Raw genomic sequence first — 71900 nt, 5'->3', positions numbered from 1 at the left:
ATTCAATGGTTTTTAGTAGAGCTTGGTTTTCATTTTTCCATTGGATTAGCATAGTGCAGCTTCCCCCTAAGATTTCTTTGGACACCAGGTCGTGGAGGAAGGAGCAATTTGAAAGAATACATTTCCTGTATAGCATCAGAGTGTTGCAATCTACAGTGCCTTGAAGGGAAAGCAGACTGAGTTCTCGACTAATCAGTGTAATTGGAGTTGAATCCGGTAGAGCAAGGGTCGTCCTCCAGATGTAGGCTTCGAGTTTAGGCCAGAGAGTCTTTGGTAAGCACGGCATAGCTTCTGATCCATATGTTACAGTGGGAACCACCTTTTGTTTGTAAAAGTTCAGTAGTGGAATGGTGGAGAATTTACCAAATTTTCTGTCTATTGCTTTGCCTTTTGTTGCCAGGCTTCGAATTTTGTCGAGCAGGGATTCTTGCATAGAGGTTTCTTTTGCTGAATTGTCCAGAATTACGCCAAGGTATTTGAAGCTCTTTACTCTTTCAATTTTCGTTTTTTCTAGGAACCAGTTAGATTTGTCCCGTGTTCTGGTTTTGCGCTCCATCACCATGATTTTGGTTTTATCGATGTTGATTTCCAGATTGCTCTCGTTACAGAATAACTGTAGATTGGTGAATTGTCGTTGGAGGCCTATGGGCGTTAAATCCAGCAAGATGAGGTCGTCCACGTATAGCAGTCTACTGATGCACGTTTGTGCTATTTTTAGTGGGAAGGATCTGATTAAAGTTTCGGAGTGTTGCTAATCTCCCATGTAAACGATAAAGAGGGACGGGGCCAAAGGGCAGCCCTGTTTGACTCCCCTTTGTGTGTTGATTCGGATGGATAAGTTGCCTTGCTGGTTTAATCTCACTTTAATGTTGGTATCCGTGTGAAGTGCCTTAATCGGATTTAGGATGTCGTTTGGGCAGTCCCAGAAAGATAGTTTCTGCCAGAGTCTGGTGCGATCGACTTTATCAAAGGCTTTGGAGAAGTCTATGAAGGCTGTGTACACTTTTGGATGGCCGTCTTTTATTTTGCTTTTCAAGATGGTTAGGAGAAAGATGTTGATCGTGGTTCCCAGTGTTTTTTTGAAACCGGCTTTGAAGTTGTCATTGCACGGGGCACATGAAGCCCAAGATTGGAATTTTTTTAGAAGAGACCCGAAAACTTTCCCTATAGGATCCAGTAGTGCGATAGGACGGTAGTTTGTGGGGTCTTGCTTGTCACCTTTCTTATAAATCGGGACCACTATTGCGGACAGCCATGTTGGAGGTATCGATTGAGTAGCCACGCATCGTGTGTACACAGTTCTTATAAATTTAGCCCATTCGATAGGATGTGATTTTAGATCGAAATTTGTGATTCCGTCAGGTCCAGGGGCTCGAGATTTATTCAATTTTTTGATGATATCACAGATGTCGTCTAAGTCATCCAACTTTGTCCAGGTGTTAGTTTGGCTCAGGGGATTCCTTTCAGTCAACAATGGTTTTGGAGGCTCATATTTAGATAGGGTGTTTGGCAGCTCGAAGAGTGATCTAAAATGGGCGGCCCAAGTAGCTTCGTCAATTGAGTTCGTAATTTCTGGGCCGGTAAGTGAAGATGTTTTGTTAAGTAGTGACCAGAATTCTTCCGAGTTGTTGGTGCAGATGGCTTTTAGCATGGTTTCGGCATCTTGTTGGTGTAATGTCCATCTGTATCTTCTCACCCAGGATTTGTATTCTCTGGTTAGTTCTTTAATTGTTGTTTCTCTTTTGTTCAAGGGGAATGCTGCTGCAGATCTTTTTGCTTTCCTGAAGGCACAGCGTCTAAGAACCAGGAGTTTGTCGTACGTATGGATAGGTATTTGAGAGATTTTGTTTGGATTGGCTCGCTGTGTCTTGTATGAAATAAGCAGAGGGGCGTAGTCGGTAGTTTCATGTTCTGGTGTATCGCTGGATTTTGAGTATCAGTTTGTGTGATCTCTTATGCTTTGGGCTGAGAGGCGCAGTCTATTTCTTTGGTTATTTTGCTCAAGTCCACTCTCCATTTTATCCCGGCTGATGTGTGGTGATTTCCATGTAGTTACCAGGATGTTGTGATCGCTAGATGTAGTTAGCTGGACATCAAAGGAGGTTGCTAAAGGTAGCATGGGTTCGGATACAAAAGTGTAGTCAATAGTTGATGCCGAATTGTTGTTTGCCCATGTTGGAGGACGGGTGTTGCTTTTGTATACTGTGTCCAAGTTGTGAAGGTGTCTCGAGTTCATCAATTTGGTCCATGCTTCGCCTCGTCGTTCACTCTGCGTATTGGCTTTAGTAGGGTTTTGTTTGCAATGGGCGTTTAGGTCGCCACATATTATAATGTGGTAGGTGTTGTAGGTGGTACGTACTTTGTCCACAGTGGATTCGATTAAGGCCAAAAAGTGTTTTTCATCAGTTGCAGCGGGCTTCCAATAGACGTTTAGTATTGCCACCGGAATCGTCTGATCGAGTGCCTCATTGTTAGAAGGGAGTTCCCATGTTAGCAGTAGTGCCTGTAGTGAGTAGTTTGAGACAATAATGTCTGTTATTGCCAAGCCACTGTTGATACGGCATGCGATTAGGAGGCCTGAGGATGGTCGACCAACTGATCGTTTTGACGCTGGTGCTAAACGGAGGTCAAAGCCGTTGAGTGATGGAATTTTGGTCAGCCAGGTTTCCTGGACGCACGATAGATCGGCTGATCCTAAATTGACATCGCTGGGTGAGGTGAGGTGCTTGAATCCTCTGGTGTTCCATGATTGTAGTTTCAGATCACGAGGTGGTCTCTTTTGGGTGTTTGTCGAATCTTGTAGGTTGGTCCTGTCCATGAGTTGCTATTTCGATTGATGTGTTGCCCGTGCCTTCGGGAGCCAAGCCCAGAAACTAGATGAGGTCGGATTTATGTTTTTGGGCTATATAAATATCTGGGTATTTCAATTGCCCATTCACTCAAGATAAATTCTCAAAATCTGCAATTAAAATCAAATAATTCATTAACCACATGGTCACCCTTATATGTAACATGGTGGGGAAGAATGGAAACCATTAAGATGATGCTCTCGCCAGTAATTCTTTGTTATTTGCAAATGATCAATATCCCTCTACCAGCCTCTTTTTTTCAATCTATGAGCAGGATACTCATTATCTTCCTTTGCGGTCCTAAGAAAAAGAAAAGGATTGCCTGTAATAAGCTTAAATGCTCATTTGACTGCAGTGGTGTTGGGTTTCCGAACTTTAAGAATGATCATAAAGCCTTTGTTTTAAAGCTAGCTAAAGACTGGTTTTCCCTGGATGAAACTCTAAATCCTCCTGCTTCGTTGGTTGTTGAAAAATCTCTAGTGTTGCCATTTGACATCAACGATGAGACATATCTTTTTAATGGTTCCAAAATGGGTTTTTCTAAAACAATATGTCCCACTAACTCATATTTAAAAGATTTATTGTTTCATCAAATTGATAAACCTCCAAAGGCCTTTTCTCCTTTTATTTGGTGTAATAAAAATATAATTATAAATAACAGACCTATTTTTTGAAAAACCTGGATTGAGAAAGGTGTTAAATGTATTGATCAAATAATCATAGGAGGAGCAATATCCTTACAATAGAAGAATTTAAAGTCAAATGTTCACTTCCAAGACTCCTTCTCAATCAATTTCCCAATTTAATTAATGCTTGTCTTGATGCTAAAAGTAGAAATGAATCGAATGAATTGATGGCTGATCCTACTAGACTGCGTTTCATGGAATCTCTTGATACTTTCAAGCTTCCTGCTTCTACAAAATATTAAGAGGAAAAAGATCCCCTAATACGAAGTGGAAATCTGAGCTGCAATGGGAAGAAGACTGTGGTATGCATTTTGATGATGAACTGCGGTCTAAAATTTGGACTGAAATTAAGTGTATTTCTGCTTCTTCAAATATAACCCAAACATTGGGCCTCATTACGAGTTTGGAGGCAGCCATGCCCTTAAGAAGGGCATGGCTGCCTCCAAACTCGGGTCTGGGTCAGTGGTCCCTGAATGGGCAAATACCAGGCCATTCCAACTTTGGAGGGCCCGGTATTTCCCCATTCAGGGAACCCGGACCATCCCCATTCCCATTTGAGCCCCATAGGGCTCAATGGGAATGGGGAGCATGCTAACAACGGGCCCGTTAATGTCGTGTCATTGTTAGCATGCTTGTCCCCTCGCGGGACCCGCAAAGGACGTCTGGTCTGACCAGACGTCCAGAGCGGGTCCCGCGAGGGAACCTCATAATGAGGCGGTACGGGGTTAGCAGCGCCGACACCTTTACCGGTGCCGATAACTCCTTACCACCTCACTTGTAATGAGGTCCATTGTATTTCTTCACTCATAGAGCCTTCATTACACCAAAAAAACTATTTTTCTCCAGGATACCTAATGATGATTTATGTTTGTTTTTTTGGTCAGCCTCTGGATGCTTTAGTCATTTGTTTTTCAATGGTTTCTTGTAAACTTCTTCTGGAACCAAGTTTGGAGCTTTCTGCAATGCATCTTTTTAATTTCTATCCCTCTAAGTTTAACTAATATTCTATTGGGAAGTTTAGCAGTCAATGCTCGGAAAATTAAAATGTCTTTTTTATTATTTTTTGACCTATTCATACTCTTTACTATCCACTTAATTACATCCAATTGGAAAGATTTTACAAAGATCACTAGCAAAGGGTGGTGGAATAATATATGTGATGTCCATAGAATTGAGAAATGTAGTGCCAACTCACCCTCGCTCTCTTTTAAACATGATAAGAAATGGCAATTCTTAGTTAGCTTTTTAAGTGATATAAATGTTTAACCCAGTTATATATTTCATCAACAATTTTGTCTATGCTAATTGATGTGAATTTGTTTTCCCTATTGCTTCACGTCAAGATTTCTTTTTTTCCTTTCTCCTTTTTCTTTCAATAGCCATCTCTATTCACTGATTATTTTATCATTTCATTCTTCTTGATTATGACACTCTCGTTTATGCTTTCTAGCCACAATATTTATTTGCTTGTTATTGTCATTGAGATTGTTGATCTGTAATTTGTGCTTTCAATATAATACAATCTTATAAACTAAAAAAAGAAAAGGCCTAAGGATACTCTAATGTAAACCACAAAGAAAATACAACTATTACAAACACTGTAATGCTTCGCTGGCATGCAAATCCCTAATAGTAATTTCTTACAGATCCCTGGTTCTACCTTTTATACTACACACATAGACCCTCACACACACTTCACCACCCCCACTCCATTAACCTCGGCAGAGCTGCTCAAACCTCATTACATAGCCAGCTACATCTGCAGCCCTATCACACAGCCTCTCATACTCTACTCCAGTACCTCTCCCTGTGCTCTAGATCAGTCAGACAATAGATTATGTTTATTTTCCCTTCAGATGAAATATATACCCAAGTGTCACTGCCACAAACCGCATAAAACCACAGCGGTCCTTAGGACTCTGGTACTTCTGCCCTGCACTCATCAACAGCACAGGGTCTGCACCAGCCTCTCCCTCTAGCCCACTAACCCCTTCCTCAGTCCTGTCTTGTAGACACATGTGCCACAAGAGGGGCCCCGGGGGGAACGCAAAGCGTTCCCCCCGGGGAGTTTTTGGGGCTGCACATGGCCAGCGAGTGGCCGTGGGGGGCAGAGCGCCTCCCCGGGGGTATTTAAGGGCTCAGGGAAGGTTCGGGAGGCAGGCGACGGTTAGGACTTGATGATTGTATCAGTCCTGTTGCCTCCTCCCGAGCCTTCCCTGAGGAGCTGGGCCTTCGGTGCGGCAGGTTAGCGTATGTGAGAGGGACAGGGTTTTAGAAGTTGGGGGCGGTTAGTCATAGTTAGTTAAAAAAAAAAAAAAAACAATAATAAATTTCAATTGTGTTATAGCTGGGGGTACCGTAGATAAGGTACCCCCTCTTACTTGTCAGGCTCTGGTTCCCGTGGTCTGTGTGTGGGCGTAGGGGTTTTGTTCTTCCAGGCACGGCATCGTGACACAGCATTTTCGGCCGGTGCTGCAGGGAGTAGGGGGGGGGTTTCGGCACGGTGCAGGGGAACGCGGGCCGTTGGGAGTGGGGGTGGGTTCAGCGGGCATTTGTTTCTGTGCCTTCCCGCGCACGGGTCGTTTGATGGGGGGAGCTCCCGGTCCCGTGTGGTTCGGCTGTGAGGGAGGAAGGCTGCGCGCGGTGGCCGTCGCGTGCCGGAGGGGGCAGTGTGCTCCCTTTAAAGGGGCTGCGTCCATTTGTTGTTTGTAGGCGGTTGGGCTTACACGCCGCCAGGGAGCAGTGTGACACGGGCGCATATCGGCCCCTGTAAGTTGGGCCTCTGGTTTTTGGGGGGGTTTTCTTTGGCTGGTGGCACCTTATTCCCAGGTCTGGGGTTAGGGGGTTGGCCTGTAATTTTAGGGGGTAAGTATAGGGAAATATAAAAAAAAAAAAGAGAAATTGTTTATTAATTAATAATAATTTGGAGCATTCTATTGGGGAATTCATATTAACGTTGGGTGTGGCGAAGTGCTGATTTACTAGGTTCAAGGCTAGCTGTTCAATTGGGTATAGGTCCACGGGTAATTTTGGCTCGGGGGCTTAGGTTAGCTAGGAAAAAATGTTCAAGTGGCTACATATATTGTAGTGCACAACCAGATTAGTAGTGCAGTATGGTGGGCCAGGGAGCCAGCAAGAAGGGTCTGGTGGATGCTAAGGCTCTGAGGGAGGCCTTGGAAATAATTAGTAGGGCATCTAGGACCCAGTTGGAGGGGGCAGTGGGGGAGGTCACTGGTGGAGAGGTCACGGGGGAGGAGGAGACAAGTGGTGGTAGGCCGCAGCGTAGAGCAGCGGCAGATGGGGCTCTCGCGGCAGTGGTGGCTTGCACCCCATCGGCGGGGAGAGGGGAGGTGTGGGAAACCAGGGGCAGGAAGTTGAGGAAGGAGTTAGATAGGAGGGTGTCTGAGGGAGAAATGATTTCGGGTGGGCAGCCAGGGAGGGAGGGAGCGAGTATTAGTTTCTAGGGTAGATAGGAACTCTCAGATGGAGGTGGCTCAAAGGAATCAGAGTGGAGCCAGTGAAGGGGTGCAGAGGGGGGTGACAGGGCAAAGGGGAAAAGGGGGTAAATACCTGCAGAAGAGTGCAGGGGGGAGAAGGAGGGAGAGGTCACCGTCCTTTGAGGAGGTTAAAATGGGGCGCGGAACGGCCCCCCCCCGGGTAGGAGGAAGGAGGGCGGAGGGCGCTGCGCAGCCCCCGCTAGTCAGGTGGAGGTAGAGGGTTTCAGTACGGCCCATCCTCGGTCAGCGCAAGGAGAGCCTAGAGGGCGCAGCACAGCCCCTAGCAATGAGGATTCCAGGGTGGAGGACGGAACGCCTCGTCTGAGAGAAGAGGACCAGGCAGGGGTTTCCACAACCCCGCCGAGAAGACGTCAAAGGAGTGGCGGGGCGGACACCCCGGGCTCGGAAGTAGATCATCAACTCAACTCGGGCATGAGCTCGCATCCGCAATGGTATTTAAGGGGTGATGAAGTGGGATGGGAGGAATATGTGGGGCAATGGGAAGTGGAAGATTATGGGGCGGAAAGGGAAAGGGGGGAGGAGAGAAGAAAGTTGAGGTGGGATATGGAAGGGGAAGTGCAGGGTGGACGGGGAGGAAGGGGTCAGGGAAACGATTGGCTGGGTGAGTGTGCTTGTCCCCGCAGTAGGAGCCCTCTAAGAAAGGAGAGGAGGAGCATCGGCGTGGACGCCAGACCACAGGCGGCAGGTGTGGAAAGAGGTGAGCGGGAAAGGGAAGGGTCATCTGCATGGCAGAGAGGGGTCGCAAGAGGGGGGACAGGGGATGAAGGGTCTGGACTGCAAAGTGTAAGGAAGGAAATTGGGGTGCAGGCCATTGGAGCCGCGGGGGTTGAGAAGAGCATTTGCTCAGTGGAGGTCCAAACGGACAAGGTGGTGGAGCCATTGGTGCTCGAAGTGCAAGCCGGAAAAGATAAGGAGTGTGAAGTGAAAAGAAAGGAGAAAAAATTGCCATACATGGGGATAACAAAACCATTGGGGGCGCACTTGATGGCAGCGCCCAGGGAGAAGATTCAGGCGGGGGAATTTGTGGATGTCTTTAAATTGCTCCATAGGGAAGTGAGAGCAAAGGAGGGGTCTAAGGAGGAAGAGAGGGAACTGGCCTCACGCCCAAGGGTCCCGGTGACTATTGAGAATTGGACGTCGGCGTTTATCATTTATGCCAGTGTGTACTGTGAAAAATTCCCGGAGCGTTGCATGGCCCTGCTTAAATATATGGACGTAATTAGGAAGGCTTTCACGAGTTTTGGGGGTTTTGCCTGGGTAAGCTATGATGAGGAATTCAGAGCGAGAATGGCGGAGGACAGTCAGGCGGTCTGGGGGGAGATAGACATGGATCTTTGGCTGCAATGGATGGCTCCAACGAGGCCTGCCCCGACATTGCACACACCAAGTGGGCTGCCTGTGCCTTACCGGCCCTTTCTTGGTCGCCCCGCCCATGAGGGGGCGGGGGGAGGAGGCGGAGGACAGCCCTCGACAGCATGTTGGGCGTTCAATAAAGAAGGCTGCACGAGGTGGATGTGCAAATTTAAACACGAGTGCAGAAAGTGTGCGGGTCGGCATCCGGTTACAGATTGTTTTCAGGCAGGGGACAGTGGGGTAGGGCGAGGAGCGGGGCAAGGAGGTGGGGGGGAAGGACCGCATGCCAGGTAAATTGGGGCATGCTGGTAGTTCGGGCTCAGTTTAACGTAAAAGGAGGGGTTTGATGAAAGGTTTTTGGGGGCGACTTAAAGGGGGTAGGAGAAGGGTGAGGAGGAAGAAGCGTAGGTAGGGGAGGGCCGCAGGGGGGATGTAACTGTGGAAATTGTTAAGGGGTGGTGGCCGTCGTTTAGAGGGCATGGACGACGGTGGCAAAGCCCTCACGCTTGCCGCACGACAAGGTGAGTAAGCTTCAGACTGCATGGACGGAGGTGCGGGAGCACCTCTGGTGCAGCAAGGGGAAGTGATGAGCTGGGTCTGCATGGACGGGGGTGCACTAGGGCCCCTGGTGCAGCTGGGGGAAAGAAGTGGAGCAACAAAGCAAGGTGCTGAAAGAGGAATTTATGTGGAATGGACTGCATGGACGGGGGCACAGGTTTGGCCCCTGGTGCAGCGGTGGAGAGGAGTAAGGCAGAAAAGGGGCCTGCGTGGACGGGGGTGCACTAGAGCCCCTGGTGCAGGTGGGAAACAGGTGGTAATGGACGCGAGGATCTTGAAAATTAGTGATAAGGAAGGGACTGCATGGACGGGGGTGCAGGTTTGGCCCCTGGTGCAGTGGCGGGAGGAGCAATAAAGCAAAGGGCCTGCATGGACGGGGGTGCACGTGGGCCCCCGGTGCAGGGGGGGGCAACGCAGGGCCAATATTAATAAGGTGATGGAAGGTGGGGGGGCAAGGGGGAGCAGGGGGGTAATAGTTTTGAGGAAAGAGGGGGTCTAAGTGGGTTTAGGTGTATTGTATAAAGGTTAGGGAAAGGGGCGGAATATAAGGGGACGGTAGGAGAAGACCTGAGGTGTTTCGGAGAAGGTTAAGGAGATCGCCAGAGAGGATAGGGTACTGAGGAGGTGTTACTAGTGGTGTGGGAAAGGTTAGGAGGTTGGAACTCATTCATTCAGGAGGGGTGCAGCATCTGAAAGTAGCAGGCTGGGCTATTAAGAGGAGTAGGTGAAAAGGTTGGGACGCTGGGAGTAAGGGAGATACAAAGGGTATGTCAGGGACCGGGGCAAACGGAATGTCTTTATAGAATTTTTTCAGTTGGTAGCAAGAGTGTTGCATTTATTAGGATGTTGTTGATTTGTAAGTGATTTTGTAATTTCTTTTTCAGATGCTGCTAGGAGGTCCGGTCAGATGTCAAAAATCTGGTTTTTGGGTCATGCTAGGGTTAAGGGGGTGGGGAAAGAAGCTGAGAAAAGGGTTGTTGGCAGGCAAATGGGGTGCAACTATAAAGATGTTGTGGTAAGATGTCCGGGTTTGGGGGGCTGAGCTGGGATTAGTTGCTTCCTATGTTGGCTGGGGTGAGGGAAAGCTATGGGCCTACAGATGGGGGGGATTAGTTTTGCTGGGGAAAATGATCTGGTGAGGGATACGGGTGTGGCTCTTCTTAGGTTCGGGGCTGGGAGACTGGGTAAAAAGTTTGAGGTAGAAAAGTTTGGGGGGGGTGGGGCAGAAAGAACTCCTCGGGGGAGGGTTTTTCTGGTGCCGGGGGCATGGCCCCTTTTGATGTGGGGGAGGGAAGCACAATGGGGGAATGACACGGGAAAGGATGGGGTGGCGCTGTTTGCACAAGCAGGTCACCCCGGGGGAACAGGTATTGAGCCTGGAGGGGCATGGCCCCTGGGAGAAAGCGGGACGCCTGGAAAAGGGGCAAGGAGACGGTAGGATCCAAGGGATCATTAGGGAGGAATTGGGTTATTTAATTATTTAATTGTTGGGGGAAAATGAAAATGTTTAATTTATTTAATTGGTTGTTAAAATATTTCTTTAGTTTGTTAGGCCATGGAGCCAGTTAAGCGTTTGATTGTAAGCTTTGGCCTGTCACATTAAAGCGACCTTTTCCACTTTTAAATGAGTCTGGGTTTTTGTGCAGTAAGCCAAAAGGGGGGCCCCGAGGGGAACGCAAAGCGTTTCCCCCGGGGAGTTTTTGGCGCTGCACATGGCCAGCGAGTGGCCGTGGGGGGCAGAGCGCCTCCCAGGGGGTATTTAAGGGCTCAGGGAAGGTTCGGGAGGCAGGCGACGGTTAGGACTTGATGATTGTCCCGCCCCCCCACCCCTTTCATTTTCATTTTAGGGCAGTGTCTGGTTATGTAATATGGGGGGGTCCATTGTTCATGGGATTATGCGGGGGGTTTTTAGATGACATGGCGAGTTTATGAGTTTTGGGGTCTGTTAGGAGGGTAGGGGTTGGTAGTTTTGTATGACAGGTCAGGGCATTGTGAAAGTGTGTGTAATATATGTTGCTGATGTGGCAGGTCAGGCTGGCTGCAGGTCATAGGAAGGGGGAGTTTGGTGTAGAGGGGAGTTTGAAGGGTGTTGAAGTGGGTCGGGGCGCCGGGGGCATGGCCCCTTTTGATGTGGGGGGAGGGAAGCACAATGGGGGAATGACACGGGAAAGGATGGGGTGGCGCTGTTTGCACAAGCAGGTCACCCCGGGGGAACAGGTATTGAGCCTGGAGGGGCAAGGTCCCTGGGAGAAAGCGGGACGCCTGGAAAAGGGGCAAGGAGACGGTAGGATCCAAGGGATCATTAGGGAGGAATTGGGTTATTTCATTATTTAATTGTTGGGGGAAAATGAAAATGAAAATGTTTAATTTATTTAATTGGTGGTTAAAATATTTCTTTAGTTTGTTAGGCCATGGAGCCAGTTAAGCGTTTGATTGTAAGCTTTGGCCTGTCACATTAAAGTGACCTTTTCCACTTTTAAATGAGTCTGGGTTTTTGTGCAGTAAGCCAAAAGGCTGCCTGCCAAAGCATGCCAGAGGCGGACTAAACAAGACCTCTTTACATTACAATGTTCTGCTGTGCGCTTGGGAACCCCACAGCCCATGCCATTCGTTTGCCCTTTCTTCCTTCATTATACCATTCCTCCGCCGGATTCTCAGGGCGTTTGGCATTCAGAACTCGCAACAAGGTGTGGGTATAGTTTGATTGGGAAAATGCGCGACGTAACTTGGCTTTAGTGGGTTTTACTTGAGCTGCTGATAAAGTAATGACATTGACCCAATCTGGCGGAATCCCGCCCGCACACCTGGACTGACACTAGATTAGGTAGGAGGTGCCAGCGGGAATAAGACGGATAGCAAGACGCCTATTTTACAGGCCCAGCACCCACCGTCAGTATCACCATGCCAACATGACCATCTTGATTAGGTGGCTTGGCATGATAAGTGACACATGGGTCAATCTCGCAGGACCTGTGGTCCCTCGACAATATTTTGAGGTAATTTCTGTAGTAGTTGACCTGGTGCTTCCATAACTCCAACACCCCTGAGTTTTTATGCAAATGTCTCGAAATTCCCAGTTTACCAATCAATGTAACATTATTTGTAACAATAGAATGTATGTGATTCCAGCAGCTGCTTCTACATTAGGGTAGAGGCATTTTTAACCTTTAATAAATGTGTACATCTTGATGGCCTCCGTTTCCTGACTAACCTACTAGCTTGTACTTGACTGCTCTAAGTTGGGACCAGACTGAGCCGCAAATGCCTAGGTTTTTATTAGCCTTTGTTTCCTGACTAACCTACTAGCCTGTACTCGACTGCTCTAAGTTGGGACCAGACTGAGCGGCAAATGCCTAGGTTTTTATTAGCCTTTGTTTCCTGACTGACCTACTAGCCTGTACTCGACTGCTCTAAGTTGGGACCAGACTGAGCGGCAAATGCCTAGGTTTTTATTAGCCTTTGTTTCCTGACTGACCTACTAGCCTGTACTCGACTGCTCTAAGTTGTAACCAGACTGAGAGGCAAATGCATATCCTTTTCTGGTTTGGCATAGAGAGGTCAAATGCAACCCACTTCAGAGTGGGTTACAGGCATGAGAACAAGCCATATTAACGTTTGTCTGTTTTTAGTAAAGGGGTGATTAGCGATACCAAGCGTGGCCTTCTTGCTCTCTGTGCCTTGAGACCCCAGCAGCACTTCACTGGAGATGCCCGTGGAGGCAGAAACCCATGTCTGTGGTTGATGTTGCTACTGTGAGTCAGAGGCGATTTTCCTGGTGTTTTAAGGCAGGAAGGTCCTTATGGGAGGGATTGAGCTGACATATAAGTCAATCATCTGAGTTAAAATGTGACTGCGGTCCTGCCATAGACTAAGCCATTCAGCTTTTTTGGGTCTCCCTGGATATTTTCTCATATTGATGACCAGCACTTATCCTTGTTTGTCCTGTGTAAGCTGGTTTGCTTCTCATTAATTCTACAAGTATCTTTTGCCTCAATTTCCCATTAAAATGTAGCTTTATTGATCCAACAGCCGGCCTCTGCTTGTGCACCTTTGAGCGTGGTTCCACTCCAGTGAGCCCTGAGTTTGGACCACTGTCTCACTGTGGCTGCATAAAGAAAGCACTGTTTCCTCCCCTAGTTGCTTGTAGATCCATTGTTGCCAACTGCCCGCCCTCCCCTGTTACCCCCCCCCCCCTCCTTTTTCTCTGCTTCCCTCACTGTGTTCCGGACTCCACTGCTTCCCGAAAAGAATATTGCAATAATAATAATGATATGAAGGCCGCGCATGCTTGCTGGTATTCACTCTGCCAGGATCCTCGTGGCTTTCTGGTCTGTGAAAACGCAACACAGAAACCCCAAACATTCATTTACCAAGACACCCTAAGCCTTATTTCCTACAAGAGCCCCAAGCGTCATTGAACCTAAGAGACCCCAAGGTTCATATACCCCCAAGAGGCGACAAGGTTCATTGCCACAATAGGCCCCAATCCTAGTTTACCCACTAGAATCTAGGCCTCATTTACCACAAGAGACCGTAAGCCTTATTTACTGAAAGAACCCTCCAATTTCCACACCTCCTCTGTCACGAGACTCTAAGCCTCGTTTACAACAAGAAACGCAGCCGCAAACCTCATTTACCACAAGGAACCCCAAACCTCTTTTATTACTAGAGCTCAAGCAACATTTATCACAAGTGACCGCACGCCTCCGTCGGGAGCCGCATTTACCACAAGAGACCCCACGCCTCTTGGGTATGGAACGGGGTCCCAGGCCACGTGTGCCCCCAACAAGACCTTGTTAAAGGCACATTGTGTAGGGGGAGGAGGTGAGGGTCCATTCTGGTGAAGGGGCGGGCTTCCGTCATTGGGGCTCGGGGGTGCGTTGGCGATTCGAGGCCATTCACACTAGGTCGCAGTAGTTCACAGAATCCCACCTATTGATCAGTGCGCTGCACCCTCCCGGGCGGTGGGGAATGTTTCACACATCAATGAATATTAATTAGTGAGAATAATGACACATGTTTAGGGCTCAGACCTGTGCCGGGAACCTCCGCCCAATCCCCATGCCCCCACCCCTCAATCCCCTGCAGCAGGGACAGAGGATGCTTTATAAGGCAGTCCCTCTCGGACGCCAGCATCATCAGGGAGCGTCCCTCTGGACCCCCGCGAGGATGGAGCCAGGAGGTAAGGCCAGAGAGATGCCCCTTCCCTCCAGAACTTCAGGTTCACTCTACTCTTGCCTGCAACCGGCATTCCGGCTCCTATGTCAGCACTCCTGCTCTCCATGGCCTTATCTGTCCCTGCAGCACTCCCGCTCTCCATGCTTAACTTATCTGTTCCTGCAGCACTCCTGCTTTCTGTGCTTAACTTATCTGTCCCTGCAGCACTCCTGCTCTCCATGCTTACCTCATCTGTCCCTTCACCACTCCTGCTCTCCATGCTTACCTCATCTGTCCCTGCAGCACTCCTGCTCTCCAGGCTTACCTCATCTCTCCCTGCAGCACTCCTGCTCTCCATGCTTACCTTACCTGTCCCTGCAGCAACCCCACACTCCATGTTTTCCTTATCTGTCCCTGCAGCACTCCTGCTCTCCGTGCTTACCTCATCTGTCCCTGCAGCACTCCCGCTCTCCATGCTTACCTATCTGTCCCTGCAGCACTCCTGCTCTCCGTGCTTACCTCATCTGCCCCTGCAGCACTCCCGCTCTCCATGCTTACCTATCTGTCCCTGCAGCACTCCTGCTCTCTGTGCTTACCTCATCTGTCCCTGCAGCACTCCTGCTCTCCATGCTTACCTATCTGTCCCTGCAGCACTTCTGCTCTCTGTGCTTACCTCATCTGTCCCTGCAGCACCCCTGCTCGCCATGCTTACCTTATCTGTCCCTGCAGCACTCCCGCTGTCCATGCTTACCTCATTTGTCCCTGCAGCATTGCTGCTCTCCATGCTTTCCTTATCTGTCCTTGCAGCACTCCCGCTCTCCATGCTTAACTTATCTGTTCCTGCAGCACTCCTGCTTTCTGTGCTTAACTTATCTGTCCCTGCAGCACTCCTGCTCTCCATGCTTACCTCATCTGTCCCTTCACCACTCCTGCTCTCCATGCTTACCTCATCTATCCCTGCAGCACTGCCGCTCTCCATGTTTACCTCATCTCTCCCTGCAGCACTCCTGCTCTCCATGCTTACCTTACCTGTCCCTGCAGCACCCCCACTCTCCATGCTTTCCTTATCTGTCCCTGCAGCACTCCTGCTCTCTGTGCTTACCTCATCTGTCCCTGCAGCACTCCCGCTCTCCATGCTTACCTATCTGTCCCTGCAGCACGCCTGCTCTCTGTGCTTACCTCATCTGCCCCTGCAGCACTCCCGCTCTCCATGCTTACCTATCTGTCCCTGCAGCACTCCTGCTCTCTCTGCTTACCTCATCTGTCCCTGCAGCACTCCTGCTCTCCATGCTTACCTATCTGTCCCTGCAGCACTTCTGCTCTCCGTGCTTACCTCATCTGTCCCTGCAATACCCCTGCTCGCCATGCTTACCTTATCTGTCCCTGCAGCACTCCCGCTCTCCATGCTTACCTCATCTGTCCCTGCAGCACTCCTGCTCTCCGGGCTTAATTTATCTGTTCCTGCAGCACTCCTGCTTTCTGTGCTTAACTTATCCGTCCCTACAGATAAGTTAACGTGCAAGCGTTTCCTCCAGGAGTGTTTTTGGGCGCTGCACAGGCCAGCTGGCCTGCACATAGAGCGCCGTCCATGGTATTTAAGCGGGCAGGGAAGGTTCGGGAGCAAGCAAAGGTTAGGACGTAGGTGAGGGAAGAAGGAAGAGCAGAAAATAGAGTGGGGAGAAATGAGGGAAGAAGGAAGAGCGGGAACTAGAGAGGTGGGACATGAGGGGCAGGAAGAGAAGGAAGCAAAGAGACTGGGACATAAGGAAAGCAGGAGGAGGTTATAGAGAGGGGGGGTGATGGTAGCAGGGAAAGCAGGCATTGGAGGTTGGAACAAGTGGAGAAGTATGTAGAAAGTAAATGGAGATTGGGGAGGGGGAAGTATGCGAGAAGCAGGGAGAGCATGAATTAGAGAAAGAGAGAGGGCTTGCGAGAGGGAAATATGGAGGTGACGAGCTGGAGAAGGGGGAAAGAGGCGCAGGAAGACAGCAAAGGAGGATGGAAAGAGGGCAGCAGGCAGAGCAATAACCATGCTCTCCATGCTTACCTTACCTTTTCCTGCAGCACTCCCACTCTCCATGCTTTCCTTATCTGTCCCTGCAGCACTCCTGCTCTACATGCTTACCTCATCTGTCCCTGCAGCACTCCAGCTGTCCATGCTTACCTCATCTATCCCTGCAGCACTCCTGCTCTCCATGCTTACCTCATTTGTCCCTGCAGCACTCCTGCTCTACGGGCTTACTTTATCTGTCCCTGCAGCACTCCTGCTCTCCATGCTTACCTCATCTGTCCCTCCAGCACTCCTGCATCCCATGCTTACCTCATCTGTCCCTGCAGCACTCCTGCTCTCCGGGTTTACCTAATCTGTCCCTGCATCACTCCTGCTCTCTGTGCTTACCTTATCTGTCCCTGCAGCACCCCTGCTCTCTGTGCTTACCTCATCTGTCCCTGCAGCACTCCTGCTCTCCATGCTTACCTATCTGTCCCTGCAGCACTTCTGCTCTCCGTGCTTACCTCATCTGTCCCTGCAATACCCCTGCTCGCCATGCTTACCTTATCTGTCCCTGCAGCACTCCCGCTCTCCATGCTTACCTCATCTGTCCCTGCAGCACTCCTGCTCTCCGGGCTTAATTTATCTGTTCCTGCAGCACTCCTGCTTTCTGTGCTTAACTTATCCGTCCCTACAGATAAGTTAACGTGCAAGCGTTTCCTCCAGGAGTGTTTTTGGGCGCTGCACAGGCCAGCTGGCCTGCACATAGAGCGCCGTCCATGGTATTTAAGCGGGCAGGGAAGGTTCGGGAGCAAGCAAAGGTTAGGACGTAGGTGAGGGAAGAAGGAAGAGCAGAAAATAGAGTGGGGAGAAATGAGGGAAGAAGGAAGAGCGGGAACTAGAGAGGTGGGACATGACGGGCAGGAAGAGAAGGAAGCAAAGAGACTGGGACATAAGGAAAGCAGGAGGAGGTTATAGAGAGGGGGGGTGATGGTAGCAGGGAAAGCAGGCATTGGAGGTTGGAACAAGTGGAGAAGTATGTAGAAAGTAAATGGAGATTGGGGAGGGGGAAGTATGCGAGAAGCAGGGAGAGCATGAATTAGAGAAAGAGAGAGGGCTTGCGAGAGGGAAATATGGAGGTGACGAGCTGGAGAAGGGGGAAAGAGGCGCAGGAAGACAGCAAAGGAGGATGGAAAGAGGGCAGCAGGCAGAGCAATAACCATGCTCTCCATGCTTACCTTACCTTTTCCTGCAGCACTCCCACTCTCCATGCTTTCCTTATCTGTCCCTGCAGCACTCCTGCTCTACATGCTTACCTCATCTGTCCCTGCAGCACTCCAGCTGTCCATGCTTACCTCATCTATCCCTGCAGCACTCCTGCTCTCCATGCTTACCTCATTTGTCCCTGCAGCACTCCTGCTCTACGGGCTTACTTTATCTGTCCCTGCAGCACTCCTGCTCTCCATGCTTACCTCATCTGTCCCTCCAGCACTCCTGCATCCCATGCTTACCTCATCTGTCCCTGCAGCACTCCTGCTCTCCGGGTTTACCTAATCTGTCCCTGCATCACTCCTGCTCTCTGTGCTTACCTTATCTGTCCCTGCAGCACCCCTGCTCTCTGTGCTTACCTTATCTGTCCCTGCAGCACTCCTGCTCCCCGTGCTTTCCTTATCTGTCCCTGCAGCACTCCCACTCTCCATGCTTACCTTACCTGTCCCTGCAGCACTCCTGCTCTCTGTGCTTACCTTATCTGTCCCTGCAGCACTCCTCCTCTCCATGCATCCCTTATCTGTCCCTGCAGCACTCCTGCTCTCCGTGCTTATCTTATCTGTCCCTGCAGCACTACTTCTCTCCATGCTTACCTTATCTGTCCCTGCAGCACTCCTGCTCTCTGTGCTTACCTCATCTGTCCCTGCAGCACTCCTGCTTTCCATGCTTACCTTACCTGTCCCTGCAGTACTCCTGCTCTCCATGCTTACCTTACCTGTCCCTGCAGCACTCCTGCTCTCCATGCTTACCTTACCTGTCCCTGCAGCACTTCTGCTCTCCGTGCTTACCTTACCTGTCCCTGCAGCACTCCTGCTCTCCATGCTTACCTTATCTGTCTCTGCAGCACTCCTGCTCTCTGTGCTTACCTTACCTGTCCCTGCAGCACTCCTGCTCTCCATGCTTACCTTACCTGTCCCTGCAGCACTCCTGCTCTCCATGCTTACCTTATCTGTCCCTGCAGCACTCCTGCTCTCTGTGCTTACCTTATCTGTCCCTGCAGCACTCCTTCTCTCCATGCTTACCTCATCTGTCCCTCCAGCACTCCTGCATCTCATGCTTACCTCATCTGTCCCTGCAGCACTCCTGCTCTCCGGGTTTACCTCAACTGTCCCTGCAGCGCTCCTGCTCTCTGTGCTTACCTTATCTGTCCCTGCAGCACTCCTGCTCTCTGTGCTTACCTTATCTGTCCCTGCAGCACTCCTGCTCCCCGTGCTTTCCTTATCTGTCCCTGCAGCACTCCCGCTCTCCATGCTTACCTTACCTGTCCCTGCAGCACTCCTGCTCTCTGTGCTTACCTTATCTGTCCCTGCAGCACTCCTCCTCTCCATGCATCCCTTATCTGTCCCTGCAGCACTCCTGCTCTCCATGCTTACCTATCTGTCCCTGCAGCACTCCTGCTCTCTGTGCTTACCTTACCTGTCCCTGCAGTACTCCTGCTCTCCATGCTTACCTTATCTGTCCCTGCAGCACTCCTGCTCTCTGTGCTTACCTTACCTGTCCCTGCAGCACTCCTGCTTTCCATGCTTACCTTACCTGTCCCTGCAGCACTCCTGCTCTCCATGCATCCCTTATCTGTCCCTGCAGCACTCCTGCTCTCCATGCTTACCTTATCTGTCCCTGCAGCACTCCTGCTCTCTGTGCTTTCCTTACCTGTCCCTGCAGTACTCCTGCTCTCCATGCTTACCTTATCTGTCCCTGCAGCACTCCTGCTCTCTGTGCTTACCTTACCTGTCCCTGCAGCACTCCTGCTTTCCATGCTTACCTTACTTGTCCCTGCAGCACTCCTGCTCTCCATGCATTCCTTACCTGTCCCTGCAGCACGCCTGCTCTCTGTGCTTAGCTTATCTGTCCCTGCAGCACTCCTCCTCTCCATGCATCCCTTATCTGTCCCTGCAGCACTCCTGCTCTCCATGCTTACCTTATCTGTCCCTGCAGCACTCCTGCTCTCTGTGCTTACCTTACCTGTCCCTGCAGTACTCCTGCTCTCCATGCTTACCTTATCTGTCCCTGCAGCAGTCCTGCTCTCTGTGCTTACCTTACCTGTCCCTGCAGCACTCCTGCTTTCCATGCTTACCTTACCTGTCCCTGCAGCACTCCTGCTCTCCATGTATTCTTTATCTGTCCCTGCAGCACTCCTGCTCTCTGTGCTTACCTTACCTGTCTAGGCAGCGCTCCTGCTTCTCTCCTGCCCCTCGTTTCCTAACACACCGTTCTCCACATGCACCCCCAATCACTACCAGCTCTCCTTTTTCTCTCATCTGCCCCTCCTTTTCAGTGGTGGCTTAGGATGTTCCCCTCTCCCTTCACTGTTCACCGCTCTCCTTTCTCATACCCATCCCTTTGTCTGCTTTCTCTTTTTATTTGTCCCCGTCTCCCTTTAATGGTTATTGCTCTGCCTGCCGCCCTCTTTCCATCCTCCTTTGCTGGTCTTCCTGCGCCTCTTTCCCCCTTCTCTAGCTGGTCACCTCCATATTTCCCTCTCGCAAGCCCTCTCTCTTTCTTTAATTCATGCTCTCCCTGCTTCTCGCATACTTCCCCCCTCCCCAATCTCCATTTACTTTCTACAAACTTCTCCACTTGTTCCAACCTCCAATGCCTGCTTTCCCTGCTACCATCACCCCCCCCCCGCGCTCTCTATAACCTCCTCCTCCTGCTTTCCTTGTGTCCTAGTCTCTTTGCTTCCTTCTCTTCCTGCCCGTCATGTCCCACCTCTCTAGTTCCCACTCTTCCTTCTCCCCTCATTTCTCCCTCTCTAGTTCCCGCTCTTCCTTCTCCCCTCATTTCTCCCTTCTAGTTCCTGCTCTTCCTTCTCCCCTCATTTCTCCCTCTCTAGCTCCTGCTCTTCCTTCTCCCCTCATTTCTTCCCTCTCTAGTTCCTGCTCTTCCTTCTCCGCTCATTTCTCCCCTCTCTAGTTCCTGCTCTTCCTTCTCCCCTCTCTAGTTCCTGCTCTTTCTTCTCCCCTCATTTCTTCCCTCTTTAGTTCCTGCTTTTCCTTCTCCCCTCATTTCTCCCCTCTCTAGTTCCTGCTCTTCCTTCTTCCCTCATTCTCCCCTCTCTAGTTCCTTCTCCTCCTTCTCCCCTCTCTAGCTCCTGCTCTTCCTTCTCCCTTCATTTCTCCCCTCTCTGGTTCCTGCTCTTCCTTCTCCCCTCATTTCTCCCCTCTCTAGTGTCCGCTCTTCCTTCTTCCCTCATGTCTCCCCTCTCTATTTCCTGCTCTTCCTTCTTCCCTCATGTCTCCCCCTCTCTATTTCCTGCTCTTCCTTCTTCCCTCATGCTCCCCTCTCTAGTTCCAGCTCTTCCTTCTTCCCTCATTCTCCCCTCTCTTGTTCCTGCTCTTCCTTCTTCCCTCATGCAGCCCTCTCTAATTCCTGCTCTTCCTTCTCCCCTCATTTCTCCCCGCTCAAGTTTCTGCTCTTTCTTCTTCTCCCCTATCTAGTTCCTGCTCTTCCTTCTCCCCTTATTTCTCTAGTTTCCGCTTTTCCTTCTTCCCTCATTTCTCCGCCTCTCTAGTTCCTGCTCTTCCTGCTTCTTTCATTTCTCAATCTCTCCCCTCCTTAGTTACACTTCTGTCATTTCTCCCTCTCACCCTTCTCTCATTTCTCCATATATCCCTCTCTAATTCATACATCTCTCCTTTCTCCATCCCGCCTCGTCTCCAGTTCCTGCTGCTCCTGTTTCTCTCATACGTCTCTCCTTCTATTACTGCTCTTCACGCTTCTCTCATTTCTTTCTCCATCTCCCTCCTCTAGTTCCTGCTCTTCCTACTCCTCTCACCCCCCTCTCTCCTCTCTAGTTCCTACTCGTCCCCATTCTCTCGTTTCTCCCCCTTCCTCTCATTTCTGCTCTTCCCCTTCTCTCATTTCTCCATCCCTCTCCACTCTAATTCCTGTTCGTCCTCATTCTCTCATTTCTCCCTCCTCCTCTCTAGTTCCCGGTCTCCCCGATTCTCTCATTTCTCCATCCCTCCCCATTCTAGTGCCCCCTCTCCCTGATTATCTCATTTCTCCATCTCTCCCCACTCTAGTTCCTGCTCGTCCTCATTCTCTCATTTCTCCCTCCCCCTCTCTAGTTCCTGCTCTCCCTGATTCTCTTATTTCTCCCTCTTCCTCTCTAGTTCCTGCTCTTCCTCATTCTCACATTTCTCCCTCCTCCTCTCTAGTTCCTGCTCTTCCTCATTCTTTCATTTCTCCCTCCTCCTCTCTAGTTCCCGCTCTCCTTGATTCTCTCATTTCTCCATCTCTCCCCACTCTAGTTACTGCTCTTCCTCATTCTCTTATTTCTCCCTCCTCCTCTCTAGTTCCCGCTCTCCCTGATTCTCTCATTTCTCCATCTTTCCCCACTCTAGATACTGCTCTTCCTCATTCTCTTATTTCTCCCTCTTCCTCTCTAGTTCCCGCTCTCCCTGATTCTTTCATTTTTCCATCTCTCCCCACTCTAGTTCCTGCTCTTCCTCATTCTCTCACTTCTCCCCTCTAGTTCCTGCTCTCCCTGATTCTCTCATTTTCCACCCTGTTTCCACTCTATTTCTTGTTCTTCCTGCTTCTATGATTCCACACTCTCTAGTGCCTACTCTTCCCCTTTCTCTCATTTCTCCCTACTCCTCTCTAGTGACTGCTCTTCCCGCTTCTCTCATTTCTCCTTCCTCCTCTCTAGTGACTGCTCTTCCCGCTTCTCTCATTTCTCCCCCTTCCTCTCTAGTTCCTGCTCTTCCTCATTCTCTAATTTCTCCCTACTCCTCTCTAGTTACTGCTCTTCACGCTTCTCTCATTTCTCCCTCCTCCTCTCTAGTTACTGGTCTTCCCGCTTCTCTCATTTCTCCATCTCCCCTCACTCTAGTTCCTGCTCGTCCTCATGCTCTCATTTCTCCCCCTCAATAGTTCCTGCTCTCCCTGATTCTCTCATTCCCCCCCCTCCTCTCTAGTTGCTGTGCTTCCCACTTCTCTCATTTCTCCAACTCTCCCCACTCTACTTCCTGCTCGTCCTCAATCTCTGATTTCTCCCTCCTCCTCTCTAGTGCCTGCTCTTCCTCATTCTCTAATTTCTCCCTCCTCCTCTCTAGTTGCTTCGCTTCCCACTTCTCTCATTTCTCCATCTCTCCCCACTCTACTTCCTGCTCGTCCTCAATCTCTGATTTCTCCCTCCTCCTCTCTAGTTCCTGCTCTTCCTCATTCTCTAATTTCTCCCTACGCCTCTCTAGTTATTGCTCTTCCCGCTTCTATCATTTCTCCATCTCCCCCACTCTAGTTCCTGCTCGTCCTCATGCTCTCATTTCTCCCCCTCTATAGTTCCCGCTCTCCCTGATTCTCTCATTTCTCCATCTCCCTACACTCTAGTTACTGCTCTTCCTGCTTCTCTAGTTTCTCCATCTCGCCCCACTCTAGTTCTCGCTCTTCCCCTTTGTCTCACGTCTCCCCTCTAGTTCCTGCTTTCCCTGATTCTCTCATTTCTCCCTCCTCCTCTCTAGTTGCTGTGCTTCCTCTTTCTCCCATTTCTCCCTCTCGCACCTCCCCAGTTCCTTCACTTTCTGCTTTTCACACCTGTTCCTCTGGCTCCTAATGGTTAGGGTTGTTGGAGTGTGTGAGGACTAGGACTGCTAATGTTAAATGCCAGTGTGTGTGCGATTGTGACAGGCGCAGGGCTGGCCGTGTCACACTGCCTGGGTGTTAGTATCACGGTTGGAGAGACTGTGAGGGGTTCAAGGCTGGGTGTCTTAGTCTGTGCGCGAGTGTGAGGGTGCCTGAGTGTCGGTGTTGCTTTGTGTGTGAGTGTGAGGTGCAGCATTGTAAGTGGTGCACTTTGGACCTCAGTATGAAGGTGAGGAAAAAGTGTTGGGTAATGGAATGGCTGCCACTTTTACCACACCACCATATTCCAGGTGTTTAGGGAAAGTGGAGTAAAAGCTGCAGCACTTGGCCGGAGGTTGTCCCTCCACTCTACCACAGAGAAATGGAAGAATTACCACCAACCGTAATTCCTCCAAACCCTGACTCTATACTAGGGACTAACGCCACCTCGAGCTCTGGAGGATGTACCCCCACTTCCGAGGCGGGATTGTGGCATCAACAATATGCACATTTAGCAGAGTCATCTGTGTTACAGCCGCCACACTTGCAATGAGTCCCTTGGTGTGTGATTATGAAACATGCCGCATTGTCCGTGCTAGGAGCGGTGCAGGGCTGGGAAGGGTTCACTGTGTGTGACTGGAAAAGATGCACAGGCAGGCTCAGACTAGCCTGTCTGACAATAGGCCAATGAAGTGCCAAGCCCAGCGCACCAGCATAATAGTGTGAGCCAGTTTACGGGGCCAAAGTGGGCCGGTTTGATGAGTTACTGATATGCAGCACCGGCCTTAGCGGCGGTAGAGCCCCGCGGGCCTCATTACGGGTTTGGAGGTAGCCTTGCCGGTAAAACCAGTAATTGCCCTTTCGTGGGTGCCAGGCCTGGTACATCCCCATTCCTATTGAGCCCGAAAGGGCTCAATAGGAATGGGGAAGTCGGATGCACCGGCACCGTTTCCAACAGCCCGCCAGGCCTGACCTCATATGTATATATGTCCCTCCTCACTCCTTGTATATTCCTCATTGTATATTAAGCCCTCTTTACCTTTATGTATATTCCTCATTGTATATTAAGCCCTCTTTACCTTTATGTATATTCCTCATTGTATATTAAGCCCTCTTTACCTTTATGTATATTCCTCATTGTATATTAAGCCCTCTTTACCTTTATGTATATTCCTCATTGTATATTAAGCCCTCTTTACCTTTATGTATATTCCTCATTGTATATTAAGCCCTCTTTACCTTTATGTATATTCCTCATTGTATATTAAGCCCTCTTTACCTTTATGTATATTCCTTATTGTATATTAAGCCCTCTTTACCTTTATGTATATTCCTCATTGTATATTAAGCCCTCTTTACCTTTATGTATATTCCTCATTGTATATTAAGCCCTCTTTACCTTTATGTATATTCCTTATTGTATATTAAGCCCTCTTTACCTTTATGTATATTCCTTATTGTATATTACTGTACAGCAATGTAACCAAGCTGAGAATATCCTTGCTGCCTTTTTGCGCCCTGATACCCTCAGGTCTGGCGCGCACTACACATATTAAAACAAACAAACAAACAAACTTCTTGTGATGGCCCTTCCTGTGATGTTATCAGATGCAAATTAAGAGGCCCCATGCTTAATATGCCGTACTTGGCCCCACAAATCCTAGAGCCTTCCCTGCGTGGGACGCTTTTATATTTGCTGAACCCAAGTGTGCGAGGCCTCGTGCTTCTAAATCTCACTATACACTTCCCGTCCAGGGGGGTAGATAGTTGGACGTTTTCATCAAAGGATGGATAATTGCGTTATTGGTGTGGTGATTACACAGTGTGTAGCTGTGAGAGGGGGCACATATGTCAGTGTACATGTGAGAGGTGTAGGGCTGTCAGTGTTACAACATGTGTGACTGACTGGGTGGTGCAGAGATGTCCGTGATACGCCGTGCAGAGATGTCCGTAGTACATCGTGTGTTAATGTTAGGGGTGCAGGGCTGTCATGCTACGTGTAACTGTGAGAGGTGACCACCTACCTGTGCAGGACGATGTATTTTTGCGAGACGCAGAGGACTGGAACTGCCACCCTGTGGGTGACCGCGAGAGAAGCAGAGCTAGTGGTGCTTACAGTTAAATGCGCGGCGTCACGTCACGCCCTGTGTGAAAGCGTAGTGCCTTCAGTGTTACTTTATCTGTCTGACTGTGGGAGTTGCATGCATGTCTCTGTTACAGTGCATGTGGTTCCTGAGGGGCCCTGGGCGGTACACGGTGTGTGAGAGAGAGCGAGAGAGGGGGGGGGGGGGGTGCAGTGTTGGAATGTTTATCTGGGGGGGGGAGGTCAGAGGGGAAGGTGAGGGCCCGTGCGCTTTGCTCTGCGCGTGACACTGAAAGTTGCAGCGCTGGGAGTTGTGTACACCGAGTACAACTGTGAGAGGTACGCATAACTGATGTTACCCACGCAGTGGCGTTTCCTCCTCGTCCTGAGGCCATACAAGCGCTCATTAACAGTTCGGCTTCTCCTGTCGAGGACGTCACTCCAGTCCAATCCCAGCAGCAGCTCGAGCTATGCCTGCCCCGGTTTGATATGTTTGATATTAGGTTGTTTTATTAAAATCCAACTAAATATCAGACATATTCATACAGTGGCAGGTCTGTTCTACAGCCGGGGAGGCCAGGGGAAGCGGAGCGTGCCTGGCGAGGTCAGAGGCCACCCCGGCTACCGAAGCTGCGGCCACGTGATCTCCAGCACGTGATACTGTCAGACATACAAAGAAAGCACCGCGCCTACCCCGGGAAGATAGCGCGGTGGGTCATGTACCGGCAGCATCGATCTGTGCACAATCTCGGTGAGTCGATTCAGTGTGTCATGCTTTTGAGGTGGAAACAAACAGGTGGATAACAGTGACACCCTCTGGTTATGATATGCGAATAAGCAAGTCATTAACCGTTTCATCTTTTTATTATGCTATTATGTTGTATGCTGTTATAGTATGCTCTTTGGTGCTATGTTGTGCTATTTTATGTTATGTTACTATTTGTCACACTCTACTGGCAGGAGACCGCCTCTAGGCGCAGATGGCGTACTACTGCTGATGTGGCAGAGATTCGTGAAAGCATACAACTAGCAGAAAAGGTATGGTATGGTATGGTTTATTTATATAGCGCTCATACACAGGCAAGTGTTTCAAAGCGCTCAAAAGTTGAGTTTTTAAGTCTTTACGAAAAGCCGAGAGGACAGGGCGTTCCAAAGGGTTGGGCCCGCAACTGGAAATCTCCTGTCTTGTCTCCTCTGGAGCAGAATCTTGTAGAAGGGACAAACAAGAGGTTCTGCCAGAGAGATGACAAGGACAGAAAGAGCTCGGGAGTATGGAGGGAGGTGGATGGGGGCTAACCGGATTATACCAGTGACCCGCGAGGGAGGAGTGCCAGCATGCTGACAAGCAATAAAGGCTGGCAGAGCGCACTCCCTCTTACAAGTGGCCTTTAGGGCTTGGAGGAGGGAGGGGGTTAAATCCTCTGACATAGGGCCCAACTACAACACAAAAGATGGGGCTATACGTGACAGTTCCTATGGGGACAAAAGACTTCCCTTACTAGGAATAATATTCATTCATATTTCTGCAATTTGTTCCACAAATATGTTGTTGAAGTAATTAGTAGCCTGAATGGAAGCGTCGGGGTGTTTATAATACATGTATTCCAAGGCAAGGAGGTAGTCACCTTGTATAATTCATTTGGTTTATTCTGGGCAGAGTCAATTTTACTAGACAAAATGGCAAATGTTGCACCTAGGACAGCCAGCTTGTATCCACGAAGAGCTGATTTGGCTGAGGGCAGCGTATTGTTAGTCCTCCGTTTTCTCCAGGGGCGGCTCCTCTATGATGGGGGACGGGGCGCCGACCTGCCCGTCGTCCATTATGGACGAGTCAAAGCGCCAGCCAAGGGAAAGTATAAACTGTATCCAGACCTACAGCAGCTGAGGCTTTATTCTGGCCTCACAAACACGAGGGTCAGGGCTGTAAATGTTGCTCTGGGGCCAGCAATGTTTGAAAATCTGGCCTTCTGTTGCATCACCCAGTATCTCAACTGCCATCACCTGTACATTCCCCTATAACCAGGCTTACCCTAAACGCCCACCACCCAGGTGCCTTTCGGTTTTCATTACTATGCGCGGGCGAAAAGCACGTTTTTAACACTCCAGATCAAAATGGTGTATTTGGCACAACATAGCTTCTCTGCCATTTTACAGAATACTGATTTCCCTCCATTTCCTGCTCGTGTTGGTTGGAACGCCCGCCAATCCAAGAGGCTGATAAGGGCAACATACATTAAAATGAAAATATCTTTCAGCCAATGAGGGCAGCCATGATAATTAAGTACACCCGGTTGCCGGAACATTCCACGACATAACTGGTCAGAATGTTCTGCATTCCAAGCGGTTAGAGTCCAGTCCCCCCCCCCCCCCCGCAGGATCACATTGGATACAAAAGGAGAGGAATTGTTGCTAATTTGCCCCCCCTAACATAAAAACCATTTCTGCAGCACAGCCCCATCTCATCCACTCCACCTTCACCCAATGACCTTGACACCTTTGATTGACCCATGGCCTTCTGCTTCTGCCTGACCTCTGAATCAGGTTCACAGATCTAGCCTGTTCTCCTGCTGATCTACACATGCCATGTAATCTACATGCATAGCGCTTATACCACCATTATGCGGCTTCAAAGTGCTGAGGAAGAACAGGGGGACCATTAAGCAGTCCATTAGGAACGAGAGAAGCGCGACATGATTGAGAGTCCCGAAGGTTGCTCGTATAGGGTGTTCTAGCGGCGGCATTGAAGTGCTGCGTGCATCAGAAGTGGGTCCCCGGCGGGAACGTGCAAGCGTTTCCCCCAGGAGTGTTTTTGGGCGCTGCACAGGCCAGCTGGCCTGCACATAGAGCGCCGTCCATGGTATTTATGCGGGCTGGGAAGGTTCGGGAGCAAGCAAAGGTTAGGACGTAGCGTTTGTCCTGGTCGCTGCTCCTGAGCCTTCCCTGAGTTCGACCGTGTAGGTGGCGTTGGTTAGAGGTAGGGCAGAGGGTATAGCAGAGTAGAGGGATTGTAGACCGGGGAGGGATATATATATATATATATATATATATTTTTTTTTTTAAAAAGAAAGGGAAAAAGTATTACCGATACTTTATATTTACAGGGGTGTGGTGTCCCACAGGTGGACCTCCTTACGCTGCCAGCCAGCACTCACACTCACTCAATGATGGGGCCGACTCGGGAGCTGGGGTGCAACACCTCTTGTCTTTATTTGGCCCAAACCCGAACTGCCGCTTGCGCGGTAACCCCGCCCCTTCCTGCCACGTGGGGCGCAGCCCACTAAACAGTGACAATAGAAAGAGGACTGTCCCTGTATCAACTATGAGGTAACGACATCACACCGTCCCGTCACTAAACAATTAGTTACACCCTCAATCTATTTCTTCGATGAGGCGATGAGGTTTCCTCCTTATTCTCTGCGGTCGAAAGTCCACTCTTGCAGAGGGCCCTGCCCATGGCTCAGGGCCCAGGTCGTTTTCAGAGTCCTCCCTGTCTCCCTCATAGGGAGCGTCTCGCTGGGAGAGAGTGTCATTCATGCTTGTGTTATTTGCGTGCTGGATGCCAGGCATCCTCCTGAAGTGAGAGGAGTTTCTCGTTATGGACCGACGGTCCCCCTCCGCGGTGATGAGTGATCCCTTTTTCTTGACAATGAGGGGTTCTTCACTGAAAGGAGCTATGTTTTTGCGCTGTTGAGGTTGTCGGACCACTACCAGGTCCCCGGGTACCAGGTCGCTTCCCATGGCCCTGCGAGTGGTGTCAGCAGCCTGTTTCATGTTTTCTTTCATGAGGGTGTCTCTCATCCTCATCTCAGCGTCGTCCTCGTATTGGTCTTCATCGGCAGCTGCATGAGGTAGCCGCGTTCTGATCATTCGTCCGAACATCACTTCTGATGGTGACTTCCCAGTGGTGTTATGTGGGGTGTTCCTGTAATCTCGCATGAGTTGGTACAGCAATTTCTCGATGGGTTCTCCAGTGAGGCCCGCAATTTGTGTCGTGCGCTTGATGTTGCTCATGAACCTTTCCACTGTACCGTTTGCCTGAGGCCACAAGGGTGTTGCCTTCCGGTGACGAAAACCCATGTATTCTGCGAATCTCTGGAAGTCTTGTCCCGTGAAGGGCGGTCCGTTGTCAGACTTAACTACTTTGGGTATACCGTAGATTGCGAACATCCGATCCAGTGCTGGGATGGTGTGATGTGCGGAAGTGGATGGAACTATCTGCAGGTCAGGATACCTTGAGTATTCGTCCACAGCTACCAAGATGTATTCACCCCCTTCCATGGGCCCAAAATGGTCGATTGCTATTTCTTCCCATGCTCCTTCAGGTAGCGCAGTCATGTTTAACGGTTCAGGTGTCGTGTGTGGTTTCATGATGGCACAGGTGGGGCAGTTCTGAAGTAGTTCTTCCACGGCTGCGTCTAGTTGGGGAAACCAAAGTCTTTGGGCCTCATTACACGGAAGGCGGTGAGCCATGGCGCTATTAGCGCCATGGCTCATGCCGGTAAAATACCGGCACCGCCTTGGCGGAAAGGGGATTTACCGCCCCATTCCAAGGTTGGAGGGGCGGTAAATCCCCCTTCCGCCATTGCCCTTCCCCATTCCCATTTCTGCCCCATAGGGCTCTATGGGAATGGGGAAGGCGCTAATTACGGCACCGCAATTTTGCGGTGCCGTAATTAGCTCCGAGGTCCCTTAGCGGGTTGGTTTTTAACGCCTGCAAAAAGCAGGCGTTAAAGCACCAACCCGCTAAGGGACCTCGTAGTAAGGCGGTAATGGTTAACGGTCACCGTTACCAGTAACGGTGGCCGTTAACCATTACCGCCTTCCGTTTAATGAGGCCCTTTGTCTTAGCATCTGCTTTGTGGATACAATTCCCCTGTGTCCTTCGTGTGCTAGTTCTAGCACCTTCTGTTGCAAGTTTCTCGGGATCACTATTTTTGTTCCCTTTAGAAGTAGTCCTTCCTCTGTCTTTGCGAGTTCTTCCTTTACAGCTAATAGGCATGTGATGTCTTGTTTGGTGTCATCATTCATTGCTTCGCGGATTTGTTTTGCTTGCTTCCATCGTCCTGTTTCTAGGCATCTTAGGATGGTCTGTATTCCTTGGTTTGTGTTAAACTCCCTTGTTATTTGATCCATGTCCAGTCCTTGTGGTGTGCTGCCATGGATGACGTATCTTATGTACTGGTCGGCAATAGATTGTTCCGGTCCGCTCTTCTCTCTTGGGTGGCGGGAAAGGAAGTCCGCTGGGTTTTGTTCCTTCCCTGGCCGGTGTATAATCGTGAATTGATAGTCTTGCAGTCTAAGTGCCCACCTGGCTATTCTTGGTGGCATTTTTGCTTGTGGGTTTCCATAGATGAAGGTGAGTGCCTGGTGATCTGTCACAACTATGAAAGGTTTTCCGTATAGGAAGAGATGGAAATGTTCGCAGGCCCAGACGACCGCCAGTCCTTCCTTCTCTGCCTGAGAGTAGGCTTGTTCAGTTTTGGAGAGGCTTCGACTGGCGTAGGATACTATGTGCTTCTCCCCTCCCTCTTTGTCGTCCAATTGCGTAAGAATGGCACCTAATCCCACTGGACTGGCATCAACGATGCGTTCTGTGGTCTTCTTGGGATCAAAATATGCCATGTTTCGGGCGTCGGAGATGCAGTCTTTAATGATTTGGAATGCTTCCTGGCACTTGGGCGACCAGGCAAACTCAGTGTTAAGTTTGGTGAGGGCTCTAAGAGGTTCGCTGATGGACGCAAAGTCTCGTATGTATTTGGTGCAATAGCTGGCAAGTCCTAAGAATGATCTGAGGTCTGAGGTCGTTGTGGGCGGTTCAGCTTCACGGAGTGCGCTAACCTTTTCGGGGTCAGGCGTCATGCCTTTCTCCGAAAATATGTGCCCAAAGAATCTGAGTGTCTTCTTGCGGAATTCACACTTCTCTTTGTTGAGTGTTAGCTGGGCTTCTTCTAGCGCCATGCAGACTCTCATTAGCGTGTCGTCATGCTGTTCCTGCGTCTGACCGAAGATAGGATGTCATCGCTGTAGTTCAAGCAGTTGGGCACGTGTTTGATGACATTGTGAATTTCTGCTTGAAAGATTTCTGCCGCTGAAGATACTCCAAAACTAAGTTGCTTGTAGCGGAATAAACCTAGATGAGTGACAAAAGTTGTTATGTATCTAGAGTTCTTGCTGAGCTCCAGCTGATGGTAGCCTTTGTTTAGGTCCAATTTGGAAAATATGGTCGCTCCATTTAAAAGGTGCACCATGTCCGTTATTCGAGGAGCTTGATGTCGTTCTCTTAAGATAGCTTGATTGGGTCTCCTCATATCTACACATATCCGGATGTTGGGGGAGTCCCTCTTAGGCACTGGCACTATGGGGGAGACCTATGGTGTGGGGCCTTCCGCTGGCTCAATGATGTCGGCTTCGAGTAGTTTGGTCAGTTCATTTTCAACTTGCTGTTGAATGTTAATGGGGATGCCCCTGTAATGTTGTGCCACTGGTGTGACACGGTCGTCAATGTGAAGTTCAATTTGTTTGCCCTTTAGTTTCCAGAGGCCTTTGAACAGTGTTGGGAAGACTTGTTCGATGCTTGCCGTTGGATCTACGTATTTGTGCACCATGAGGCGGTATAATATGTGAATGAGTCCCATCTCTATGGCTGACCGATAGCTTAGGATGACCCGCTCTCGGTAGCGGCCTGTAGCACGTGCATGGGGATGTTTTTCTCATGTTCTTTGTATCGGCAGGATGCCATGAAAAACCCTTTGCATGCTAGTGGTGTTTTTGAGCCGTATGGGTAGACGAGGGCTCGGGCTGGCTGTAGGTGAGGAGCGTTTGGTATGCTTTCATATACTTCCTCACTGATCACGTTCACGGTTGCCCCTGTATCTTTTAGGAATTCGGCAGCTGTTTGATTGACTTGCATTCTTAGTATTGGGCTGTGTTCTTTTGCTGTGTTGTTTCCGAGGGCGTATAGATATCCCTTTTTCCGTGGTGTTTCTTGTTATTTCTCCGGTCAGCGGGATCTCTCTTCCGATGATGCGCTTGACACGCTGTCTGACGGTGACTGTTCTATGAGGCACCTTACATATCTCCTGGGTCTTCTTCTTGTTTTTGATAGGGTGGTTTTGTTCTCCCTCCAGTCTCTCCTTTCTGACCTTCTTTCCGATTGTTCATCGTGGTGTCAGTGTCGCCTTTGTTCGTGGAGTTGGTGTGCTGTCCTGTAGTGATGGGTGGGCTGGTTCTGCTCCAGCTCCATTGTGGGTTTTCCACTTCTTCTGGCTCCTCTCGTTTTGCTGCGAAATATCAGGCACACCGACTTGTAGTGGTTGTCGCCGCCACATGCGGAGCAAGTCTGGCCCATGGCAGTATTCATGTCCACATCTGTAGCAGAAAGGGTCAGTGGTGACTCTCGCTGTCCCCTCCAACTTGTTGATGCTTTCTTGCTTGCCGTGCGTGATCTTTATGTCCTCCAGACCTTCCACTTGCGCTGCGAGGGCAGCGTCTGATCTTGCTAGGGGCAGGATTTCTTCTAGACTCCTCGGCTGTTGTAGTAGTCGTTTTCGGAAGTCCGTGCTTTCGCACCCCACTATGATTTGCGACCGGAGGGCCTCCTCATTTGAGTAGTTGTTGAAATCACAGTGTTTCATTTTTGACCTTAGCCTCATGACAAAAGCGTCTATGGTTTCTCCCCTGTTCTGCTTGGTAGTGTGGAATACGTGTCGTTCATAGCCACGTTTGTGTGGGGTGTGAAGTATTCCGTGAGCGTTGTCTTCAACTTGGTGTAAGTGTCTATGGTGCCCTCCGGTATTTCGTCGAGGATGTCTCGCACGTTGGGACCTACAGCATGGTTTAACAGGTTTAGCTTTTGTTCATCTTCTAGTGGTCCGGCCGCTTTTAGACATACTTCAAAATCCCTCAGCCATCTTTTCCACCTTGTCCCCAGGGTGCCTGTCTCTGTGAGGTCAATATTTGCTGGTAACTGGGCTAGAAGGCTGTCCGTCATCTTTTTGTGCTCTTGTCTGGCAGGTGTGATTGGGACTGCAAGTGACTCCCTTCGAGCTGGGCTCACTGAGACTGCAGATGACTTCCCTTCCGAGCCACTCATGGGTTAAACCCTACTCGCTTTTCTGACTTCTTTCGTGCCGAAATATCTTAGGTGTGCGGTGGTATATGTACACCGCAAGGGGGCGCTGCGTTGCGAGTTCACGCTCCACTTGTTGCTGCAGGGTAGTCGCTGCGCTGTGATTTTGAGATTTCTGCGCTAAGTCAATGGCCTTATTTTTGCTCGTGTTGGGGCGCTTGAGCTTATCCTTATTGGTGTGTGGGCGAGGGGTGGGAGGACCGTGCCTCAGTGGTTCCTCCGGTCATCCTTTGCTAGCCGTTGCCGTCGACGGGAGGCCAGTGCTCCTCAACCGCCCGGAGAAGTGTATGCAGGGAGCCGACTGCTCCACCTGCGGATGTTTCAGGAGGATTACGCCGGTCGGCGTTGTTGCCGTTGGCGGGAAAGGTTTTTTTTTTTCCTTCCTCTCTGCCCGGAGTACTGTCACGCGGGAGGCCGCTTCAACTGCTCCACCCGCGGAATGCGCGCTTCGTCGCCTCGCCGACACTCGCGTGGAGCCTTTTTTCCTTTTGACAGCGGGGAGCCTTCTCGCTCCGACACGCCGTCCTCAGGGTTTTTCTCAACCCGCGGCTTCGGTGGCGCTCGTCCGCACGCCACGAACGCTTGGGATCTGAGGTGGCGGGCACGGCGGGGCACGTGTCCGCCTCGTCGCCAATGTGGTGTCCCACAGGTGGACCTCCTTACGCTGCCAGCCAGCACTCACACTCACTCAATGATAGGGCCGACTCGGGAGCTGGGGTGCAACACCTCTTGTCTTTATTTGTCCCAAACCCGAACTGCCGCTTGCGCGGTAACCCCGCCCCTTCCCGCCACGTGGGGCGCAGCCCACTAAACAGTGACAATAGAAAGAGGACTGTCCCTCTTATCAACTATGAGGTAACAACACCACAAGGGGGTGCTGTAAATAAAGCACCGCCACTTCTACCTGCGCTTTTTCTGCATTCAGACACTGCAGGCCCGTTCTTCCACGATGTCCAGATTGGTGGTGTTTTTTATTTTTTGTGGAGTGGCTCCTGCCGATACAGTGTTCCTACGCGTTGTGTTGGTGTTGCTGCAGGTTGGGGTCACGGCACACACAGCCCCAGTTGGCAGGGTGAAAGAAAGTCCATTTAGGGCTGCGAGCTCCGTGCCTGCTCGCAAGTTAGCACAGTGCCAGTGCTGTGCCACTAGGGGGCAGTGCTGGGTTCTTAAAGGGCCAGCATTATTTAGGCTTTAGAAGTGTGGAAGCCCCCTGTTTCTGTCAGCCTACGGCCATTGCGGTGCGGGTTGTAGCCACGTGGGGCAGTGTGGTGCACAGCCTTATGTAGGTCCCGCACAGTTAACAGTTTTTTCCTTTTTGCCTCAGACAAAGGCAATTAGTGCTGCTTGCAGCACTTTATGGGGGGGAGTGGGGGTTTAAATTTATGAGGCCTATTAGTATAGCTTGCTGGAAATACATTTTCCCCATCAGGAGGCTGCTTGCCAGTAGCCTTTTCTGCCTCAAGTGGAGTCAGTTCCTGCCGGCTACTAGGAGAGATAACAGAAAAAGGGGATTTAGATAGGTTATATTTAAGAGTTAGGCATTCTTACAAAAAATATAATACAGGTCGAAGGCCACACAGGGAGATATATATACCAGGCTCAGGTGTCAGCTGTTTTGGGTGCATCGGTGGCCGGTGATATTAACTTGAACTAATTGCATTACTGGTGTAGGATGGCAGGTCAGGGTTCCGGATCTAGGGGTTTGGTGGACGCCCAGGCGTTGAGAGAGGCTCTGAGCATTATTAGCAGAGCATCAAAAGCCCAGCTGGAGGGGGCAGTAATGGAAGTTACTTGGGAGGGGAGGCCACAGCGGAGAGCGGCTTCGGACAGGGCCCTCGCAGCAGTGGTGGCTTGCAGCCTGTCAGCAGGAAGGGGGGAGGTATGGGACAGAAGGGCCAGGAAAAGTAGGAGGGATGTACCTAGGCGGCCAACAAGGAGTGGGGGAGCAGGTGGCGGGGGGGACAGATAGTGGGTCGGGGAGAAGGGGCCGGTGTAGGCTACTAGCAGAGGAGGATCAGGGGTAGAGAGGGCCAAGGTCAAGGGAGCATTTGGTTAGGGTCGGTTTGGATTCATGGGATGCAGCAGTGCAGAGGGGCAGAGGAGGGAAATGCCTGCAGAAGAGTGCAGGTCGGAGGAGGAGGACTCCATCTTCGTTGGTTAGTGAAGAAAGGGGAAGGTGCGGAACAACCTTCCCGCAAAATAGTTTGGTATGCGGAGGGATTGGTATGGCCCCCATGGTTGCAGAGGAGGTGGAAGGAGATGGCTTGAGGACGGCCCTTCCGACAGGCGGTAAAGAACAGATTAGAGGGCACATTACGGCCCTAGTATGGCAGAGCACAGGGAGGAGGAGAGAACCCCTCGCCCGAGAAGAAAAGAGCAGGATGGGGTTGGTGCGACCCCGCAGAGAAGACGTCAAAGGAGCTGCGGGACAGACACCCCAGGCTCATCCCGAAGAAGAGCTGCCCGGCCCGAGCGTGCACTCACAACAACAATGGTATTTCACTGGGGAGGATGAGGTGGAGAAGGAAAATTGTGTGCGTTGGGGGATGAGGAGCAAGGTGGGTTTCGGGGGAGGCAAAGGGTGCAGAGGGGCCTAAGGTTTGAAGGGGAGGATGGGGCTGAGAGGCACAGGAGCACAAGAGAACAGGGGGAAATTGGCTGGGGGATCTCTACTGATGTTTTTTGTCCCCTGCAACAGGAGCCCAGTAAGGAAAGAGAGGAGGAGTGTCGGAGTGGAGGCCAGGATGACACGGCTAGGTGACGGCAGGGAAGAAAGAGGTAAGCAGGAACGGGAATAGTCAGCGGCATGGGTCAGGTGGGATACACAAAAGGCTGGGGGGCTGGGGCACAAGGGACAGATGGGGAGATGGAGAGGTTGTCCGCAAAAAAGGCCTTGGTAAGGGCGAGCGTAATGAGTGTCTCCTCTGTGGAAGTACAAACAGACAAGGGGACAGAGCTGGTGGCCCAAGGGGTGATGGAGGTTCCTAAGGAGAGGACTGCAGAGGGTGCAGTGAAAGACAAGAAGATGCCCTATATGGGCATTACATAGCCGCTGGGTGCACATTTGATGGGGCAACAAAGAAACAAATATGGGCAGGTGAGTTTGTGGATGTTTTTAAACTCCTGCACAGGGAGGTGCCAGCGAAAGAAGTGTGCAAGGAGGAAGAGTGGGAGTTGGCCGCAAGACCAAGGTTGCTGGTGACAATTGAACATCAGCATTTATTATAAATGAAAATGTTTATAGTGAGAAGTTTCCCGAGAGGTGTGTAGCGTTACTGAAATACATGGACATAATAAGGTAAGCGTTTACGAGTTTTGGGGGATTTGCATGGGTGAGGTGCGATGAAGAATTTAGGGCAAGGATGGGTGGGTACAGCCAAGCGGTATGGGGAGAGATTCACATGGACCTATGGCTACAATGGATTGCACCTATGCGTCCGGCACCAACACAGCATACAGCAAGTGGTTTACCTGTGCCTTACCTGCCCTTTCATGGTAGCCCTGCCTCAGAGGGGGCAGGGGGAGGAGGCAGGGGTCAGCTATCAGCAGCATGTTGGGCATTCAATAAAGAAAGCTGCAAGAGAACGGTGAGCAAATTTAGATATGAGTGTAGCTGATGCGTGGGATGGCATCCGGTTACACAATGTTTTCAAACAGGTGACAGAGGGAGGGGGCAGGGTAGGGAGTTGTGGGGAAAGGCCTATACTCCAGTTAAAGTAGCGGTTTTGGAAGAGTGGCTCAGATTTTACCTGGACAGGGAAGGGGACAAGATTTTGGAGGAAGGTTTATGCGAGGGTTATAGGTTGGGTTATCAGGGTCTAAGGATTCAGCGGTGGGCGGAAAATTTGAAGTCTGCGTGGGAGAATGTGGAAGTGGTGAGAGTGAATCTGCACAAGGAGGTGGCAGCAGGGAGAGTGGTAGGGCCGTTTAAGGATCTGTCAGGAGATTTGGTGGTGTCCCAGTTGGGAGTCGTGCCTAAGAAGGTTGCAGGAGAATTCAGACTAATTCACCATTTGTCATGGCCGGAGGGCATGTCAGTGAATGATTTTATTTTGCCGGAAGACTGCGGGGTGTCCTATGCCAGTGTAGATCAGGCAGTGGGTTTGGTGAGGAAGGAAGGTTGTGGGGCGTTCATGGCCAAGTGCGACATCAAAGCACCATTTCGGTTGTTACCAGTGCATTCGATAGATTTTTGGCTACTAGGGATGCAGTTCGAAGGCCAAATTTATCTTGACAAAGCGTTGCCTATGGGCTGTGCAATTTCATGTGCATTGTTTGAGCGTTGTAGCTCTTTTTTTGCAGTGGGTTTTTACTTACAGTTCTGGTTGTGAAGGAGCGTTGCATTATTTGGACGATTTCCTTTTCAACAGTGGGGCGGGCAAAGAACAGGAATGTCAGAGAATGATGCTGGAGGCTTTTCAGACATTGATGCAGGAATTAAGAGTGCCATTGGCAGAGGATAAAACTGGGCCGGTGGTGGTGTTGACCTTTCTAGGGATAGAGTTGGATTCGGTGGCCATGACCTCACGCTTGCCGCATGACAAGGTGAGCAGGCTGGTAGGTTTGCTTGAGAAGGCGTTGGATTGAAAAATTACACTGGTGGACATGCAGAGGTTAATGGGGCATCTAAATTTTGCATGTTGGGTAGTGGCCCTGGGTCGCATTTTTTGTTGAAACATGGCGCGGTCTATGGCGGTGGCTAAGTACCCACATCACAGGGTCTGGTTGTCAGGAGTGGTCAGGGAGGATTGCAAGATTTGGCTAAGGTTTCTGGAAGAATTTAATAGGGTGTCCATGTGGCTGCATGGGGACCCAGTTAATGAGAATTTCAAGTTTTTTTCAGGCGTGGCAGGTTTAGGAGTTTTAGGAGGTTTTGAAGTGTTCTGGGGGGTAAGTGGTGTGCCAAAAAGTGGCCTGAACATTGGCAGAAGGGAGGAAGGAGCATAGCCTTTTTGGAATTGTAGGAGTAGGATGGGGCTATCTGAGGAGAAGGGGCGATGGAAATCGGGAAAATACAAGGGGTACATCAGAGAGCTGGGGAATGGGGCCAGTTAGGAGAGGATAGAATTTTGGTGGAGTGGGTAAGGCAGTTGGTGGAGAGAAAACGTATAACATTTTTCTTTTGCAGATGTGGCATGGAGGAGTGGTGAGTTGCCGCAACTCTGGATATGTGGACACTCCATGGTGAAATGGGCAGGGAAAGATGCAGCAAAAAGAATTTTCGGGACCCAATTGGGTTGTAGTTCTAACACTGCTTTAGTGAGATGGTCGGGGTTATGGGGGATTAGGTGAAACCAACTGCTGCCTATGATAGCGGGTTTGAGGGAGCACCGGGGGTGCCGGCGGCAATAATCTTTCATGCAGGGGACAACGATCTAATGAAGGACACAGGGATGTCTCTGATAAGAAAGTTGCTATTGCCAAGAAGGGTATGGAGGGGGGCAGTGAACAAAGCGGCACTATAAAGGACAAAGATTAACAGGGAGATGGTGAAGTTTTGCGGCTCTTGGGGGGTGCAAATGCTGGCGCACCAGGAAATAATTTACGAGGATTTTTCATTGTTTCGAGAGGATGGGGTGCATTTGTCATTAATGGGGAACATGTATTACCTGGGGGATGTGAGATTGGCAGTGGATGATATCGTGAAGAGTTGGAGAAGTTGGGTAAGGAGGGGGTGGGCAGAAATAACACATCAGGGGAGGGTTTTTCTGGTGCCTGGGACCTGACCCTTTGGAGGAGGGGTGGGGGAAGCACAATGGGGTACTAGCGCGGTAAAGGAGGGCGGTGCTCCTGTTTGCACCAATGGGCTACCATGGGGGTAAAAAGAGGGGGAAGAAGTATTGAAGAAGGAGGGGCATGGCTTCAGGGAGAAGATGGGAGAAAGCGGGATGAAATTTGAGATGAATTTAAGGCGAGGGGAGGGAGCAAGGGGCAGAAAGTGAGAAATTTACATTGTTTAATTATTTAATTGTCAGGGAATTGAAAATGATTATTTATTTATTTGTTTGGCAATTGTTAAAATGGATAAGTTAGTCTGTAAGGCCAGGGAGCCAGGTTAGTGTTTTGTTGTGAGATGTGGCCTGTCACATTAAAGCAACCTTTTCCCCTTAAAAGCGAGTTGGGGTAATATTGTGCAGTAAGCCCAAAGATAGGCGGGGAGGCATGGGAGAGATTGTGTGGACGGTAGAGAGGTAAGCGTGAGTATGACGTTATGTCACTTTTAGACCACAAGTTGATGAGTGTGACCAGATGATGGGCGGGGGAAAACGAAAATAGGAGGGGAAAAGAATAGGGAGCTTACGAGAGTGCTTGGTGTCCTGGTGCTCTGCTGCTTCATCATCATCACCCCCCCCCCATAACCCCCACCCTCCGGCCTGGAGTTGTCCCATAGGACTACATCTTCTGTACTTACTCATATCCCTAAATACTGTCCCTCCCATAGCAATGTTATCCTCCCATTCAAAGGCACACATTTTGTGCTCTCCTTTCCACATCTCTTCCCCCACACACATGACCGCATAACACACTCTGATGTGTCACTGGATGGCACTACCTTCCTAATGCTAACTTCTTCAAAGAACAAGCTGAACTACTTTTCTTCTTAGACAGCTGGCTCCAGGCTCCACTCCCATCTCCACACCCTTCTTGCTACAGCCTGCATTTCCACACTTTCACTTCTAAACCTTGGTGATCACTTCAGTGTAATTGCAGAAGAACCCCACCCTGTTTCAGGATGAATGACGCCTGCCTTACAAAAACAGCAGCGCAAGCTTCCGTTGAGCACACACGATGATGGGACAGTTATAGCATGTGAAACAGAGGTGCAAGCTTGCTTCAAGCAATCACAATGACTGTACAGTTACAGCCTGGACAGCAGCAGTGCAAGCTTGCATCACGCACACACAATGATGGGATAGTTATAGCATTGGGCATCAGCAGTGCAAGCTTCCATTGAACACCCACACTCAAGGAATAGTTGGAAAATAGGCAGTAGGAGGGCAAGCTTCCGTTGAGCACACACAATGAGAGGACAGTTATAGCATTAGCAACAGCAGCGCAGATGTCTGTTGAGCACACACAATGATGGGACAGTATAGCATAGGCATCAGCAGCATAAGTGTCCATTGAGCCCAACCGAGTGACGTGACAGTTACAGCATGGGCAACAGCAGCGCAAGCTTCCATTGAGCACACACACTCAAGGGACAGTTCTAACATGGGCAGTAGGAGTGAAAGCTTCCGTTGGGCACACACAATGATGAGACAGTTATAGCATGAGCAACAGCAGCGCAAACGTCTGTTGAGCACACACAACAGACGTTTCATCATCCCAGCACCAGAGGAACAGGAGCATTTCCCTGATCACTGCACGAGCAGTGTTGGCCCCACCGACAGAGCCATCATGATGCAGGCTATCAGCTTGCTCACGCTAAAGTAGGTAAGCCATAGGGCTTAACCTTTGCTTTGTCTTCATCCTTCTGCCATCTCCCACTAAGTCAGAGGATCGTGCCCATATAGCACATATTGTCGCCCGCTCTTCGTTGAATCCGCCTGCTACTTCGACAGTGCCAGTCACCTTTGTTCTTTGCTGTGGCACCTTTACAGTGCACGCGGCATCCACCGCTCCAAGATGGCCGCCCCTGTCTCAGTGTGAGCTGCCTTCGAGCTCCTGAGACTCATCACAAACAAGCAGCCGTGTGATTGGCTGTCTGCACCTTTTTCACCAGCCTATGAGGAACCGTGAGGCGCGAGCCGTCCTGCGTTCCAAGGACTGCGTTTTAAGGACTACACCTGTCCTGTGCCTGTCCTAAGCCGCCTACGCCGTTAGCCAGAACCCCTGGCCGACTACCTCCAGACTTTGCCAGACCTTTTCAAGGTAACTAACCCCATAGACATATCTATAACTGTTCCGTTCACACTAGTAGATCTAAGATGTTACCTACATTTTCTATGAATGCACATACCCAACTGAACAGCCTCGTGCATGATCTCCTCCGGGAGCCTCGCACACTGCTTTCAAGTACCAGTAAGCTCTTCAAGGTACCTTATTGCCTGTATGCGCTTGCACAAATCTCACCTCACCAACGCTATGCCCAAAGCTCCATAAGCTACTCGTCATTACACCTATTGTATTGCCATATTATTGCTTTCCGAATTGCTATGCTATTGCGTTCTAAACTGCCATATTATTGCACCTTGAACTTACCCATTGCCATGGTATTGTTCTTTGAACTGCCTTATTCCTGTGCTCTGAACTGCCATACTATTGCGCCTTGAACTGACCCATTACTGCGCCTTTGAATTCCACCTACTTGCAATTTGACATATAGACTGTCATCCACCCCCCACTTGACCTGCCTATACCCCTTCACCTTAATCTAGATAGCATTTACATTGCTATTCCTGCTCTGCTTATACAACGCCAGCTGATCTGCAGAAAATGCTAATTGTATTATTCACCTTCTGTGCAATGGCCACGCTCCCATCCCCTGATATTATCAGTCAGGATACCCACTCAGGAGCCTCCCCCTTTGTGATAGTAACCATTCCACCCAATGAATCCAACATAGCCAGCTATCATTCTGACCCTTCCTGCTTAAGGCATCATTGCAGGTCAGGACCAACAACCCTTGCCTCCCTGCCTTGTTCCACCACTGAAAGAAACAACAAACTTCGTGCTAGACTCACTAAATTGTATGAACCGCCTCGAAGACTCCTCTCTGACTCCAAACATGAAACCAAAGGTTACTATACTAGAGAACCTATTGCCCTAAACTACCCATCTGTCCCTCCTGCCATCAAAAGTCCTACCATTCCCAGAACTAAGTCCAAACCTATCTCTCATACGAATATCACAGTAAAAACGGAGGCACATTCCTACAAATGAGCTCTCCTTAACACAAGATCACTAGTCGCGCATGCCCTTGATATAGCAGACCTAATCACTGAAGCCAAATTAGATTTCATTGCTCTAACTGAAACATGGCTACATAATGCTGCAGGCCCGTCACTAATGTTGGCCATCCCAGATGGCTATACCATATCCAGGCAGGACCGGGTGGGTAACCGTGGCATCGCCATCATATCCAAAGAAAGCTTAGCTCTCAGGCTAGCCCCTACCCAAACCCTGCAATCGTGTGAATCCCTCACCCCAAACTCCCCATAAACAACACCCAATCTCTCACCATCCACCTGGTCTACAGACCACCTGGCCCGCTTGGGACTTTCGAGGAGGATCTGCACAGTTTATTAACCAACAATGTCAAAACAACCTCACAATTGCTGCTATTAGGTGATTTCAACCTAGGACTTAACGATCCAGCAGACACGCATGCATCTACCATAGCCAACACTATCTCATCACTCGGACTCTCACAAAAAGTCAATTTGCCCACCCACCTGAAGGGAAGAACCTTAGATTGGGTCGCCGATGTTAACTGCTCAGCGGTCATCTCCTCCATCACACCACTACCTTGGACTGACCACTCCCTGGTCTCATTTAATCTGCTGACCTCTAGACCACCTACTATAACTGTGCCACTGGCACCACCCTGCCTAACAAGAAATAGGAAAAACATAACAGTAGAAAAAATTATCCCAGCCATCCTTCCAACGCTAAACGCATTGCCAGACAATCTAGATCCTAACACACTAGTTCACGAATACAACAAAATCATGTTAAATACTATGGACAAAATTGCCCCACTTAAACTTCGTACCAGTAAGTCCAAAACCCATCTAAATAAATGGTTCACACCCGAACTCAAAGCCCTCCGCTTAAAAAAGAGAAAATGTGAATCCGCCTGGAAACTATGCCCATCTAGCGAAAAGAAAGCCACTCTAACCACCATCTCACGTCAGTACAAAGCTGAAATCTGTCTAGCAAAACGGAACTCTTACAACAACCGCATTGCCAACTCCAACTCAAGCATGAAGGAGCTCTTTTCCATATTGAAGGAACTTGAGTCACCCATTGCCATACCTGACACCTGCACCAAGGATCAGACCTGGTGCGCAGACATCCAACAGGCATTAGCAATTAAAATAAATACCCTACAAAATAAAATTCAACTAAAAAAAGACTCCTTAAACCTTACCAACCCACCTACACATCCGCCCAACGCTATACCTAGTACACATACTAACTCATTCTCCTTTACTAAAACTACCACCCTGAAGGTTGAGAAAATCATACTCTCACTGAAACCCTCGAACTGCAAAGGCGACATCTGCCCTGCACATATAATCAAAGATGCAGCCAGAGACCTATCACCCTTCATTTCTAAACTCATAAATGCATCTTTTTCCTCAGGTAACATCCCCTCCAATTTAAAACAATCCTGGGTGCTCACCCTCCTTAAGAAGCAGACACTAGATCCTCTTATCCCCACCAATTACCGCCCCACCACCATGGTACCCTTTCTACTAAAAATCTTGGACAAAGTGGCCTACGTCCAGATCCAAAAATACCTAGAACTACACAAACTACTAGGCCCCAGACAATCGGGTTTCCGCCCATTACACGGCACGGAAACAGCCCTCATTGACCTGAAGACCCAAATAGATGATCTGAGGGACAAGGGAAAGACGGCACTCCTCCTCTTACTTGACCTCTCTGTTGCATTTGATCTCGTCGACCACAAGGTCCTCTGCAGACACCTGGACTCAGCTGCTCACTTCTCCTCTGAAGCCATCAGATGGATTGAATCCTTTTTGAGCGAGAGAAAGATTAGAGTCTTCTCCCCCTCAGCAGCAGCAGACCCCTCTCCTATTACCTGTGGCGTTCCCCAGGGCTCATGCGTTTCCCCCACCTTATACAACATTTTCACCAAACCTCTGTTCGACGATCTGGACCATCTGGGTATCACCTACACCAACTATGCAGATGATACTCAGATTCTCCTCCCACTTCAGGGGATCACGGTAAGGACAGAGAGTTGGTGAATAGGGTGTATCTCATCATTCAGGCATGGATGGCATCTCATGGCCTATACCCGAATGATGAAAAGACAGAGCTCACCATCCTGGGTACTCATGCCAATATTAACAAATTAGGCCTTGAATACGCCGAGTTCAACATAGATGGTAACATTATCAAAGTATCTAGGGAGGTAAAAACTCTTGGCTTTTACCTGGATGCCACTATGACATTCACTAAACAGGTCCATTCACTAGCATCCACCACTGCGTATACCTGTAAATTAATAAGAGCAGGCAGACCATTCCTGTCCAATGATAGCTGCATGATCCTGGCAAGAGCCCTCATACTCTCCAGACTCGATTATTGTAATGCCCTATATAGTGGTGCTAACAAAACCATTACCCAAAGGCTACAAATCCTACAAAATAATGCCCTGAGAAATGCCCTCGGCATAAATAAAAGAGAGCACATTTCCACTACTAGACGCCAACATAAATGGCTCTCCACTGAAAACAAAATTAAACTAAAGATGGCCTTCCTAACCCATAAAGCCCTCAATAATGCTGCCCCCAGTTATCTGATGGACAAATTAAAGAGAAAGTCTTCCATTAGACAAACTAGAACTATCAATTCCAACTGTCTGATAACCCAGATTCAAACTCTCCACCATTGGAGGTAACAGCTTCCCTGTGAAAGCTGCCACACTCTGGAATTCCTTGCCACATAACTTGAGAGCAGACCAACCCTACTTACACTTTAGAAGGAACCTCATCAATCATTTGAATTCCATCAACCCCTGTACATAATTGTATATTTTACACCGCTGTATAGATATTGATATTTTTTATGGTTGAGGATTTTGTATATTTTACGTGTCTGTAATTTTTTAATTGTATATGTCTACAATTTGTCACAACTGTATATTTCTGTAACATTGTAAGCCTTGCATATTCTTTCTGTTTGCGCCCTGCTGCCCCTGGGTATGGAGCGCCTTATAAATAAATAAACAAACAAACAAACAATAATGGAACAGTTATAGCACGAGAAACAGCAGTGCAAGCTTGCATCAAGCAATCACAATGACTGTACAGTTAAAGCATGGACAGCAGCAGTGCAGGCTTGCATCAAGCTCACCCAGTGACAGGGCAGTTATAGCATGAGCAACAGCAGCACAAGCTTCCATTAAGCACACACAATGACAGGACAGTTATAGCATGAGCAACCGCAGTGCAAGCTTCCATTGAGCACACACAATGACAGGACAATGTAGCATGAGCAACAGCAGCGCAAGCTTCCATTAAGCACACAGAATGACAGGACAGTTATAACATGAGCAACAGCAGTGCATGCTTCCATTGAGTGCACACAATGATGGGACAGTTACAGCATGACGCAGCAAGGCACACCTCCATTGAGCGCACACAATGACTGTGCAGCTACAGCATAGACAGCAGCAGGGCAAGCTTCAGTTGAGCGCACTCAATGGCTGTACAGTTACAGCATGGACAGCAGCAGGGCAAGATTCCATTGAGCTCACACGATGGGCCTCATTACGGGTCCGGCGGTCACCGTGCCGGTAAAACCGGCAGGTAGCCGCCGGACCTGTAAACAGTTACTGGTGCCTGGCTTGCCGGTAACACCATGGTATTACAACCCCGGCGGCCGGAAAGTCAGGCAACAGTAATATGATGTTCCCCATTCCCATAGAGTCCCACAGGATTCTATGGGAATGGGGACCATGGAAACGCTGGCACCAGTAATAACGTGCTTCTGTGAGTCTGGTGGCGGTTGCCGGTCCGTCCGACAAGTCAGACCTGCCGGGCGGGAGGGCATCCACCCTCCGGACTTGTACTTTGACGGTCCAGAAACAACGGTGCCGGTAAGCCGGCACCATTGTTTCCGGGCCGACAATGTTAGAATGAGGTCTAATGACTGTACAGTTGCAGCATGGACAGCAGCAGGGCAAGCTTCCATTGAGCACACACAATGACTATACAGTTACAGCATGGACAGCAGCAGGGTAAGCTTCCATTGAGCGCACACAATGATGGGATAGTTATAGCATTGGGCATCAGCAGGGCAAGCTTCCATTGAGCACCCACACTCAAGGGATAGTTGTAAAATAGGCAGTAGGAGGGCAAGCTTCTGTTGAGCACACACAATGACAGGACAGTTATAGCATGAGCAACAGCAGCGTAAGCTTCCATTGAGCACCCACACTCAAGGGATAGTTGTAAAATGGCAGTCGGACTGAAAGCTGCCATTGAGCACACACAATGATGAGAATGTTGTAGCATGGGCATCAGCAGCACAAGGGTCCGTTGAGCACACCCAATGATGGGGCAGTTATAGGATTGGCAAAATCAGCACAAGCTTCCATTGAGCACACAAAATGATGGGACAATATAGCATGAGCAACAGCAGTGCACGCTTCTACTGAGCACACACTCATGGGACAGTTATAGCATGGCTAGCAGCAATACCAGCTTCTACTGGGTACACACAATCATGGGACAGTTATAGCATGGGTAGCAGCAGCACACACTTACATTGAGCATACATAATGATGGAGCATTTGTAGCATGGGCAGCAGCAGCACAAGCTTCTGTTGAGCACACACAATTTGCAGCAGAAGGGCTTTTAGGTATAATTTAATGTGTGTGCAATGTTCTCCCCACTTGTGTGTCCCCCAGTACTTTTTGCAGGACTTTTGGGTTTTTGGTCAGTTCTCCTGAGTGAAGTGGGAACCTTTTTCCCCACTCACTCAGTGTTTTATTCTACCGCTGGGAACCTTTTTCAACCCTTTTGGTTATATCTTTTGGAGTAATGCTTTCCTCCACCTTTTAGGGCATCTGCAATGTATTATTGCAGCACACAACACTTTCTCTGCAGTATTGCTGGGAGCACTTTGAGCTGCCCTTTTTATTTTCCTTGTGATGACTACTGTTTCTAAGGATGGGGGATACTTTCTATCTTACCTTACTTCTATTTTGTGGAATCAGCACACCCCACCTTATGTTGAGTGCTTGAGTGGTAAAGTGCTCCTTTACCTTTCTAGTTACAGTGACAAGTTCATCTGAGTGGCTGATCACCCCGAGTGGGACGGGTATGCCCAGACGTGGGTCCTGTGCTTGCTGGGCCTAGAGACCCAAGCTAATCCTCACTGATGAGCCCCAACCAGGGCAAAACATGTTTGGGGATGCTTGTGGTCTCGTGCAGAAGGGATGTGACCTAGCAGTTTGGGCTGGACTGCCCCTTTTGGGGTGGGGCCAAGTTTGATTTGCATATGGTCTTTCCCCTTCTGTAATGGCTTGGTAGGCGAAGAACAGTGGTCTGGAGGGTTGCCCAGAGCAACGCCAGTGGTTAAGATTAATTCTAAACCTTCCAGCCATCACCTCTTTTTTTTTTTAGCATTTGAGTGGCTGATGGTAGTGGATGTTTTCTACCGATTTAGAGTGAAACTTATTTGCAAGTTGCAGTCGCAGCTGCTGTAAGGGACACACATGTCACCCTTGTACTAAAATTAATTCATCTTTTCTCGCCAGCTCTTGATGACTTGTCCTTTCTTGAGCCTTCTTCTGCCATCCTGGATGGGGGAGGTTCTGCTCATTGTGTGTTTTCAGGGCTCTTATTGAGAAGCCCACCCAAGGCTGCCAGGGTGTCTGGGTGGACTGAAAGCTGGGAGTGCACCGAAACTCCACAGGTCCTTGTACTCCAGTGTGTCTGCTTGAACCCAGGTCTGACTGGGAGGCTGAACGTTTGAATGTGGCACGAATACTGATTTTCTGGGTTCCTGCATAAAGGTGAGGGTCCTGGAGCAGAACGAGAGAGTCTACCCATGGAACGAAGAATCTGAGGAAAAAGAAGGACATTTGCAGCTACCTCCAGCAACTGCCAGTGACTGCTGAGTGACAGCTGCTGCTCCAACTTCCTCTTCTGATGGACAGGGATGATCTAGACCGGATGAGTTTGTCCCCGGACTGCTGGGCCTAAGCAGTCTGGAGACCACCTGCATTTTGAGCCATGTCTTGAAAAGCTGCGACCACCCTGGGCTGCAATACCCTGAGACCTGGACCAATTTGCTGTGCATCGTCTCCTGAAACGTGATTTCGTCAGGACATTTGTGGGCATCCTGCTAGACCTACAGTGACTCTTATCTCTGTTTCCACATTGAGGACCGAGAAACAGAGCGAAGCCTGCTCTGTGACAAGCGTTGCTGAACCAAAGCCTGTGTCGAGTCCCAACAAGCAAGTATAGTGAAGCTCATATGCTGAGAGTCTCATCCCAAGAAGCTGACCGTCTGCTTGTGCCAAATTTTCCTTCTTTAGCCTCCAGGCCAAGAATCCGAAAAGGTGCTGCTGTCACCTCACCTGGGGACCCGCTGGTGACTTTGTCTTCTTTCCTCATGAAAGGGTACTGTCCTGCTTCTGGGTACTTACCTGGGTGCCTGCTGTGTTGAATCGGAGTCCTCCTGAGCTTTCTGAGACACATCAGGGTGAACAACACAACTGTGTTCTATCAGGCCTAAGGACACTGGTCCTTTGCTCTACAATCCTTCAGCGGGTCTACCTGACCCCCCTGAACCATTTTTTAACTAAACATTTTACTTACTTGCAAAGTTGAAGATTCCTGCTATTTTGACAACATTGACAGTGTCTGCATTTCTTTGTTCTTTTGCCCAGGGGCCCTGGTCACCCAGTGTCCCCACTGACTTTGAGAGTCTCATTCCCAGATAGGGATGGGCTTTCTAAAGTATAGGCTGCTTTAAAGTAATTACCAGTATCTGTGTTGCTTACCTGAATGTTGGTTAAAGCATTCATTTGCTACTTTGACTACATACCTGTATTCATCTAAAGCTTACTATTGTCTTGAGCAATGCTTAAATGTCACTCTGTATAACTGTGAATATGTTTACTTAACCGCAATGCTAATATTGTGTTAATTCCCTTAGTATGTATAATAAATAACCACTGTTTTATAAATATATTATGTATAAGTGTATTCTTGACTACAGGTGTGACCTGCTTTCTTTGTACTTACCTACAGCCCATCTCCCTCCTAGACTAAGCCTGGCTGCTCATAAATTGCTATAAACATTTTTGGGTAGTTCAGGTCAAACCTAAGAATTGGAGTCCTGTACACCTGAGAATGAGTCTTCTTCAGTCCTACCACAGGTGGACTTAGTAAAACTCCCTAACAAGGACAATCTTCCGTTGAGCACACACAATGACAGGATGCTTAGAGCATGGGCAACAGCAGCGCACACTTCCAGTGAGCACACACAAGGACAATTCAGTAATAACATGAGCAACAGCTGTGCAAGCTTCCATTGAGCACACCCAATGACAGGGTACTTATAGCATGGGCAACAGCTGCGCAAGCTTCCATTGAGCACACCCAATGACAGGATACTTATAGCATGGGCAACAGCTGCGCAAGCTTCCATTGAGCACACACAATGAGAAGACAGTAATAACATGAGCAACAGCAGCGGAGGCTTCCATTGAGCACACACAATGACAGGACAGTTATAGCATGTGCAGCAGCAGCACAAGCTTCAATTGAGCACACCCAATGATAGGATACTTATAGCATGGGCAACAGCTGTGCAAATTTCCATTGAGCACACACAATGAAGGGACAGTTATAGCTTTGCAGCAGCAGCGCAAGCTTCAATTGAGCACACCCAATTATAGGATACTTATAGCATGGGCAACAGCTGTGCAAGCTTCCATTGAGCACACCCAAAGATAGGATACTTATAGCATGGGCAATAGCTGCACAAACTTCAATTGAACACACCCAATGATAGGATACTTATAGGATACTTATAGCATGGGCAACAGCTGCGCACGCTTCCATTGAGCACACCCAATGACAGGATACTTATAGCATGGGCAACAGCTGTGCAAACTTCCATTGAACACACCCAATGACAGGATACTTATAGCATGGGCAACCGCTGCGCATGCTTCCATTGAGCACATCCAATGACAGGATACTTATAGCATGGGCAACAGCTGCGCAAGCTTCCATTGTGGTCACATTATGATGGGACATCAGTTGCAAAAATCAAGGTTTATTCTAATCCAGATTTGTTTTCTAGTTGCAGTCGACACATGTTTTGACACAACGTCCTTTTCAAGGCGGATATTTAGGACATGGTTTTAGCAAAATCATCACAAAATATAGCAGTGTCAATAGAAAATAAAAATCACATACCATGTTCATGATTTATGGGCAGGTAAGTGAGACATAAAGAAAAAGCAAACAAAAACACAGGACAAAACACAGGACAAGCAAATAATAAAATGGAACCAGAAGAATCATTTGTTTTGATTAGCATGTGTTTCATTAACCTTATTGGCCCTCACTGAGTGCTTCGGATGTTCCATATGGCCAAGCAAAACCTCAAGCACAGAGTGTATGAAGTACCCGGAGGCGCGGGCCAGGTCTATATGAACACGGTACCATGCGAATGCATGCTTTATGCCATCCATCTCTTTAGTTTTGTTGTGAATATTAATAGTCACTAGTAAACAATTCAATGGTTTAGTTGTGCAAACTGATTGGTCGTGCCCAGTGAAGCCCGTTCTCGTGCCCCCACAGGTGTATGAGGTGGGTTTGGAGAAGACTCGCCACTTGTAGCTTTGTAGTCTTACCTATAAATCGATTGTTGTGGACAGTTGAGTGACAGCGTTCACTGTATAGATCCATTCCAATCATGGCATGTGCATGCCACTAAATAGTCACTTACCCATTGGGTGTAAGATGGCTTGTCTGGAGATAACAGCATTATACTGGTCTCCTGATGGTGTGTGTTCAGCGGTAGCTACAGCATTTATTTTTGACACCGGACTAATTATAGATTGACCACTGGGTCCAATTAACAAACAAGAGGTCAGTCCACAGAGGCTTACCTTAGATTCTGTCTCATTCCATTTGGATTGCATTAAATGATGGCAAGGTTGACAGGCACTGGAAGATACATTTCCGTTACCAGGCACCATATGGTGCAGTGAAGGTAGCAGCATCACTAGTTGCTGCCATGCAGGACAGGTACAGCAGTGACTGTAGCAGTGGAAGCGTCCTCACACACAGAATAGGTGCAGCAGTGACTGTAGCAGCGCAAGCCTCCTCACACACGACAGGCCCTCTATATGCAGAATCAATGCAAGCTAGCATAGCAGACAGTACTGGTGCAGTGAAGGCAGCAGCATCACTAGTTGCTGCCATGCAGGACAGGTACAGCAGTGACTGTAGCAGTGGAAGCTTCCTCAAACACAGAATAGGTGCAGCAGTGACTGTAGCAGTGCAAGCCTCCTCACACACAAAAGGCCCTCTATATGCAGAATCAATGCAAGCTAGCATAGCAGACAGTACTGGTGCAGTGAAGGCAGCAGCATCACTAGCTGCTGACATGCAGGACAGGTAACGCAGTGACTGAAGCAGTGGATGCTTCCTCACATACAGAATAGGTACAGCAGAGACCGTAGCAGCGCAAACCTCCTCACACACGACAGGCCCTCTATATGCAGAATCAATGCAAGCTAGCATAGCAGACAGTACTGGTGCAGTGAAGGCAGCAGCATCACTAGCTGCTGACATGCAGGACAGGTACAGCAGTGACTGTAGCAGTGGATGCTTCCTCACACACAGAATAGGTACAGCAGAGACCGTAGCAGCGCAAGCATCCTCACACACGACAGGACCTCGATATGCAGAATCAGTGCAAGCTTGCATAGCAGACAGTACTGGTGCAGTGAAGGCAGCAGCATCACTAGCTGCTGCCATGCAGGACAGGTACAGCAGTGACTGTAGCAATGGAAGCTTCCTCACACACAGAATAGGTGCAGCAGTAACTGTAGCAGCGCAAGCCTCCTCACACACGACAGGCCCTCTATATGCAGAATCAGTGCAAGCTTGCATAGCAGACAGTACTGGTGCAGTGAAGGCAGCAGCATCACTAGCTGCTGCCATGCAGGACAGGTACAGCAGTGACTGTAGCAGTGGAAGCTTCCTCACACACAGAATAGGTGCAGCAGTAACTGTAGCAGCGCAAGCCTCCTCACACACGACAGGCCCTCTATATGCAGAATCAATGCAAGCTTGCATAGCAGACAGTACTGGTGCAGTGAAGGTAGCAGCATCACTAGCTGCTGACATGCAGGACAGGTACAGCAGTGACTGTAGCAGTGGAAGCTTCCTCACACACAGAATAGGTACAGCAGAGACCGTAGCAGCGCAAGTCTCCTCACACACGACAGGCCCTCTATATGCAGAATCAATGCAAGCTAGCAGACAGTACTGGTGCAGTGAAGGCAGCAGCATCACTAGTTGCTGCCATGCAGGACAGGTACAGCAGTGACTGTAGCAGTGGAAGCTTCCTCACACACAGAATAGGTGCAGCAGTGACTGTAGCAGCGCAAGCCTCCTCACACACGACAGGCCCTCTATATGCAGAATCAATGCAAGCTAGCATAGCAGACAGTACTGGTGCAGTGAAGGCAGCAGCATCACTAGCTGCTGCCACGCAGGCAAGCTTCCTTCACAAACAGAACAGCTACAGCGCCGCAGCAGCGCATGCTCCCACAGACTCATGGAAGCGAGTGCACAGGCAGCAGCAGTGCAAGCATGCTTCTACACAGGACAGATTCCACATGGACAGCAGCACTGCAACCATCCTTCACACCCAAACCCGATACAGCATAGGAAGCAATAGTTCAACTTCTGTATGCAGGACAGGTAGCCCATGAGCAGCAGTGCACGCTTCCTTTACACAGAGGAGGGATACAGCTATGGCAGAAGCAACACAAGATTCCTCACAAACAGGGCTGTGGGTCACAGGCAGCAACAGTGCACACTTCCCCCACAGGGCAGGTGCAGCACGGGAAGCATAGGTCAAGCCTTGCTTCATGTACACTCCTATACTCCTCGCAGATTCATTATGAATCCATTGCTTGTGAGCCAATCCCCTTGCACTCATTGGCCTCTCTCCTGAGACTGCACGGAATGTAGCCTTTATGGAAGAGGCTCCCTACTCACCTCAAGGGAGCATAAACTCCACACTCTGCCCAAGCCTTCACTGGAGACCAGTTACAAAGACGCTGTGCTGGGGACACTTCCAACTGTCCCCTCTAATGGGGACTGTTTTAAACTGTACACCGAGTAGGACAGTGATTCGGACAGGCAGAACAGTGGGTTGGATGCATGCTGCTGAGATCTATGTTTAACTTGAAAATCGCCAGCCTGTATCCCAGTGATATAGCTCAGTGGGTAATGCACCTGTTGCAGATACACGCAGGGCACACTTTCGAATCCCAGTAGGTTCCACTCAGCCTTTCATAATCCCAAGGCTGACACCATGTGCACCATCTGGGCGGGGGATAAAGCTATACCTCTTCCCTAAGGACTGAGAGTCACGAGTTTATTCAGTGCATTATAAACCAGTACTGCGCTGTCGCCTGAAGGCCACGGGGGAACGAGACCGTGACAGGTGTCCTGTACAGTACGACTCTGCATTCAGATTTCAAAATAACCTCTGGCACAAAGGCCTGGGGAACAATGCCACCCCCAGCTGCCACCTGCCTTTTCTATCCCGTAACAAGAGGACACATGCGATGTATCCCCCTCAAGGCCTCCCAGTAAATCCCTTTCTTGTAACTGAGATGATCCCGGGTTAGTGGGTGACATGCGCATTATCCAAACCATCCGACTGAAATATCCCACTCGCATGACGTGGGCACGCAGGGGCTGCTAGCAGGCTCTGTGTCTGGACTGTGCTGGGCCTGTCCCGGAAGAGACGGCGCCAGCCTACTGCTGAGGGTGTACGCAGAGTAGAGCAGGCTCTGAGTGGGGGGAGCAGACACCGCACAATTGTCTTTTGGCATAAAAATGCCATAGGCCCTACAAAAAGAAATGCAAAGGTAAATATGTACTTCAGGGCGGACGAATGAGTAGAGTACAAGATGGCCGCTCTCCAGCTCAGTGCAAAGAGCTGCGCCCTGATTGCTAACAGTTCGAGTACTTTCCAAGAGACATCTTCTAGAGAGCAGCTATGTTTTGAAAGTGTGACTTCAGCTGGCGGACGGCTTCACGCCCTCCAGTTGCCTCCCACCTCCCTGTCTGATTGCAACATTGCGGCCCTGCTCCACCTGCCTAACCTCCGGATTTTTCTCGGAGACTCAGGAATTTTAATCATTTCTCCGGGTCTCCCGGGTGTTATGGGCCTGGGGCGTGCCGGGGCCTCGCTCGCATACACACACACGCATGCATGCAGGCACACAGAGAGAGGACGCCGGAGACGTGTGTCTGCTCCGGTCGCCTGCGCGAACTGCCGGCGCACCGCCTTTAATATTCTCTGCGCATGCGCGAGCCTCGATGCGGCTCGCGCATGCGTATACAATCAGAATTGCTACGCAACATCCCTCCTTTTCCCCCCAAAACAAAACAACATTTTCAAACATGGGGACCAACAGGGTCCATCATAACGTTCACGATACCTCTGCCTTAATTACGAGGTAGGGTCCATGATGAAGTCTTTGAACCTCAGCGGTGGCTTGCGCCCCGCCCGGCTCGGATACCTGCGTGCTCCGGCGTCGGGGTCCTCAGGGGCCACCGGAGCCTCTGGCGGCCCATCGTCTTCCACCGGCACTCCCGTACTCGGGTCGGGATCATCCCTGACGGCTGCTCCAGGGGTTGCAGGTTCTATGCGCTTGAAGAGCGAAACATTTCTGGTCACAGTCCCTCTTGCATTGGCGGCCGTGACCATCGACCCTTTGACGTGGGTCACGCCCAATGGTTGTGGTTCATATGGCAGTGATAGCTTCCCCTCCGGCTTCCTGTTGCGCACCAGCACGGTGTCTCCTATTGTGATCGCCCTCTCGGGTAGTCTCCGCCGTATGGTCTCTTTCTCATTCAGAGTGGCCCTCGCTGTGCGCACTTTGCTGTTGTCGATCTCTCCTGGTGGTCTCCCTTCCACTTCGGGTATTAGTCCTCTTGGTATTCTTTTGAAAAGGGCTTCTGCGGGGGCCACTCCGGTGGACTGATGCGGGGTCGTGAGATACTCTCTGAGGAACTCGACCAGATTTCGCCTGATATCTTCTCCCCCATTCACCGATATGCGGAACACTTTGTTGAGCGTTCGCATAAATCGCTCCACCTCGCCATTTGCTCTCGGCCATAATGGTGTTATTTTGCGATGCTTTATCCCCCTGTCCTCACAGTATTGAGCAAAACGCTGGCCCTGAAACGGTGACCCGTTGTCCGAGCAAATTTCGAGAGGGAACCCATGTGTGGCGAATATTTTGTCCATGGCCAGAATGGTGTAGTCTCTGGATGTGGATTCGACCAATTCCACCTCTGGGTATCGTGACCACTGGTCTGTCACCGCCAGAAAGTATAAGCCTCGGCCCGTGGACCCGAAGTCCGCGTGCACTGTCCCCCATGGGCGGTCACTCCTCTCCATGGCCTGAATGGGTTGCGCCTTCTGCACCGGGCTGGCGGCTTGCCGTGGGATGCAGGCCTTCACAAATTTCTCCACCCTTCCTTCCAGATCTGGAAACCACACTTTCAATCTGAGCCGAGCTTTCATCTTCGCCATTCCTTGATGTCCCTTGTGGGCTAGCTGTAAGACTTTCTCAACCAGCACTCCTGGTATTACGATCTGGTGCCCTCTTAGCAGTATTCCATCATCCGCCACCGACAATTCGTGGCGTGCCTTCCAGAGTGCCTGTAGATCTCTTTGAGCTTCCGCAGTCCTTCGGGAGTTGTCTAGGAGGACCTCCCGCCATTCTCCTGTGTCCACCGCATCTTTTATTTTTCGGAACGCTTCATCGCTATTGGACTCATCTGCAATTTCCTGACGCGTCAGAGCTACAGGCAGTGCTGCCTCCACAACTAGATGTACGGCTTCCACGCAGTCCGCCACCTCCAGTGAGTCCCTGGGCCTCCCGGTGCCCGGATGGCGCGACAGGTAATCCGCCGGGTTGTGTGTCCCTGGTCGATATAGCAATTTGACCCCATATTCCATGAGGGCCAACATCCACCTTTCTATGCGCGGAGGTGGTTTGGACGATGTTCCAGACAGTATGGGGATGAGGGGTTTGTGGTCAGTCACCACCACAACTGGCTTCCCTAGAATGTAGATTCTGAAATGTTTACACCCCCACAGTATGGCCAAGGCTTCTCGCTCTATTTGGGAGTAACGCCTCTCAGTGTCGGTCAGGGCCTTGCTGGCATAGGCGATGGGCCTCATGGTCCCTTGCTGGTCTGCTTGCATGAGGACTGCACCCAGCCCTACCGGGCTAGCATCAACTACGATCTCCGACTCGTGACCGGGGTGGAAGTATGCCATTGTTTCTTGCTCCGACAGGGCATGTTTAATGGCGGTGAACGCTCTTTGTTCCTTCCCTGTCCATGTCCACGCCACGTCATTTCTGGTGAGCGCCCTCAGTGGTTCCGATAGGGAGGCTAGATCTCGGATAAAGCGGCCACAATAATTGACCATCCCTAAGAAACTTCTTACTTCGGCTGGGGACGCTGGTGGGGATGCATCTCGGATGTCTTTCACCTTCTCCGGATCCGGGGAAATCCCTCCAACATGAAATATAAATCTGAAAAATTCAAGCCTGTCCTTCAGAAATTCACATTTCTCCTTATGTAGGGTTAAACCGGCACTGCATAGTCTCTCCAGGGTATGCTCGAGGCGCTTCAGGTGTTCCGCTACTGATTTTGCAAAAACTAGGATGTCATCTGACATGTTGATGACCCCTTTTAGTCCTGACAGTGCCCCCCTGATGGCATTCTGAAAGACCTCTGCTGCGGACGAGATCCCGAAGCTACGTCTTTTGTATTGATACAACCCCTCATGGGTCGTAAAGGTCGTAATATACCTGGACTCGGGGTGGAGTTCCAACTGGTGGTAGCCTGACCTTAGGTCTAGCTTCGAGAAGACCCTGGCTCCCTGGAGCTCTCCGACGATGTCATCTAGGGTCGGTGTGAGATGGCGTTCTCATTTGATCGCTACATTGGGCAGCCTCATATCTACGCAGATGCGTACTGCCCCTGGTTGTTTCGGCTTCGGGGCCACCACAATTGGGGAGACCCAGGGAGTGGGTCCATCTACCCTTTCGATAATGTCCTTGTCCACCAGTGACTGTAGCTCTTTCACCACTTGTTCCCTGAGATGAAAAGGGATACGCCGATGTTTAAGCGCAGTCGGCCTCACAGACTCATCTATGTGCAACCGTATGGGCTCTGCCTTGAGTTTTCCGATGCCAGTGAATATCTTCTCAAAACGCTGTAGTAGGCGGTCCAGATCGGTGAAGTACACAGCAAGGGTGAAGTGTACAATGTTGAGCGCTTCTGACGCGGCACAGCTTAGGAGGGAGTGTGGGCTTACGCTGGTGACGAAAAACCTCGCCTTTATTCTGTTTTGACCATGAAAGACCGGGGCCACAAACACTCCCTGGATGGGAAGAGGTGTATCCCCTCCGAATGCGTAGATTCGCGCTGTGGAATTCGTCAGCCTTGGTGGACCAGGAAGAGCATTGTAATGTTTTGTTGCAAGTACGCAGACGGACGCCCCAGTATCTATGAGGACCGGAGTTGGCATCTCGCTAATGTTGATGGTGCATTTGGGTTATCGACGGTCCCCAGGGCCTTGCGCAATGCTTGAGATGAAAAATATTTCTTCATCTTCCTCCTCCTCTTCCGCGATATTGAGATCTTGCATGCCTTGTTCGACAGAGGACACACCCCTTACTCTTCCAGCGACACCCCTGCCAACTCTCTCTGGTCCTCTCAAAACCGTAACTGGCGTCGTTGCCCTGCACATTCTCGCATAGTGTCCCGGTGTGCCGCATCGACCACAGGTCCTTGACTTTTCTGGGCACTCTCCCGCATGTGGCAGATCGTATCCACAGTATGAACACGATGAGACATTCCCTTGCGTTGTGGGCCCTTCGCTTCTCTTTGGTGTCCATCTTGCCTTCCCCATGGCGAGCGTCCTATAGCGTATGCCTCTTCTCTTCCTCCTTCCTGGAGCATGTAGCAGCGTCCATTTTCGCCCCTCTTGCCTCCGCCAGTTCGTACGCTCTCCCCATGTCCAGAATTTGCTGCAGAGTCAGTCCAGGCTCTCTTAGCACTTGTCTCCTCAGTTTCCCTGAGCAGCAACCTTGCAGCAGTTGGTTACGAACCATTTCTTCCTCGTTGACCCATCTGCAGGAGCTCGCCAGTTGTCTCAGACGAGCGCAAAACTGGTCCAGTGATTCCTCTTCCAATTGTTTCTCAGCACCCATGACAAACCTGTCAAAGTCAACATTCGCCAAAGGAAGGAAGTGGTCACGGAAGGCTTGCTTGACCGCATCATAATTCGCTGCTGGAATATTGAGAGAATCATAAATGCGTTGAACCACGGTCCCTGCAGAATAGACCATGATGGCAATCTTCGCCTCATCTTCCGTTTCCCCCGAGGCTCTAAAAAACATTTCCAGCTTCTTGACCCATGTGATCCACTTCGGCCCTAACTTGGATGGGGGGCCCGTGGTATCAAATTCAGGCATAGGAGCTAGAGTACTGTGCATTCTGTGAGGTATTGGGGCGACAGCATTTTCTTCTTCCTCTCCTTCTTCCCCCATACTGTACTCCCAGTGATCCTATTCTGGTAGGAGCCGAGGTGACTGGTGGCCTTCAGAGTGCTATCACACTCTCTTTCTTGTCTTTACCACAGCCCTCTGGTGTCTGGGCTGTGGTGGTTCCAAAAATTGTTCTGGAGCAGTGCAGGAGGCAGATGGCGCACGAGCACCCTCTCGGGCCGCAACCACTGCACTCCGCGTGTAGAGAAGAGAAAAAGAAAATGGCCGCCGGCCGTGCGCGTAGGTCCGTGTGCATCCGATCGATACACACGCAGCAGCGTTCCTTCACTCCGATGTCGTTGGAGCGGAGGATGGCTCCGTGTCCGCCCTCGTCGCCAGTGTTATGGGCCTGGGGCGTCCCGGGGCCTAGCTCGCACACACACACACGCATGCATGCAGGCACACAGAGAGAGGACGCCGGAGACGTGTGTCTGCTCCGGTCGCAGGCGCGAACTGCTGGCGCACCGCCTTTAATATTCTCTGCGCATGCGCGAGCCTCGATGCGGCTCGCGCATGCGTATACAATCAGAATTGCTACGCAACACCGGGAAGACCCTGGAATCTCAGGAATTTTGGTGTTTGTCAGATCCTCCACCCGATTGGTTGTCAAAGACTGCTGCCGGTAGCCAATCGGATGGAGGTTTGCGCGGACTCGGAAACGCGTGAATGTGCCTCCTATGAGCCTATTGGTGGGGTGGGCGGCAGCTTTCACTGATTGCTTTAAAAAAAATCCTTGCAGGACTTGCCACCGCCTCGGCTCCCTGCTCGAGTGTGGCTTTGTCTCTGCAGCAATGACTGTAACGCTTCCAGCACATTGGCCAAAAGAATGCAGGTGAAGCAAAGTAACGTAAAATAACGTGCGTTTATTTTGCTTCACCTTTCATTCTTTTTTGCAAGCTTTCAATGCGAACACGCATTTCTTTTGCTTTTGTTCTTTTTGCCCAGGTTAGGGTGGACTCAGCCCTACTGAACAACAGCCATCACATTTGCAGGCTGGACAACTCACCACTGCACTAAATAACCATATGAAAAACAACTAAGGTGAAATGTCCAATTTCGGTACTGCAAAATTCAGGCAAATCCTTTGTATTGGTTCTTGGAGTTTACATGCACATTTTAACGTGTTGGTTTTATGGCAGGTGAATGCCTTTTGTCCTATGCAATTTGGGTGGTTGTGAAAAGGCAATTTAATGAAATATGCTTTTCAATTTAAACTGCACCTTTCTGAGGTCACATCATATTACAACAGACAGCAGTCTCTGCAGTCACACCTATGCTCTTCCCAGAGAGTGTTTCTTCTGTGATCCTGCTGCTAGTCTGTTTGCTAGCTCTACTGTGAAGGCGGAACTTTGCTTCAAAAACTGTCTCCAGCCGCGGAGCGGCCGCGGAGTAGCTACGGAGAAGCAGTCTCTGCAGTCACACCTACGCTTTTCCCAGAGAGTGGTTCTACTGTGATTCTGCTGCTAGTCTGTTTGCTAGCTCTACTGTGAAGGTGAAACTTTGCTTCAAAAACTCTCTCCAGCCGTGGAGCGGCCGCGGAGTAGCTGCAGAGTAGCAGTCTCTGCAGTCTATGGCAGCGCAGGCAGCCAGAAGCAGAGGGGAAAGTACTTTTCGATCCTGCGCCTCGTTTCTGACCGCAACCGCCTCGTCAGAGGCAGAGGGACGTCGCCTCCGCAGCTCCAGAAAGCATATGAAAAATTCATCGCCATTGTCCCACAGCCCTGGCCAGGAGGCAGGGTCCTCGTGCGCACTGCCAGTGCAGTGGCATGAAAACACCGAACCAGGGACACCCCCTGTGCGAGATGCTGCGGACGACGCCCTTGGAGCTCGCACATCTTCCCCGCCTCTTTCACCCAGCTCCAACCCCCGCCATCCGAGGTAGGTCCAACGGCGCCCCTCGGAGGAGAGGAGACATCGGCTGTCGCAGGTGAGGGGGCGGGCTCGGGAGGGAAGGGGGAAATGGGGGACAGGGCCCTGGATCCGGCACCTCTTCCCATTCTTCCGCCTGTGGACAATTCTACCGGAGGTGTAGTGCCCCCTCAGAGGCCACCAACTTCACCTACCAGCTTGGAGGGTGTCGGGAGCGGGGGAATGCCATGGGCGCCGGCGAGCTCCTCCTGCCTGCCGCCTCCTAATCAACCAGTGGTCCACATTCAGCAGCCTTTATTCTATGGTGCGCAGAGATGGCGCTTACCGAGAATTATTTCTATTTCAATGGCAAGTTATATCATCAAATCCATGGGACTGCAATGGGCACACTTGTAGCCCCGACAGCAGCCAACCTATATGTTGAACGTTTTGAACTTGAACACATCTACCCTCTGACAATCCATTTTTTTCCAAGATTGCTTTATGGAGGAGGTTCATAGATGACATTCTTATCATATGGGAAGGCTCAGAAGAATCTTTTGCTGAATTTTTTCAATGGATTAATCAGAGGAATCAATTCCTAAAATTCACCTACACTTGCAGTAGGAAGAAAATAGACTTCCTCGCCATCTCCATTGAAGTGAATGAAACCAACACTGCCCTTAAAGTAAGTCCGTTTCATGAACCAACAGATTGCAATGTTTTATTGAAATTTGACAGTTGTCATCCCAAGCACACACGAGAGAACTTACCGTTTGGGCAGTTTTTACGCCTCAAGAGAAATAGTACTCTCAATCTCACATTTTTGAAAGAAGCCATACTACTGAAATCTAAACTGGAAGCTAGAAGCTACCCCTCGAGGATAGTAAAAAAGGCCTTTAAAAGAGCCAGGAACAATAATAGGGAAGCTCTCCTGGAATATCAACAAAAGGAGCCCGCTACCAACAAAATTGTTTTTGTGAACACCTTTTGCCCTAGGTCCAATCAGGTCACTAAGATAATACGCAAAAACTGGCATATCCTGACAGGGGGTGAACATCCTCTTGAGTTCCCATTGTGTGCTTATAAAAGAACGTCCAATTTAAAGGAGCTGCTCACAAGGAACGATATTACGAACAAACAAGGACACGTAAGAAGTGTCACCGAATCGTGGGGTTCACCAATACTTACGGGACATTCCCCCTGTGGTCACTGCGTCAATTGTAAATACACCAAACGTACCACAGAGGTGGATATTGGTGTTAAGCGTCCTTGGACACAAAATCAATTCACCAATTGCAATTCCACTGACGTGGTATATACAATATGGTGCCCGTGTCACAAACTTTACATCGGAATGACAGAAAGGAAAGTCAAAAGCAGGATGAGCGAACACAGGAGTTGTATCAAGAGGAGAAATATTGCATCCCCGTTAGTTAACCATTTTATTATGATGGAACATAGCCCAGATGATATACTATGGACTGTCTTGTGGCAGCTAGATAAGTCCAAGGTAAATGAAAACAAAACGGATAAACTGTTGTTCAAAGAAAAGTGGCTTATTTTTCTTACTAAATCAGCATGCTCTGGTCTGAATGAACAATTCCGACTTAATTCTTAACATTTGACACCTTTTTAAAATAACCGAATGTTTTTCACCCCTCTTGGTCCTCACTTCCTTTCTAGCCCAGATAGTGAGAAAGACACACTATTTCATTTCTTGGGCTTAACGTGATTCGTACATGTATGACACTTGCATCGTGCTCCCCCTTTTTTGATCGGAGGGCACTGTGGAATAGTGTGCGCCGAATGCAGCACATCGGCTGGTGTTGGGCATGCTCTGACTACCGCAGTGCGTTGAAATTTAAACGCATTGTTTATGTGTGTTTTGGTTTTCTGGCCATTTAGTTATTCTTCACTTCGATTACCTGATCGGTCACGTGATCGGCATACAACGCGTTTGTTTGCGTTTGTTTCCGGACCAATCACGTGATCACTTAGCCACACACCTCCCGCCCTCTCTTATGGTTCCGGGTTATCTCTACTCACCACGGAGTGATTCGGCAGGACGAAAAGAAGCAAGTGCTTTTTCACGATACAGGAGATTAAACTTTTCTTCTCCCCCTATTTTTTCCTCCATTGAGCACCGTACTGTGCATGGAGAAAGATGGGAGCTAGATTCTACATTTCAGAGCAGCGGTCTGCAGCCCCCCGCGGTAAGCTATGCACAATGCCTGTCTTTTGCCTGCCCCTTTTGCAACTTTGTTATTTATCACGGAAGTGTTCGCGTTTAACATGCGGTGTGTTACACTTCTGTATTAATGTTGCGATTTTCCCCTGGATCCCAGTTTAGAGCCGAGGTGCAGTGCAACTGGAAAGAGCCACCTTGACTCACCTTGCATTCCTTCCTCCTTCAGAGGGTATGATTCTTTGTTGAATGTTGTGTTGTCGGTGCATTTCCACGCTGTTACAGTGTACCTACCTTTTCACCTTTTGCACTCACTATTTGCCAGCAGCGGTTTGGTGGAGTCATGATGAAACACGGTGGTGCTTTTAAAAGGAAGATCTATATCCTTCATATGACTCGGTTCTTCTTAATAAGGGAAGCTCATATGACTCGTGTTACCGTCCTCCTTTGAAATTTGCATGAGACATGGCTTAGGTGAGGCCGGGTCACACAGATGGTGTGACCAGTGATGTCAAGGTCACGCTGATTCACGTGATGGGTATTGTGATTCTTGTCGTTGTTGACTATTTTATGTGGTAGAAATGAGGGTATGATAAAAACGTTTTTTTTCCTCTTTCACCCAGAATGACTTTGTGGTGTTTGAGATGGGCAAAGATGAGCTTACACTGGCTATGTTGTTCTCTTCTCTTGATCCGCAGAACGTGTACTAAACGTCCACAGTGGAGACGTTCCCCCCTTCACCATCACTTAGCAGTATTTGCCTTGGCGAAACTGAAATTGGTGAGTCTTACTTAGGTTAGCCTTAGCCTTGTAAGTCGATTTGAGGTGTATTTTTTAACCCAAGTCCACCTCTTCTCTTCTCTCTCTCCTTCTCTTGCTTCTTTCCCTGTTCTCCCTTTCTCCTTTTCCAACAGGTTGCTTCTCATCCTAAGCCTTCGGCACGTGGAAGCATCCCTACATGGAGACACACCCCATCTTCTCAGACAGTTACTTATAGTTGTCTTTGAATTTGCTTATCTGTTGTATGTATAGCGGATGTTTTGCTTTTGATCCCCTGATGAATTTCAAGTAATTTTGGCTAAATATGTTTTTTGAATGAAACATGTCGGGCATATGAACACCTTAAATCATAAGGTGCTGTACATTGACCAATTTAGTGGTTTATATTTTTGTGTACTGCTTTGTTTAGATTTGTATAGGCAGGAGTTTTCTTTTGGGTGTATAGGTGACACCTTGACTGGTTTGTGAAAGTTTTTTTTCAGTATTTTATTTAAAACTGATTTAGAACTTTTATTGTGTTTTTTTAATTCAGGTGCACTAAGTTTTACATTCTTCTTTTAGATATGTTGACTTTTAAGAATATTTAGTGTTATGTTTTTTCTTTAATAAAATTGTACAAAATTCGATTCTTAAAACCTTGGATGTGGTCCTTGTTTGGTCCTCGGACCGTGTGTGAGAATAGGGATAGAGTCAGGAGAATAAATAGAAGAGAAAGACGGTCTGTCCCCTTTTGTTGAATATTGTCTATAAAGCTTTGAAGGGAGTTCGGGACATACGTCTATAAATAACTCCATTGGTCTCTCTTAGTTAGTTGTTGCCACATTCAGCAGCCTCCACGTCCGCTTTCGGTGGAAGCGCTGGCGATGCCGGGCGAGCTGGCGAGTCCGCCCCCTGAGTCCTCAGCCCATTCAGGTGCGTTGGATGAGCTGGTAATCGCTGGGGCCTCCTCTTCATATAGTTCTTTCAAGGACTCGACACATAGCAGCGCAGGGCCGGTCTTTGCGTCAGGCAGCCCAGGCGGCTGCCTGACATCAGTCATCATCTAGGGGGCGCTGCACCGGCAGTCCACAGTGCCACAGTGCTAGAATACACATGTAACACGTTTGTTTCCTAACATTATAAAAATTAATGTGCCTGTTCATTTTTATAATGTAAGGAAACGAACGTGTTACATGTGTATTCTACCACTGGCACTGCTGCAGGCTGTGGCCTCGGCCAGGCCAGTTTCTAGTCCATTTGGTGCCCAGGGCAAAACACTAGGAATGTGCCCCCCGCACTCCATCCCATGCGCCACTCCCACCGCATCCCACTGCACCCTGCGCGCCATTCCCAAACTACACCGCCAAGGAACTCCTACCCAAAGTCAAACAGTCCGTCACACAAGGAATGAATTGCCATTTGCAACGGTGGGCCACTTTTTCACTGGTGCCCAAGACAATCTTATGCCCCAGTCCCGCTTAGGCTACAGACAATGAGGACTGGGCACACCAACCATGAGACCATGAATATGGCACAGGATGCAGTATATACAACCAACAAAGAACACAAGATGCTGAAGGGGGTTCGGAGGCAACCTAAGCCAAAAGGGCAATGACAAGGAGACACCCGAACCCAATAAACAATCACTTTAACATTCTTTGAATGGGAATCAAGTGTATGCTTTGATACAGTAAAGACTTGACTGTTGTAAGGATACATGGACCAGGATTATTTATTTATTCATGCAATGTTTGTCGGGTACCTGCATATTATTTATGCAATGTGTGTCGGATACAGGTATCCGACAAACATTGCATAAATAAATAAATTATCTGTCTCCATGTACTCGACAAACATTGCATGAATAAATAAATAAACTGGTTCGTAGCTTAAAGAATATTTACTCAGCAACACTGGTCAAAACTATTATCTGCATAGTGAAGTAACTCATCACCAGTGCCATGGAAGTGGTTTAAAGTGTAATTGATATATAGTTTGGAAAAGAAGCGGCATGAAAGAAATAGCGCTGCTTTAAACTATTATTTTGTCCTTTTTTTGGGCTTGCAGGGACGCACCATGGGCCCAAACAGGTCTCTGTTTGTACCGTGTCGGGGCCCACGGTGCGTCCCTGCAAGGCACGTCCACTCCCCACAGCCCACTGCACCTACCCTCCCATCTTAATGCCAGCACAAAACCATTTAGTGACTAATGGGCCATCATTAGCAGTTTCCTGCCGGCATTGTGATGGAAGGGGCTGGTCTTAGCTGCAGGGGGACCTAAAGTGTTTTTATTGGTGTGCTTATACCCCCCACCCCAAGTGGCGCGAAAGTCGTCAGAGGGAGCCTCTGACTTCTGTAATGTCACATAGTACTTTTGTACTACGTGACATTACAGTCGGAGGGGGCAGAGCCAGCAGCTGACCTGCGGAACTTTCCCCATGTCAATGCGCCGCCCCACAAACTGGGGAATTCCATCCCCTCCAGAGGCTACAGGGCCGGGGCAATTGTGCCCCTGGGGCTATTGCTCCCCGGACAGTTGCCCGCCTTGCCCGGGCCAAGAAACAGCCCTGGCCTTGGCCCTCTGGCAGGGCAATTGGCAAATAAATTAGCAACATTTGTTGCTTTATTACCTTCCCCCGGCCCCGGTGGGGCCGGCGCTGCTGGCGGCAGGTAGGCCCATGGGCGCACGTGCGGTGTGCCCTCCCCCAGGCTATGGGCACGCACTGACACTGAAGTGTGGATCGATTGGGGCTGGCTGGTGTTGGCGGCCCCGGCCATTACAGAAAAGAGGAGCGAGTGGGTCACTAAATCCTGAAGTTGTTCCCATCACAAGCACACACTGCCAAGCAGCAGCAGAATCAGCAAATACAAACAGTTGCTGCATCCTGCCCTCGCTGATTGGCCTTGTTTCAGGAAACCCAGCAGTAACTACAGCCTGCCAAGGCAAGCACACTTCTTTCCTCCTACTCCCGTCCTCACAGGTGAGGCCTATTGCTGCATAGGCGTTTTATTTATTTTAAAATGGTATTGCAGAGATGACTGGGCCATCCAAGAACAGCCTCTGGAGACCACAAAGCTAGACACTTTTGTTAAGGCTCAAGTAGTCATGAAAAAGGAAGCGAGCACTGGTACTGGACTCTCCTCAGGAGATCAAAAGGCTGATTCTCGGAAGACCTGGGCAGAGTGTCACAGTCAGCAGATCTTAGACAGTTGCATGTTCCAGCGAGGTTGGATTGGTCGGTCCGTTGGCCGGGCCAAAATCACTTCGAGGGCAATGACCTGGGGGCCGGTACCACGCTTGGGCCGGTTTGGGGGTTACTACCCCCCCTAGTTCCCACTCCCAGGCATATTGTTCGTCGTTCCCTCTTTCCTGGGCATGCACTGCTGACTTTATTTTAGTGCAAGAGTTTCATACATTATACTGTTCGCTCAGACTTGTCTTATACTCTTCTTTGTCGTTGTGCTTCTTTTGTTTGCAATAGCAATCACGCTAGTCTAACGAGATAAACAAACACCTACACGAACGCGCCTTGTGAATGATGATGTGAAGGATGGATGCATGCGCTGGACCAAAAGCTGAGCGAAGTCGGCACAGCAGCTGGCTTGGGAAAGCGACTCAGCAACCGCAGTAGAAACTGTCTCCGTGGACAGTTGGCCCGTCTTCCGTATAATGCAAATACCCAGACTTGCAGGATACATGCTTCACTTTCTTTGTTCCATTGGGGGTGACATGCTGTAGCATTAATTCATGCCTTTAAAATACCCTGCACGGTGCATCTTCCGATCTCCTTTAACACAAACGCTGGTAAATAGCCATGACTAGCTAACGCCACATTAATCAAAGCCAGGTCTCTAAAGAATGGTTCAAGTGTTGGGGAATCATCTGCTCATACTCTGTCGTGTTACCAACCAGTGCGCAAAAGATGTTTCAGAGCGTGGGGCTCTTGATGCCACCCATTTCTGCATTTGATACACCAGCAGCTAAACACACCCTGGGGAGGCAGCTCCTTCTGCATAGTCCATTTCACTCCCAAGCTAGGGACAATGTTCTTTACCATAATGGAGAATGTGAAAAAGCGCATGGCTGCAAGGCTGGGGGGTGAGGGTGGAGGGCAAAGCGCACTACGCTTGGGGTACACTGGAGATGCTTCCTCTGATACCCGCAGTACTCCAAGTCCCTTGAAATGAAATTCGTCTATACACTGCACAATGTGCAAGGGCTGCTGTTATTCAAGCAGCACGCGACTTGTAATTTGCAAAAAGTAAACTTAACGAGCCCCAAGAAAAGGTCATCTTCCACCCGTTAAGAATTTGATTATTTTTGTTTTTATGTTGGGATGGTAGACATCGTTTTTCTTTGCGATCTTACCGTTTCATGGTGCTGTCAGGAGCTAAAATGAGTGATCACGAAGGAAACATTTAAGAATTTTGAGAGTTCACAAGCATGAGCGAAACAAACCCCAATACTCGAACTGACATTTCTCTGCCGCGGTAATGCACTGCAGTGTGTTTCAATGTAAAGTCATAATTTTAGAACGCCACCTCTCCAACATTAACATTAGGAGCTATGTTGAATTGTACATGCATGTTAATTCTCTGCATATGTTTAAAGTAGACTTTACTACTCACATGCAGTAGTGATATTGATTACGTGTGTCCCTCCTAAATATATATATATATATTTTTTTTAATTTATTTTGAAAACAAATAAACAATACAAACCAAACTTGCAGCATTATTGACAACAGACTCGTGAACATCAATTAACGCTCGTTACTGCTCCCCAAACCCCCCCCCTCAAGTGCTTATTTGCATTTCCTTCTCGTTCTGTATCCGCTGCGTGTTGCTGGGTATCGCTTCCTTCCGAAGCTGCAGAATCCACTACTGTGCCAAACAGTCCTGTTATTAACATTCTCCAAGCCATCAGGTTACCCACATCTTCTTCCCCGCACTTGCTACATGCCTCCTGCCACACCACCGTTTCAGCCTTCGCCCATTTTTGCAAATCCCGCCACCATATCTCTACCCATGGCTTGTGGCATTGCTTCCAGCCCATGGCAATCCTTCTTTTAGCAAGCACATATGCCAGGTCCCTCAGTTTCCCAAGGTGTTTAGTATTCCGTGGTCTGGGAAACCCTCCCAACAGGCAGGCCCAGGCCGTTCTATGTTGAGCGTGACCCCTTTATCCGCTAGTTTCCGTGCCACTTCCCACCCAAAAAGCTTCAATCACTGGGCAAGACCAGAACATGTGTGTCATATCAGCATCTTCTTCATCGCATTTTGGGCATGCTTGTCTTCCTGCGTTTGCAAACTTAGATATTCTCTTCGGGGTCATATAGGCTCTATGCGTTATGTATAACTGTATCTGCTGCAATCTAGCATTTCTGGACACCTTCTTGTGGTATCCTATAGCACGTTCCCACATTCCATCGGTCATCTGTGCCCCCACCTCTGCTTCCCAGTCCAGCCTCAAATGAGTCAAATCCTTCCCCACCCGGGTCATCACCATCTCATACAGTCTAGAGATCTTGTGCCCTCCTTCTGATATATCATATATTGTTCCCATTAGGACGTCTGGCTCTTCCGCCAGTACAGTCTCTGGCCAGGTTTTGCGAATAGTCTGCATCAGCCTAAGATACGTGACATATTGGCCTCCATGCAAACCTGTCTCTTCTCCCAGTTCTTCGAAATCTTTAATAATCCCTTCTTGCCACATGTCTCCCAATGTGACCAGCCCAACCGATTCCCAATAGGTCCTGATTATCATCCTGAGTTGGTTGACTCCCCTAGCTAAGGCGACTAGTGGCACCTGTGGGGAACACGGGCACGGGTTCTCCATCAGTTGGCATACTCTGTGCCACATCTTCCACCCAAGCAACAGCATACCCGGGCGTTCTTTCATTTTGAGTCTAGGCACCCAGATAATCTCCTTTAGGTAAAACGGGGTGCAGTCCTGCCCAAACAGCCTAGATTCAGGAGTTTCCTCATCAGAGAGCCATTTGGTTACATATTGCAACTGACTAGCTACATAATAGGCCTCAAAATTCGGCAGCTTAATGCCCCCTCTATCATGGAAGTTCTGTAGCTTCCATAGCGCCACTCTGTTGTGAGTGCCGTGCCATAGGAAGTCCCTGCACATGCTGTTCAGTTTGACAAAAAACATTTTGGGTATCAAGTATGGTATATTACTGAAGAAATGTAACAGCCTAGGCAGGACCACCATTTTGAGCATCGCCCCCCGTCCCATCATCGCCAGCGGCAGCTTCTCCCAAAACTTCATATTTGTTCGAATTTTTTTCACAGCCACCTCGGTGTTATGCAAGTGTTCCCTCTCCACCGTATGATATACATCTATTCCGAGGTAGCGGAAGGAATCAGCCACCCACGGTACGGACAACACTGGCAACCGTTCCAGAGGGGCTCCTATGTAGCTCCCCAATGGGAACATGCTCGATTTTTGGGGGTTTACCGCCATGCTGGACAGTTCTGCATACTTTTCCATGACCTCTAGAATATACTGAAGATTTTCCTCCGGGTATTTCAAATACAGTAGTAAATCGTCAGCATACAAGGATATTAGGTGTTTCTCGCCCCCCGCCTCAATACCGACCATGTCATATTGTTGTCTGAGGTACACTGCCAGGGGCTCTAGGGCTAGAATGTATAACATCGGGGACCAGGGGCACCCTTGTCTGGTGCCTCTACTGAGTTATCACCTCTCAGATATCACCGATCCTGTACGTACTCTGGCCAATGGTTCACTGTACAATAATTTTGCCCACCTAACATAACCCGGCGCCATCCCGTATTCTTCCAGGGCCGCCAGCAACCATGGCCACCTCACTGAATCAAAAGCTTTGACTGCATCTAGGGACACCACAGCCATTTCCCCATTGCTCCTGTTTCCCTCTTCAATCACCCGTTGGAGTCGCCTGTGGTTGTGGGTTATATTTCTGTTGGGGACATAACCTGTCTGATCCGGGTGTATCAGTTTGCTGATGACCCTTTGCAGCCTATTGGCCAGGACTGCCGTCAAGATCTTGCTATCCTGGTTCAACATTGACAACGGCCTATAGGAGCCACAGCTATGCCCTGGCTTGTTGGGCTTAGGGAGCGGCACAATTGGCGCTTCTCTGAGTGATTCCGGTAGCCAACCCTTCTCATTGAGCATCTCTAGCATAGGGGGGAGTACTTCCACTTTATATATTTTGTAAAACTCACCAGGGAGTCCGTCTGTGCCCGGGGTCTTGCAGGTGGGCAGCTGCTTCACCACCTCCTCTTATTCTTCTAAGGTAATCGGTGCGTCCAGCTCCTCCCTTTCTTCATCACTAATCTTAGGTAATTCCATGTCTTTTAGTGTTTCTCTAATCTCCTCCCGATTGCCCCCTCCTCTGTCCTCATATAATGTTCTATAATAGTCCAAGAATGCCTCGTTGACTCCTTCCTGGGTGTCAACCACCTCCCCGTCTTCTCTAGTTATTGTCCTAATCGGGGGCCTGGGGGTTTCGCTCTTATATAACCCCTCCTAAATATATTTAACTTCCCGTGATATATTTGATGCAATACATATTGCATAAATGCATGTATTTTAATGCTGAGATAGACGGGCTTGTACAGCTATCGGTGGGTATGTTGCTGGGGCTTGTTCTTGGAGGTTTGAGTAACGCTGTTCAAGACCAGTTCATCACCTTTTAAGAGTGGCTAAATGTTTGAGGTCATACGAATGACATTAGTGCAGATCTGAAATTGTCGATTCTCTGACCTGAGTCACCGCAGCAAACTGGTAATTGTTACTAAAAATGAAGAGCAAAAGCAGACTAACATAACGAGGCCTGTTCGGGTTTGACCCTCCTATTGCTGTTTTCTGAGGTTTATGAAATTCAGCAGATGTCAGCATTGACAATTTTGTTAACTCATAGTCTCCACTCCCGCTGCTCAGCCCATGACACATGCATGAGATCACAGGTCGGGGGAAGGGGGCGCCAACGATGCTTCCCGCCTGGGGTGCAATCTGCTGTAAAACCGGCCCTGCAGCAGCCAATTAAAAGCACAATACGCCTCTGCCAACCAGCGTCACCAGAAAATAAAGACGGCACCGGCCTGCAGAAAACGCTGTGCCCATTTAAGACAAAAATCTGGCAATAAAGCGCAGGTGAGTTCACGACCTAGATCGTCTAATTCGGCCACCAATCCAACGAGACCTCCCTCCAAAGGGGAAACGTCAATTCTAGCACCAACTTGGCACGCCAAAAACTTCTTTGCCAGATTTTTAAAGAGGAAAGCCATCGTCTCTGAGGAACTCTCCGACGCCGAGATCCTGAAAGCAGTCCTTGACCAAGCACCATCGAGCAAAGTACCTGCTGGCCTCCCTCGCGTCAGGGGGCTTCTTGTGTC

General features: G+C 49.5%; 1 long non-coding RNA gene across 1 annotated transcript; it reads left to right on the top strand.

The window, feature by feature from the left end:
* The first annotated feature begins 14105 nt into the window (after positions 1 to 14105).
* Positions 14106 to 64156, top strand: LOC138580837 (uncharacterized). Its single transcript, XR_011304355.1, has 6 exons — positions 14106 to 14146; positions 25577 to 25779; positions 25989 to 26066; positions 35855 to 35934; positions 63447 to 63528; positions 63663 to 64156. It is a non-coding gene; the product is annotated as an uncharacterized lncRNA (long non-coding RNA).
* The last annotated feature ends 7744 nt before the right edge of the window (positions 64157 to 71900 follow it).

Source organism: Ambystoma mexicanum, chromosome 1p, assembly GCF_040938575.1.
Source record: "Ambystoma mexicanum isolate Mex_15411 chromosome 1p, UKY_AmexF1_1, whole genome shotgun sequence".
NCBI lineage: Eukaryota > Metazoa > Chordata > Amphibia > Caudata > Ambystomatidae > Ambystoma > Ambystoma mexicanum.
This window is presented reverse-complemented; position numbering and strand designations above follow the sequence as displayed.